Source organism: Pongo abelii, chromosome 5 (assembly GCF_028885655.2).
Source record: "Pongo abelii isolate AG06213 chromosome 5, NHGRI_mPonAbe1-v2.0_pri, whole genome shotgun sequence".
NCBI classification, from domain to species: Eukaryota; Metazoa; Chordata; class Mammalia; order Primates; family Hominidae; genus Pongo; species Pongo abelii.
In genome coordinates, this window is record NC_071990.2 from 29,113,048 (window position 1) to 29,185,136 (window position 72,089).

A 72,089-nucleotide genomic window follows, 5' to 3' on the forward strand; every position below is an offset into this window, starting at 1 on the left:
CCTGTCATTTAGGTTTTAAGCCCCGCATGCATTAGGTATTTGTCCTAATACTCTCCCTCTCCTTCCCCCTGAACCCGTGACAGGCCCCAGTGTGTGATGTTGCCCTCCCTGTGTCCATGTGTTCTCATTGTTCAACTACCGCTTATGAGTGAGAACATGCGGTGTTTAGTTTTCTGTTCCTGTGTTATTTTGCTAAAAATAATGGTTTCCAGCTTCATCCATGTCCCTGCAAAGGACATGAACTCATTCTTTTTTATGGCTGCATAGTATTCCATGGTGTATATGTGCCACATTTTCTTCATCCAGTCTATTATTGATGGGCATTTGGGTTGGTTCCAAGTCTTTCCTATTGTCAATGATGCTGCAATAAACATACATGTGCATGTGTCTTTATAGTAGAATGATTTATAATCCTTTGGATATATACACAGTCATGGGATTGCTGGGTCAAATGGTATTGCTGGTTCTAGATCCTTAAGGAATCGCCACACTGTCTTCCACAATGGATGAACTAACTTACTCTCCCACCAACAGTGTAAAAGCATTCCTATTTCTCCACAGACTCACCAGCATCTGTTGTCTCCTGACATTTTAATAATTGCCATTCTAACTGGTGTGAGATGGTATCTCGTGGTTTTGATTTGCATTTCTCTAATGACCAGTGATGATGAGCTGTTTTTCATATGTTTGTTGGCTCCATAAATGCCTTCTTTTGAGAAGTTTCTATTTATATCCTTTGCTCACTTTTTGATGGGGTTGTTTGTTTTATTTTCGTAAATTTGTTTAAGTTCCTCATATATTCTGGATATTAGACTTTTGTCAGATGCATAGATTGCAAAAATTTTGTCCCATTCTGTAGGTTGCCTGTTCACTCTGATGATAGTTTCTTTTGCTGTGCAGTAGCTCTTTAGTTTAATTAGATCCCATTTGTCAATTTTGTCTTTTGTTGCCATTGCTTTTGGTGTTTTAGTCATGAAGTCTTTGCCCATGCCTATATCCTGAATGGTATTGCCTAGGTCCTTTTCTAGGGTTTATGTGGTTTTGGGTTCTACATTTAAGTCTTTAAGCTATCTTGAGTTAATTTTTGCCTAAGGTATAAGGAAGGGGTCCAGTATCAGTTTTCTGCATATGGCTAGCCAGTTTTCCCACCACCATTTGTTAAACAGAGAATCCTTTCCCCGTTGCTTGTTTCTCGTAGAGATGGGATTTCACCATGTTGGCCAAGCTGGTCTCAAACTCCTGACCTCAGGTGATCTGCCAACCTCGGCCTCCCAAAGTGTTGGAATTACAGGCGTAAGCCACTGCGCCTGGCCCTATTTTTAATTTATTTAGGAAACTTCATAGTGTTTTCCCTCATGGCTGTCCTAATTTACATTTCCAAAAACACTGTATAAGAATTCCCTTTTCTCCATATTCTTCCTAACACCTGTTATCCTTTGTGTTTTTCATAATAGATCTAACTGGTGTGAGGTATGAGGTGATAGCTACTGGTGTGGGCCTGAACTTTAGGTCCAGTGGAACCTAGAGCAGTGGGGATCAACCTGAAGCCTGGAACTGGCCTGGTTCTAGAGTGGAACTTGCTGCCTTAGGGGCTTGTCTGGAGCCTGGGTTTATGGGGCCCAGCTTATATGTGCTGGTCTGGAGGCTAGGCCCTTGGGTACTGGCATGGGTCTTGGGACTATAGAGTCTGACCTAGGGAGCCAACTGGCACTGGAAAGTCCTATTTTGCCATTTTATTTTTATCACTTCTCACTCTCTAAATATTTTTTGGCTTTTTAATTTTCTGTGCTCTTTTCTCCTTCTTCTCTTGCAAAATATATGCATTTTCTTTTATATGTGTAGACTTTTTGTTTTCTTTTGGGAGGTTATGTTGGGAACAGGCCCCCAAATCTGGCCATAAACTGGCCCCAAAACTGGCCATAAACAAAATCTCTGCAGCCCTTGATATGTTTGTGATGGCCATGATGCCCATGCTGAAGGTTGTGGGTTTACCAGAATGAGAGCAAGGAACACCTGGCCCACCCAGGGCAGAAAACCGCTTAAAGGCACTCCTAAAACACAAACAACAGCATGAGCAATCTGTGCCTTAAGGACATGTTTCTGCTGCAGATAACTAGCCAGAGCCCATCCCTTTGTTTCGGCCCATCCCTTTGTTTCCCTTAAGGAATACTTTTAGTTAATCTATAATCTATAGAAATAATGCTTATCACTGGCTTGGTGTCAATCAATATGTGGGTCAAACTCTGTTCAGGGCTCTCAGCTCTGAAGGCTGGCAGTCCCCTGATTTCCCACTCCATACTCTATATTTCTGTGTGTGTCTTTAATTCCTCTAGTGCTGCTGGGTTAGCGTCTCCATGATCGAGGTGGTCTTGGCAAGGTTATAATTGTAGGATATCTAATATTGAATCCTAGTCATATTAACCTGTGCTATTTAATTTGTAATCTGAAAGTGATCAGTTACTAATAATTCCCCCAAAGTGTACCACAGATATTATTGTTTTTATTGTTTTGTACTTTTCAAACCAGTCAAACAAACTTTATGCAATAGAACAACAAGAATGAGTTTTCTCACTTTATCAAACTGAACGGAGGAGATAGGTGCTTGCATAAGCTCTGGCAACTTGTATATGAAAAAATCAGGGTAAGGACGATACATTTTTAGCTCTGACGACCCGTTCCTATGTCAGCAACACTGAAGGCAAAGTAGAAGCCCTGAGAAGCTCCCCTTGTCAGGCCTAAACCTCATGTCAACGTTTGTGAACTGGGATTTCCAAAGCACAAATGAATTTATGTGGCAAGCAATTTTACTGTAGAACTAACAGTAAAGCCAGCTTTTTCCCAGATAGGAATGATGACTAACTGCACTGAAGCATCAGCTTCTTTTGCCCTGTAAATTTCTGTCAGGAATACCACAAAAGTGCGATTGTGTTCTCCTTAGTGCATCCTATCAGTATGTACATATGTCTTTATTCTGTTATGGGCAATATTGGCTTTGATTACTCGGTTAATGTTGTATCTGCCAGGCATCTTTACTATAGAAATTAGTGCTTTTCTCAGTAATATATAAGTGTCACGTGGGGAAGTATGTTGAGATTAGGTAGCATCCTGTTTTTTAACTAGCTTTCATCCACTAGTTTTATTAGTAAGCATCCCTTAATATTCCTTCCTAGAAACAATTATTACTATAGTGGTTTCCAAGTAATGATTCTTAAAGTTCCATCATTCCTTCCAAATTTAATAATTTGTGTGGCAGGCTAAATACTTCCTCTCCTTCTCTCAAATGATCACACCCTAATCACTGGGATAAGTTATTATATATTACCTTACATGGCAAAATTAATTTTATTTTTTATATTTTAAGTTCTGGAAGACATGTGCAGAACGTGCAGGTTTGTTACATAGGTATACATGTGCTATGCTGGTTTGCTGCACCCATCAACTCATCATCTACATTAGGTATTTCTCCTAATGCTATCTCTCCCTAGCCCTCCCACCTTCTAACAGACCCCACTGTGTGATGTTCCCATCCCTATGTCCATGTGTTCTCACTGTTCAACTCCCACTTATGAGTGAGAACATGCAGTGTTTGGTTTTCTGTTCCTGTTTTAGTTTGCTGAGAATGATGGTTTCCAGTTTCATCCATGTCCCTACAAAGGACATAAACTCATTCTTTTTTATGACTGCATAGTATTCCATGGTGTATATGTGCTACATTTTCTTATTCCAGTCTATCATTGATGGGCATTTGGGTTGGTTCCAAGTCTTTGCTATTATGAATGGTGCTGCAATAAACATACACGTGCATGTGTCTTTATAGTAGAATGATTTATAATCCTTTGGGTGTATACCTAGTAATGGGATTGCTGAGTCAAATGGTATTGCTAGTTCTAGATCCTTGAGGAATTGCCCCACTGTCTTCCACAATGGATGAACTAATTTACATTCTCACCAACAGTGTAAAAGCATTCCTATTTCTCCACATCGTCTCCAGCATCTGCTGTTTCCTGACTTTTTAATGATCACCATTCTAACTGGTGTGAGATGATATCTCATTGTGGTTTTGATTTACATTTCTCTAATGACCAGTGATGATGAGCTTTTTTTCATGTTTGTTGGCTGCATCAATGTCTTTTTTACAGAACTGTCTGTTCATATCCTTTGCTCACTTTTTGATGGGGTTGTTTGTTTTTTTCTTGTAAATTTGTTTAAGTTCTTTGTAGACTCTGGATTTTAGCCCTTTGCCAGATGGATAGATTGCAAAAATTTTCTCCCATTCTGTAGGCTGCTTGTCCAGAAGGTTTCTTTTGCTGTGCAGAAGCTCTTTAGTTTAATTAGATCCCATTTGTCAATTTTGTCTTTTCTTGCCATTGCTTTTGGTGTTTTAGTCATGAAGTCTTTGCCCATGCCTATATCCTGAATGGTATTGCCTAGGTTTTCTTCTAGGGTTTTTATGGTTTTAGGTCTTACGTTTAAGTCTTTAATCTGTCTTGAGTTAATTTTTGTGTAAGGTGTAAGGAAGGGGTCCAGTTTCAGTTTTCTGCATATGGCTAGCCAGTTTCCCCAACACCATTTATTAAATAAGGAATCCTTTCCCCATTGCTTGTTTTTGTCAGGTTTGTCAAAGATCAGATGGTTGTAGATGTGTGGTGTTATTTCAGAGGCCTCTGTCCTGTTCCATTGGTCTATATATCCGTTTTGGTACACATACCATGCTGTTTTGGTTCACATACCATGCTGTTTTGGTTACTATATTCTTGTAGTATAGTTTAAAGTCAGGTAGCATGATGCCTCCAACTTTCTCCTTCTTGCTTAGGATTGTCTTGGCTATATGGGCTCTGTTTTGGTTCCATGTGAAATTTAAAGTAGTTTTTTTCTAATTCTGTGAAGAAAGTCAGTGGTAGCTTGATTGGGATAGCATTGAATCTATAAATTACTTTGGGCAGTATGGCCATTTTCATGATATTGATTCTTTGGTATGTTTTTGCAGTGGCTGGTACTGATTTTTCTTTTCCATATTTAGTACTTCGTCCAGGAACTCCCGTAAGGCAGGACTGGTGGTGACAAAAATCTCTCAGCATTTGCTTGTCTGTAAAGGATTTTGTTTCTCCTTCACTTATGAAGCTTAGTTTGGCTGGATATGAAATTCTGGGTTGAAAATTCTTTTCTTTAAGAATTTTGAATATTCGTCCTCACTCTCCCCTCACTTGTAGGGTTTTTGCTGAGAGACCTGCTGTTAGTCTGATGGGCTTCCCTTTGTGGGTAACGCGACCTTTCTCTCTGGCTGCCCTTAACATTTTTTTCTTTCATTTCAACCTTGGTGAATATTACGATTATATGTCTTGGGGTTGCTGTTCTTGAGGAATATCTTAGTATTTTTCTCTGCATTTCCTGAATTTGAATGTTGTCCTGTCTTGCTAGGTTGGGGAAATTCTCCTGGATTATATCCTGAAGAGTGTTTTCAAGCTTGGTTCCATTCTCCCCATCACTTTCAGGTACACCAATCAAACATAGGTTTGGTCTTTTCACATAGTCCCATATTTCTTGGAGGCTTTGTTTGTTCATTTTCATTCTTTTTTCTCTAATTTTGTCTTCACGTTTTATTTCATTAAGTTGAATTTCAATCTCTGATATCCTTTCTTCTGCTTAATCAATTCGGCTATTGATACTTTTGTATGCTTCACAAAGTTCTCATGCTGTTTTTCAGCTCCATCAGGTCATTTATGTTCTTCTCTAAACTGATTAATTTAGTTAGGAAATCTTCTATCTTTTCTTCAAGGTTCTTAGCTTCCTTGCACTGGGTTAAAATATGCTCCTTTAGCTTGGAGGAGTTTGTTATTACCCACCTTCTGAAGCCTACTCGTGTCAATTTGTCAAACTCATTCTCCATCCAGTTTTGTTCCCTTGCTCGTGAGGAGTTGTGATCCTTTGGAGGAGAAGAGGCGTTCTGGATTTTGGAATTTTCAGCCTGCAAAAGGATTTTTATAGATGTGATTAAATTCTCAACCTTGAGTTGGGATTATTATCCTGTATTAGCCAGGAGCGCTGACATAATCACACGTATCCATATAAGAGAGAGGCCATGTAAGTTCTTTCCTGCCACATTCTTAGTCGGAGAAAAGATACTCTGCTGCTGACTTTAAAGATAGAGGAATGGGCCATGAGCCACGGAATACAGGTTGCTTCTAGAAGCTGGAGTAGTTGAGGAAACATGTTCTCTCCTACAGCCTGCAGAAGATGTGCAGCCCTGTAGATCCAATTTAGTCTTTCTTTCTCCAGATATATAAGATATTTTTGTTATTTTAAACACCAAATTTGTAGTAATTTGTTTTAGCAACAATGAAAAACTAATAGAGTTGGCATTCTACATGAAGGAATAGCTTTCCTTTGTTCCTGTGTGTGTGTGTGTGTGTGTGAGTGTACGTGTGTGTATCAGGTATTATTTATCTATGTGTCTATCGATATATCTTAATATGGTCTTATGCATTCTTATTTCATTCTATCATTATTTTGATGCTGAAACGGTCAGTGTTTTGGCTAGAGAGGATCCCTTCTGGGTGCCTTATATATCTTTTTTATATGTCTTCATACTTCTTAAAATATTTTCTTACTGTTGGCAAACTTAGATGAACTTGACATATCTGACACTTTTCTTTGGGAGGAACAGATAACTTTGTTTATCTTAGGTCAAATAACAAAAACTTTGAATAAAGTAGTGGGGTTTCCTAATGAACAATTCACTAGAAATGCATGGAGTAGATAACACCAAGAGATGGTAATATTGTTGGCAAATATTTATTTTGTTATAACATCACGTTTCTTTACCCTCTCAGGAAATGGAAAGTTTTTGTATTGTGCTCGAGAGTGGGGCAATGGTAAAGAACAGTGACTGGCTATGGGTTTGAGGAGTCATTTGTCAGGAGTGTAAATCCTTGAAATCTGAAGATCTTTCAAATTACCTTGATTCTCCTCAACAAAATACTAGCAAACCAAATCCAACAGCATATAAAAACCCAGTTTCTTAGCTTTTTGATGAAATAGCTGTTTCCTCACCTTTTCTATCTTCTAGAGGTGACCTATATTCCTTGGCTCATGGCCCATTCTTCTATCTTTAAAGTCAGCAGCAGAGTATCTTTTCTCTGACCTCCAGCCTCCCTCTTATATGGACACAGGTGATTATGTTAGCCCACCTGCCTAATCCAGGATAATATCCCCATCTCAAGATTCTGAATTTAATCACATCTATAAAAGTCCTTTTGCCATGTAAAGTAACGTATAATCACAGGCTCCACAGATTAGGGTGTGATCATTTGCATCCCAGAGAAAAAGCCTACCATGACCCCTTGCGTCCCAGGGATAAAGCCTACCATGATCAAGTAGGCTTCATCTCTGAGAGGAAAGGTTGGTTCAACATATGCAAATCAATACATGTGATTCATCACATAAACAGAAATGAAAACAAAAACCACATAATTATCTCAATACATGCAGAGAAGGCTTTCAATAAAATTCAACATCCCTTCATGTTAAAAACCCTCAATAAACTAGGCATTGAAGGAATATACTTCAAAATAATAAAAGCAATCTATAAAAAAACCACAGTCAACATCATACTGAATGGAAAAAGCTGGAAGCATTCCCCTTGAAAACCGGCACAAGACATGGATGCCCTCTCTCACCACACTTATTCAACATAGTACTGGAAGTCCTGGCCAGAGCAATCAGGCAAGAGAAGGAAATGAAAGGCATCCAGATAAGAAGAGAGGAAGTTATACTATTCCTGGTTGCAAAAGACATGAATCCGTATGAGAAAACCCCATAGTCTTGGTCCAAAAGCTCCTTGATCTGATAAACAACTTCAGAAAAGTTTCAGGATACAAAAGCAATGTACAAAAATTTAGCATTCCCATACATCAACAACATTCAATCTGAGGGCTAAATCAGGAATGCAATCCCATTCACAACTGCCACAAGAAGAATAAAATATCTAGAAATTCTGCTAACCAAGAAGGTAAAACATCTCTACAATGAGAATTACAAAAAACTGCTGAAAGAAATCAGAGGTGCCACAAACAAATGGAAAAACATCCCATGCTGATGGATACTAAGATTCTGTATCATTAAAATGGCCGCACTGGTCCAAAGCAATTTATAGATTCAATGCAATTCCTATCAAACTACCAATGACATTGTTCACAGCATTAGAAAAAAACTATTTTAAAATTTATATGGAACCGAAAAAGAGCCCTAATAGCCAAGGCAATCTTAAGAAAAAAGGACAAAGCTAGAGGCATCACCTTACCCAACTTATACTAGAGGGCTACAGTATCCAAAACAGCACGGTACTGGAAAAAAAAAAAAACAAAAAACAGATATATAGACCAATGGAATAGAATAGAGAACCCAGAAATAGTGCCACACACCTACAAAAAAATGATCTTCAACAAAGCTGACCAAAACAAGCAATGGGGAAAGGACTCCCCATTTTATAAAGGGTGCTGAGATAAGTGACTAGCTCTATGCAGAAGATTGAAACTGGATGCCAACTTTGCACCACATACAAAAATCAACTCAAGATGGATTAAACACTTAAATGTTAAAATGAAAACTATTAATATAAAAACTCTGGAAGATAACCTAGGAAATACTATTCTGGACATAGGACTTGGGAAACATTTCATCATGAAGATGCCAAAAGCAATTGCAACAAAAACAAAAATTGACAAATGAAGCCTAATTAAACTAAAGAACTTCTCACAGTAAGAGAAACTATCAACAGTGGAAACAGACAACCTACAAAATGAGAGAAAATATCTGAATACAATGGATTTGACAAAGGTCTAATATCTGGCATTTATAAAGAACTTAAACAAATTTACAAGAAAGAAAAAGTGCCGTTTAAAAGTTGGCAAAACATGAACAGACGCTTTCCAAAAGAAGACACACATGCAGTCAAGCATATGAAAAAATGCTCAATATCATTAATCATTAGAGAAATGCAAATCAAAACCACAATGAGATACCATCTCACACCAGGCAAAATGGATATTATCAAAAAGTCAGATTATTAATAGCAGATACGTCAAGGTTATGGAGAAAAGGGAATGCTTATACACTGCTGGTGGGAATGTAAATTAGTTTAGCTATTGTGGAAAACGGTGTGATGATTCCTCAGAGAACTTAAACAGAACTACTATTCGACCCAGCAATCCCATTACTGGGTATATACCCAAAGGAATATAAATCATTCTACCATAAAGACATATGCACGAGTATGTTCATTGCAGCACTATTCACAACAGCAAAGACATGAAATCAACCTAAATGCCCATCAACAGTAGATTGGGTAAAGAAAATGTGGTACATAGACCCCATGGAATACTATGCAGTCATAAAAAGAATGAGGTCATTTCCTTTGCAGCACCATGGATGGAGCTGTAGGCCATCATCCCAAGCAAACTAAATGGAAAAGAGCCAAATACCACATGTTCTCACTTATAAGTGGGAGCTAAACATAAGAACACATGGATACTAGGAGGTGAACCACACACACTGAGATCTACTAGACGGTGGAGGGTGGGAGGAGGAAGAAGATCAGAAAGAATACCTATTATGTACCATGCTTATTACCTGGGTGATGAAATTATCTGTGCTCCAAACCCCTGTGATGCACAGTTTACCTGTATAACAAACCTGCACATATACCCATGAACCTAAAATAAAAATTTAAAAAATTCCAGAACCTATATTACATTGATTCTTTATGAGTTTTTACATTTGAAAATTAGATCGATAACTTAATGACAATAATTTGACTCTCTCATGCTTATCGCCCTCATCTAACAACAACAACAACAAAAAACCCCTAAGATGGAATGCTGAGGTGAGGAACCTTTGAATTTTTAAATATTAGGTCTAGCAGAGCCTCAGAAAGACATGTTTACATTAAGAGGATGTTGACTATTGATATGGGCATGTAAGATCTTTACTGCCATGTTCTTAGTAATTCTTGAATTGTACATGTATGAAATCACATTAATTCTTGCATACTTTAGGGTTGTTTGTTAGTGCCTAGAAGGTATACAGTCTCCGTGGCCAGTCTCATTGGATCAACAAGAGCCTTGTACTTTCTCATTTTTCATGTGCTAATAGTGAAAATGTTTAGAAAGCACCATCTATCCTCCCCCGTTGGCATCCCATGATGCGCTGTCCTGGTTGCTAGGTGCAGATTTAGGTTCCAAGCAGAACACTCCTAGTGTTCTCTGCAGTTTGTTGTAGAATCAGTGTCTTGGCAACCAAAGGCAGATCTGGTGCTATGGAGGACCTGCTTGCTGCTCTGAGGTATTACTTTATACAGGTCCTGGAGAAGCTGATTGAGGCCAGGTCAATGTTGCAAGGAGACATGAGACTCACATCAGAGTTCTATGGCTTAACATGGGGGATGGTGGTAAGTGCAGCTATATTTGTATTTTGTAATTATAAAAGCCAACTTTATGTAAAGAGAGTAAAAAGAGTTTACCAGAGAAGTTTCTTCTGTAGTTGAGGACAAATGTAATGTTTTAATAAATTAGGCTGATTAAAAAAGAATATGAGCTTGGTGTGGTGGCTCATGCCTGTAATCCCAGCACTTTGGGAGGCTGAGGCGGGTGGATCATGTGCGGTCAGGAGTTTGAGACCAGCCTGGCCAACATGGTGAAATTCCATCTCTACTAAAAATACAAAAAATTAGCCAGGCGTGGTGGCAGTTTCCTGTAATCCCAGCTACTTGGGAGGCTGAGGCAGGAGGATCCTTCAACCTGAGAAGCAGAGGTTGCAGTGAGCCGAGATCACGCAGTTGTACTACAGCCTGGGCAATGGGAGTGAAACTTTGTCTCTTCAAAAAGAAAAAGAGTATGAAGAGTATAAATTATTTTTCATGGAGTCCTGCCCTTAGAACAAGGCATTAAATCCTCTAAGTGTATAGGAAATTTGAGTTCAAAATAGATGCTTTGAAAAAAAGGAATGTTTTTGAAAAATGTGAATTTTTACAGATTTACAATGTAGAAGTGCAGTGGTGTTCCATGGATATATTGCATAGTGGTGAGGTCTGAGCTTTCAGTGTATCCATCATCCAAATAAAATACATTGTCCTCAATAGGTAGTCTTTCATCCCTCAACCCTTTCCCAATCTCCCACCTTTTGGAGTCTTCAATGCCTATATTTCACTCTATATCCATGTGTACCCGTTGTTTAGCTCCCACTTTTAATTGATAATATGTAGCATTTGGCTTTTTGTTTCTGAGTTCTCTTAAGCCAATGGCCTCCAGTTACATTGACGTTGCTGTAAAAGACATGATTTCAGTCTTTTTATGGCCTAGTAGTATTCTAAAGTGTGTATATATATATATATATATATATATATATACTCCACATTTTAGAAATCCAGTAGTCCACTGATGGACACTCAGGTTGATTCTATTACTTTGCTATTGTGGATAGTGCTGCGATATACATAGACAGTTAGGTTTCTTTTTGATATAATGATTTCTTTACCTTTAGCTTGGTACCCAGTAATGGGATTGGCTGGATCGAACGGTAGCTCTATTTTTAGTTCTTTGAATAGTCTCCATACTGTTTTCCACAGAGGTTGTACTAATTTACATTCTCACCAATAGTGTATGTAATCCTTTTTCTCTATACTCTCGGCAAAAATCTTTTTTCTCGAATTTTAATAATGGCCATTTTGACTGGCATAAGATAATATCTCACTGTGGTTTTAATTTGCAGTTCTCTTATGATTAGCATTTGTTCATATGATTATTGGCCATTTATATGTCATCTTTAAAAAAAGAGAACACCTTAAAGTTCAGATTGAATTACATTCATGACTAGGTTTGGAATATGAGTTCAGTTACTGGAAGATGTGTTGAAGTCTTTTAAATAGTGAGAAGCTAATGCCAAAATAGCCTTAAAACTATGTCAGAAGAGGAAAAAAACAACTTAAGACAGCAAAAAAAAAAAAAAAAAAAAAAAATAGGGTTTGGATGAGCATTTCAATCGTGAGAAAAACCTAACCTGTTTGCAAAAGAAACTCAAGGATTGGATGACAAGTTTACCACTGGGCAAAAGAATATTTATATCCTTGGATTAAGTGTTAAGTGATAAGAAATCAAATCAAATAACTGAGTGAACTGTTGATGAATATTCCCTACTATACTTGGAGAAGATAAAATGGATGCTGGGACTTAGAACTGGATCAAATCAGAACAAGTACCAATCAATGTTCAGTCAAAGGTGGCTGATTTGTTTATGCTTCTTAAAATACTTTTTTTTTCTTTTTTGTGATGGAGTCTTGCTCTGTCGCCCAGGCTGGAGTGCAGTGGTGCAATCTTGGCTTATTGCAATCTCCATCTCCCAGTTTCAAGTGATTCTCCTACCTCAGCATCCCAAGTAGCTGGGATTACAAGCATGCACCACCAATTCTGGCTAATTCTTGTATCTTTAGTAGAGACAGTGTTTCACCCTGTTGCCCAGTCTGGTCTCAAATTCCTGACCTCAAGTGACCCTCCCACTTTGGCCTCCCAAAGTGCTGGGATTACAGGTGTGAGCCACCATGCCTGGCCTCTTAAAAGACTCTAAATGGAGAGAGAAATAAAATAGAAATTAGGTTATATGAATAACATTGAATCTTGAAGCCTTTAAAAATCACACTGAACATATGCAGCATGAATTAAGCATTTTTTTAAATTATACTTTAAGTTTTGGGGTACATGTGCACAATGTGCAGGTTTGTTACATAGGTATACATGTGCCATGTTGATTTGCTGCACCCATCAACTCGTCATTTACATTAGGTATTTCTCCTAATGCTATCCCTCCCCCAGCACCCCCCACCCCCCGACAGGCCCTGGTGTATGATGTTCCCCACCCTGTGTCCAAGTGTTCTCATTGTTCAACTCCCACTTATAAATGAGAACATGCAGTGTTTGGTTTTCTGTCCTTGTGATAGTTTGCTGAGAATGATGGTTTCCAGTTTCATCCATGTCCCTGCAAAGGACATGAACTCATCCTTTTTTAGGGCTGCATAGTATTCCACGGTGTATATGTGCCACATTTTCTTTATCCAGTGTATTATTGATGGACATTTGGGTTGGTTCCAAGTCTTTGCTATTGTGAGTGCCACAATAAACATACGTGTTCATGTGTATTTATAGTAGAATGATTTATAATCCTTTGGGTATATACCCAGTAATGGGATTGCTGGGTCAAATGGTATTTCTAGTTCTAGATCCTTGAGGAATCGCCACAGTGTCTAAGCATTTTTCTAGTAAGAAAATGTAATTTGAAAGTAAGGTTCAGAACATTTAACCAAACGTTCAAGTAATTTCTAAACTGTATTGAGAAAATGGAATAAAGTTTCATAGATTATTTGTATTAGAAAAAGTTAATTAGAAAGTTTTCAAATACACATTAAGTGATAGATACACACACACACAAAACAAAAATTCTTAGAGAAAAAAATGAAAAAACTGACCTGTTCTTATCAAAGACATGATTTCCCACATTTGAAAAACCTTGTAATAATTGATTTACAGTTAAGCTGACGGATGGAAATCTCATTGATTTAAGAAAATCTATATGAAAGTCCAGATACCAGTATTTTTTCTTATAAAAAGCTACGTAGTCAATATTAAGGCTTTGTAAACCAAGATACAAAACTGGAGCATTATGAAAGTACTTATATAACAAGATTAAAAATAAATTCTCACAATTTTTTTTGTCACTGAAACAAAAGCACTGAAAGTAATAAATACTAGCAAGAATGAAAAGTGAGGGAAACTCTCTTTGATTGCTGGTAGAAATGCAAAGTGGTGCAACCGCTTTGACTCTTTGGCAATTTTTATAAAGTTTAATATAATCTTGCCATATGACTTAACAATCACATTCCTAAGTATTTACCCTAGTGAATTAAAACTTATGTCCGTGTAAAAATCTGTGTGCAAATGTTTATATCAGTTTCATTCATAATTACTCAAAACTGTAAGCAACCCATGCCCTTCAACAGGGAAAAGATAATCTTTGGTATTTCCACACAATGATCTATGATTGTGTGGAAGTTGATTGATCAATGAATACTGTTGATCAATGGGATGGAATGAGCTACTGATACATGCAACAACATGAATATATGTTAAGTGTGTTTTACTAAATGAATGAAGCCAGACTTCAAAGTCTGAATATTGTATGGTTTCATTCATAAGACATCTGGAAAAAAAAACCCATTGGGATGGAAACACATCAGTGGTATCCAGGGCTTAGTGTAGGGGAGATTAGTTTATTACAAAGAAGACACACAAGGGAAATTTTTAAATGATGGAGTTGTTTTGTATGGTGCTGCACTAGTAATACACAAGTCTGTGATTTATTAATTCCTAAGTAGTGTATCACAAAATTGCACTCAAATGCATGCAAATAAACAAGCAAAAATATCACCAAGATGTGGGAAGATCCTAGAATGGTATGACAGTGACAAATCAACCTCACTTTATATAAATATGTAAGCTAACAACACTGAAAAGGGTAGAGAAGAAGTAAAAAATGACCTAACTTACCTTGAGAAATAATGTTTTGATTAAAAAATGTCAGACTATAGACAAAAGTAACTTTGCATAAATATGGTATTCTGAATAGTAAATTTGTTTCTCATGCAGGTTCAGCTAATTCTGTAATTGCTTCACATGCATACCAGTTGAAGAAAAATATTAAAACATGAACAGTGGCATCCAGGTTTCTCCCTGTTGGTGTGAGAAGTTACAGAGAAGCAAGAAAGGAAGGCCAGACTGACCATTAGGGACTGTGTTAGAGTCAGAGTTATCACTATGACCTCATGTTTAAACACAAGCCCAAATGCATGTGGACACACACAGATGGACAAATATGGAAACAATGACAGATATGTGTGTATTCAGGGCTTACTGTGTAGACACACATTACTTAGCCCTTTCTGCTGAAATAGCCTAGAAACAATGTTACCCTCATAGCAATGTGCACGTGTCACACTCAGATCGTGTTTTCTAATGCCATTTTCCAGTGAAAAGAAACAGAGATCGTTGGAGAAATGTCTGATTCTAAGATATTTCTAAGGCTGGTGAAGAAATACATAAGAGAAGCCTGGAGAAGAACCAGTAATACCAGAAATCAAGGAAGGGCCCTAAAGAGAAAAGGATAACAAAAGGATGAATTCCTGTCCAAGGGACCCAGCAGCTAACTTGAAAGAGCTCTCAATGGGTAAAGCTGGAGCAATTTCAACAACAAAATAAATAACATCTCACTGGATTATAACCTGAAGTATAAAATGTATGAGTCCATACTCTTATAAATGATTGAATAAATACATAAATGAGAAGAAGAGAAAAATCTTCCTTACTAGTCTATTAATAGTCCCCACTTTCAGATATGGAGCTCATGATCTCCTTCATTAAGTGTAGGCTGAACTCAGTGACTGTCTTCCAAGTCATAGAGTATGGACATGTGACAATTGTAAGTTTAAGCTTTATTTAGTGCAAACACTACCTTAACCAAGTGATTAAAGTCAGCACCATCAGTGATGCCATGTAGATATTATGTAACCCCTGCTCTGATGGGATAAAAAGGGCGCTTTACCTCTGTGGTCTCCTCTCCAAAAATTCAAAGGCCCAGTGTAATTGATGGCAGCTGAAACCCATCTGGACTGTGACACCGGCTGTAGTAGGGGACGTGCAGGTGGGGCTGTGTGCTCCAAGGAGCCCCTGGAGCCGGCAATAGGCGGAAGCCCCAACCCCTTATGAGTTGGCAGGGCAAAAGTCTTGTGCTCCCCAGGCTCAGCTGCAGTTGCCCAGCAGCAGCTGCGGACAGGACATCCCTGTGCGCTTGGGGTTCAGGAGCAGGCAGAAGCCCCACCCTCCCGGGTGCAGCTGCAGCTGCTCAAGCTGTGTCTACAAACCTGGGCATCCCTGTGCTCTTGGGTGCCAGGAGTAGGTAAGAGCCCTGCCCTCCTGGGCGCGCTTGCAGATGCCCAAGCTGCAGCGGCAGACCCGGGCATCTCTGCACTCTTGGGGGCCTGGGAAAGCCCTTTTTGCCCCCGCAGTCTTGGAGGTGCCTGCTCCTGGTGTCTGGCCTCTCCCTGCTCCTGGCGCGTGCTCTGATCTCGGAGCGTGGTTGAGGCCAGGCCCAGGTGCTGTTGCAACCTGACCTGGTGTGCCCACACTTGGGGCAGCACTGACATGCCAGTCTTCTGCTACCTCAGCCCCCTCTGGGCTTTGGGCACCAGTAAGCAAGGGAGGGAGGCTGGAGGGGGTGCTGCTGAGGGCAGCTTGGCGCTGGCCTGCAGGTGCCTCTTGGCAGGAACAGCCTGGGCACCGTCAACAGTGGCAGGAGGCCCACAGGCTCCTGGGCAGAAAGGGATGAGTCCCCGGTGAGGCCCCACCTTCAACTCAGGGAAGGGTCAAAGCCTGGGAGACGGGCTGCCAGCCTCGCAGACTGGAGTGGGAACTTACGGTGCTTTTTCCAAGCCTGCCCATGGCTGCCTAAGGACCAATCAGCAAGCACTTCCTCTCCTCTGAAGTCCATAAAAATTCCCAGACTCAGCCAGACACAAAAAGATGTCAGGACAACCAGCTGGAGAGAGGAATTACCTACACTAGGGTCTCTTTTCTGCTGAGACCTGAACACTCTATGGGATGACCTGTCTGAGGAGAGGAGCTACCCACTCCAGGTCTCCTCTCTGTGGAGAGCTGAACACTCGTCAGGACACCCTGGCTATGGAGAGGAGCAGGTTTCCTCTCAGCTGTTCTATTGTTCAATAAAGCTCCTCTTCACCTTACTCACCCTCCACTTATCCACATACCTCATGAGTGTGGGACAAGAACTTGGGACCCACTGAATGGCATGGCTAAAAGAGCTGCCACACAAACAGGGCTGAAACATGCCCTTTCTTCACCTCATTGCAGTTGACATAAAGGAGATAAGAGATGCAACTCTTTGGGGAGCCCAGACCTAGGAGCTCCCTGAGCCAGGGCTGTGACACCCTTTTGGGTGGTTCTGTGGTTCCTGGTGTGGAAGCTGCTTGCAGTACACCTGGTCCAGCCGCAGACTTGCAGGGAGCTGGCACCCGTCAGTGCCTGGAACTGCCTGCCCTGCTGCAGCAAGCATGCCTGGCTGTGTGCAGTAGATGGACCCCACACTTGCTCCCTCATACACCCCTGCCACAGTAAACATACTGCAGTATGTTGGGAGATGTTGGATTTTACCAAAAGCTTTTTCAGCATCTATTGAGATGATCATATGGCTTTTCCTTTTAATTCTGTTTATGTGGTGAATCACATTTGTTGATTTGCAGATGTTCAACCAATCTTGCATGCCAGAAATAGAGCCTTCTTGATTGTGGTGTATTAACTTTTTGATGTGCTGCTGGATTTGTTTGACTAGTATTTTCTCAAGGATTTTTCCTTCTATGTTCATCAGGGATATTGGATGGAATTTTTTTCTTTCTTTCTTTCTTTTTTTTTTTTTTGTATTAAGCTAACTCACCTAACTTAGTGTGGGTCACATATCTTGGCTTGATAATCCCAAGCTGTGCTTAGAAACCCAGGTAGCACCAGGACATCCTTCAGCTCAGGGTTGGGCTCTGGCTGCACTGTGGGATCTGATGTGCTTCTGGGTTGCTGGGAAAGTACTCAGGTGAAGCAAGGCACTCAGCTGGGCTGTGAAAGTTGCACAATGCACCTGCTCCTCCAGGGCAGCTAGGCATAGGACCTGAGAGGAGCCTGCAGGCAGGAGGGCTTGCGGAACAGATGTGTCCCAGTCACATAGGGAAGCCAGCCCTGCTCTCCTTTGGCTTGGCAGTCAGCTGAGTCAAGAGCCTTGCAGAGGGAGATGGGAAGCTCTCAGGGATGGGTATCTATGGCTACCCTCCACCGAAGCTGCCCAGCACACAAAAGCTCCCAGGCTCTGCACTGTCTGAAGTACTGTCTCTGCCTGTTCCCCAGGGAGATCCCCCTGCCAGCTAACACATTTATGGGGGATATGGGGTCTCTTGTAGCTAGGATCCCAGAGGTACATGACAAGAGTGAGCTGTCCCTCAGTTCCCTGACTCACCAATTTCCCAGGAGCCATCTGGGGCTGGGAACTAGCCCTGGCATTCAGGTACCACTTGCAGGGTTCCCAGATTTCTGCCTCTACAGCCTCAGCTTCAGCTTTGCCTCTCCATACACTCAGTGTTTTCTCTCCTAAGATCACACATTGACTTTGTATCCTGAGACTTTGCTGAATTTGCTTATCAGCTTAAGGAGATTTTGGGCTGAGACAATTAAATCAACCAATTTATGTTGATTTACTCAATAATTTGGTCTCTCTCGGCGAAAGCAGTGCTTCCTGGCTGCATCTAATTGGACATCTTGTCCCTTCCCATCTGTGTAACACATTTTTTATACGTGCTTTATTTTGACTTCATTTTAGCTTTACAGAAAAGTTGCAAAGATGGCAAAGAATTCCCATATACACCTCAACCAGTTTCACTTTCACTTAATGTTACATTTCTCTGGTACATTTTTCAAAATTAAGAAACTAACATTGGTATGTTACTACTACCAAAACTCTAGACTCTCTTTGGATTTCAGCAAGATTTTCTTTAACATCCTTTTTTTGTTGCAGAATCCTATCCAGGACACTCCATTGCATTTAGTTGTCATGTCTTTCAGTTTCCTGAATCTCCGTTATCTTGTTTTTCATGATGTTGATAATTCTGAGTACTGCTCAGGTATCTTATAGAATGCACTTCAATCACAGTTTGTCCAATGTTTTCTAATGGTTATGTTATGGGATCCTTGGGTTATCACTTCACCAGCTGAAAACCTCTGTGGCTAGTGACACTTATGCCGGGGTTTTGCTCAGGCCCACTGGCCCACTCAGCCTGGCAGCCTGTGCTCAGCTCACATTACCAGCCTGGATACTGCACACAGCCAGGCATGCTTGCTGATATTTCTGGTTCTAGATCCTTGTGGGGGTGTAAATTAATTCAACCATTGTGGAATGCCACAGTAAACATACGTGTACATGCATGTTTATAGTAGAATGATTTATAATCCTTTGGGTATAAACCCAGTAATGGGATTGCTGGGTCAAATGATATTTCTGGATCTGGTTCTAGATCCTTGTGGAATTGCCACCCTGTCTTCCACAATGGTTGAATTAATTACACTCCTACCAACAATGTAAAAGCATTCCTATTTCTCCACATCCTCTCCAGCATCTGTTGTTTCCTGACTTTTTAATGGTCACCATTCTAACTGGCGTATGATGGAATCTCATTGTGGTTTTGATTTGCATTTCTCTAATGATGAGTGATGATGAGCTTTTTTCCTTTGTTTGTTGGCTACATAAATGTCTTCTTTTGAGAAGTGTCTGTTCATATCCTTCGCCCACTTTTTGATGGGGTTGTTTTTTTCTTGTAAATTTGTTTAAGTTCTTTGTAGACTCTGGATATTAGCCCTTTGTCAGATGGATAGATTGCAAAAATTTTCTCCCATTCTGTAGGTTGCCTGTTCACTCTGATGATAGTTTCTTTTGCTGTGCAGAAGCTCTTTAGTTGAATTAGATCCCATTTGTCCATTTTGGCTTTTGTTGCTATTGCTTTTGGTGTTTTAGTCATGAAGTCTTTGTCCATGCCTATGTCCTGAATGGTATTGCCTAGGTTTTCTTCTAAATCTTTTATGGTTTTTGGTTTTATGTTTAAGTCTTTAATCCATCTTGAGTTAATTTTTGTATAAGGTGTAAGGAAGTGGTCCAGTTTCTGTTTTCTGCATATGGCTAGCCAGTTTTCCCAACACCATTTATTAAATAGGGAATCCTTTCCACATTGCTTGTTTTTTTTGGGTTCATTGAAGATCAGATGGTTGTAGATGTGTGGTGTTATTTCTGAGGCCTCTGTTCTGTTCCATTGGTCTATATATTTGTTTTGGTACCAGTACCATGCTGTTTTTAAAACCTGTTTTATAAAAAAGGGAATTACTGTGAGACTTCAATGAGCCAGTGCGTACACATCTAGATTTTGGACAGTGCCTGAAACATAGGAATGATCTAATGAATGTAAGCCAGTTATCATTAATAGTAGGATTAGCATTAATCATTAGTAATAATCATTACTCATAATATTGAGTCATTATTTCAGCTTGTCATGTGTATGAAAAAGCAGAGATATAATTTATTATTGGTAATCCAAGTGCTTATTGTAATTTTATAATATTATGATATGAAATGATTAAATGTATATGTCACTTCTTCTTTGTTTCTAGCATAGTGCAGAGAACATAGTTTCCTCATAAGTGAAAGTCAAGTCTATAGTAGGAGATATTTGGTTATCTGAAGGGCATAGGTGATAACAGTAATCGACTCAGCAGCTGTTCCTTCTTATTCTATTATATTCACAGCCTCTACTCCTCTTCACCTTTTATATGGCACTGGTGCCAGTTCATTTATCAATCTTTTTTTTTTTTTGCATTATCAGTAAATAAACTTATCCCTTGACAAGAGAATGGTGATTCCACTGTTATCTTAAACTTTTCTTATTTATGCATCCTGCATATATCAAAAGAAACCTCAAATACCACTGATTCTTTTTCTAATTAAAACATTCCCACTGACTTTTTTATGTGTGGAGATATAATAAGCAAATTTTCATTCAAAAGTTTCAAAGGATAAGAAGGATTTTTGGAATCACTAAAAATACTTGATATTTATTTCAAGGTTCCCTGGAAACAAATTGGACATTCTGATTATTTAACATGATGCAACCCAGAGGTAATGATGTAGGTTAGATGATCTTGAGAGACCCTTCCCAATCATGGTAACATAATTCTCTGTGGTAGACACCACTCGCCTTTATTCTAAGTGTCCTAGAGATATCCATGCCTTTCTTTGTGTTGTGTTTCAAGGAAGTCTGGTGCAAATACTGATACATGCAATGATGTTTTGAGCTTTCAACTCTTTTGCCATTCTGACTCAACTACCTTTTGCCCACAGATTGAGAATAAAATTATCATGTATCTTGCACTTCGTTAAGAACATATAAGTAAAAATCTTAAGATGAGGTAAAAGTGTGTTACAGATAATGTCTTCAGTCACCGGGATATTTTTGACTGACATGGGCTGTCCTTGCCAGATTCCTAATGGATTTCCACAATAAGAAGCTGATCTTATAGACATTAGTAACATTTGCACTGTCACAGAGAGAAGGTTGTGGCTTTTAATAAAACCAGCCAGTATTTATTAAAGTTCTGCTGTTCTCACAATGTTGTGTCCTTTATTTTAACCTTAGGGATTCTGAGTCCCTCAAGTTTAATTGGTCATTGTGTCCCCAGAGGCAATAAGTGAACCCTATTCCCAATTGCACTGGTGGCATAATACTGACACATAGGTAGTTCACAAATTCTAAAACTAGGGTGAAGATTAGAGTTATAAAACATGAACTATGAAAAATAGGTTTGGAATGTATTAATTTGAAGAGCACAAGGCTAAATAAACATACAGCTGCAAATTTCTTTATTTTTCATTTTTAAATTTTATAGCTGTATTGAGATATAATTTATTTACAATACAGTTCACCCATTTAAAGTGTACAAGTCAATGATTTTTGGTATATTTCATTACTAATTTATAACATTGTGGTAATATATAACATAAAATTTGCCATTTTAACTATTTTTAAGTGTACAATTAATTTAATGGTGTTAATTATATTCATACTATTGTGTAAATCTTGTCACTATTTTCTAAACTTTTTCATCATCCCAAACAGAAACTCTAACCCTTAGTGATAACTCTCCATTCCCCTCCCCCATCCCCTAGTAACTTTCAACCTACCTTATGTCTGTATGAATTTGCATGTTCCAGATATTTCATATTATTGGAAACATGCAATTTTTGCCCTTTTAGGTCTGGCTTATTCATTTAGCATAAGATGTACATATTGCTTTATAGCCTGCTTTTTCACTTAGCAGCATATTGTGAGAATATTCATAGTTAGGCAGGGACTAGGCAGTGGAGTTGGGTGGAATTTTGCAAACCATGCTTAGGAGTTTGGATTTTGTTTTGTAGGACTTGGTCTCAGGGTCAAATAGGGAGTCCTTTGATGGTGTATATAGGAAAATGGTATTTCTATTGTTTACTGATTTTTTTGTGATGAATATGCTTGGACTAAATCTCCCAGAGATCTGCAGTTAAAATATTATTTATAGCATATGATGTCATTTAACATAAATTAACACACTGAAGTTTAAGGTTAGCATTAATTCACTGGAGCAGAACAAGTAGAAATAATATAAGATTGCAACTGGAATAGTTTTTGAAAATAAGAAGATTTATGCAATTTATAACTTAATAAGTGCTCACCAAAGATTTTCAGTGAAATAAAGAAAATTATAATTAAATTAAATATCTAGTATCAGCCTGGATATAGCCTGGATATATATTGTTTGTTTGTTTTGTTTTGTTTTGTTTTAAGACAGGATCTCACTCCCATGGCCCAGGCTGGAGTGCAGTGGTGCGATCACAGGTCACTGCATCCTCGACTTCCCAGGCTGAGGTGATCCTCCCGCCTCAGCTGCCTGAGTAGCTCGTACCACAGGTGCACGCCACCAAGCCCAGCTAATTTTTGTATCTTTTGTAGAGATGGGGTTTTACCACATTGCCCAGGCTGGTCTCCAACTCCTGGGTTCAGGCCATCCACCTGCCTTGGCCTCTGAAAGTGCTGGGATTACAGGTGTGAGCCATGGCACCTGACCACATGCTCGTATTTTAATGTATTTGTTTCTCCTTACTTTTCTTTTGTGTATCATTTTTTTGTGTTGAGATGGAGTCTTGCTCTTTTCACACAGGCTGGAGTGTAATGGCATGATCTCGGCTCACTGCAACCTCCGCCTCCTGGGTTCAAGCAATTCTCCTGCCTCAGCCTCCTGAGTAGCTGGGATTACAGGCACCCACCACCATGCCTGGCTAATTTTGTATTTTTAGTAGAGACGGGGTTTCTCTATCTTGGTCAGGCTGGTCTCGAACTCCCGACCTCAGATGATCTGCCTGCCTCGGCCTCCCAAAGTGCTGGGATTACAGGTGTGAGCCACCACCTGGCCATATCATGTATTTTTACAAATTGTAAACAGACATATGTAAAACAATCATTTTCTAATTTATAAAATTTTCTTGATATGCAGTTTTCGAAGCTATGTAACATTCTTTTTTAAATTAATAATTCATATATACATTATATATGTACATATATATACTTTCTCATTCTTCTACAATTAAATATCTATATTTTCTGAATTTGTCACCTTATACTATAGATCATTCAGAATAAAGTACTTTCCATATGTGATCTCTTTTAGACTGTTTATCAGAAATGATGTCAGTGAATTAAAAGTATTAGTATAGGCTGGGTGAGGTGGCTTATGCTGTAATCCTAGCACTTTGGGAGGCTGAAGTGGGAGGATTACTTGAATTCAGGAGTTTGAGACCAGCCTGGGTGACATGGTGAGCTCCTGTTTCTACTAAAAATGCAAAAAAAAAAAATTAGCCAGGCATGGTGGTGCGTGCCTATAGTGTCAGCTACTCTGAAGACTGAGGTGGGAGGATTGCTAGAGCCTGGGAGGTGGAGGTCACAGTGACCCAAGACTGTGCCAGTGCACTGCAGCTGGGGCAACAAAGCAAGACCCTGCCTCAAGAAAAAAATTTTTTAGAAGTGTTAGTATATAACAAATACATATTTCGAATTGCTTTTAAAAGGAATTGAATTGTTTGGACTTGAATTATAACAGAAAAGCAATTTTAGACAACTTATAAAAGCATAAATCTCACAAACATCATTGAAGAGCTATACGTGTGTGTGTGTGTGTGTATATATATATATATATGTATGCCTCCTCTTTTGATTTTCCTTATATCTTTTCAATTTTAATGTTGAATCCTAAATTATCCTCAGGGTTGTAAAGTTGCCTTTATTTTCCCTATTCCCCTTTAAATCCTAAGGTATACAGTAGTGGTACTTCCTGTCATATCTTCATTTGCATTACCAGTCAGACCCCTGAAATAAATCAGACAGATATTGGGATGACAGTAGCAAATTACCACAAATTGAAATAAGTAGTAGCCCCAATTGAATCTGCTGGAAGAGATATGTTATCCTTGATAGAGTATATTAGCATGTTACTGAGTACACAGTATGCATAGATTGATCTGGTAAATGTTTTCTTTTTCATCCTTATTAGGAAACATGATCAGGGAGTTTGCACTCACTTGGAGCTGACAATACTATACCATGTCCCAGAGCAATGCTAAGTTTTTCATCTTCCATCATAAAATACTGAAGAGAACTGGACTAGCTGTATATTCTGTAGGCTGTCACACTGGCCAACTATACCTAACACATCATGCGAATCAGACAATATGAGCAAGAAGTGGTCAATACATTAAAAGCCTTGATAAGACACATGTGATCCAGAGAGTGAGTGTTGCACTCCATAAAGATTCAGGGACCTAAAGCATAAAAGTTTTAAGCGTTTATTGGTCTGGGGCACTATCCTTTACACTAAAGTAAAGGATACATTTTTGCAGTATGCATTTCCTATCATAAAAAAAGAAGCAAAGTGCCTGGCAGACCTCTCTGTACTTTGTAGTAAGCATATTTGACACTATCGAGTACTGTTCTAATTCATCTACTAGTTGCTATATTTGAATGGACTTCAGGGTAAGAATGGGCTCTATAGCAAGTCTAAATTTCACCATAAATGAGGTGGAATTTATGGCAAGTTTATGGGAAGATCATAACAAAATTCTTAGGGTTTTGATAAAACTCTACTATCTACAGCACAGGATTGTATACATTTCAAAAATAAAGCCCTGGTGTTTTACTGAATTCTGGGTAGAGAAATAACATCTGACCATGGAACAACAAATAACCATGCAGGCAAAACTACCCATATGAGCTGGGGACTGTCTGAACCATCAAGTTATTAGGTTGAGTGGATACAGAGCAATCATTGTAACACGGCATTAGTACATCCAGGATTGACCACAGCATGACTAGAGGGCAGAGGCAAACAGTATGAGCAAGTAGCCCAGGACTTCACGCTACTCACCACTTTTGCATCAATATCTCTTCTTCAGATCACACTTACGCCTGCATGAGAGAACACTTCCAACTCTAATGGAGGAGAAAAATGTCAAGCTTGGTTCATTAATGGGTCAGCTTGGTGTGTGAGTCCAAGTCAAAAAGGATGAAGATAAATTATAGCCTCGCTTATAGTGATCTTGAAAAATAGTAGTGAGGAAAATGCCTCCCAATGGACAGAGTTTCAGATGGTACCCAGTCGTTCACTTTGTGTTGAAAGAGAAGTAGTTTGAAGTTAGAATATGTATAACTCATAGGTAGTGATAAATGGCTTAGGAGGCTTTTCAGGTGGCTGGAAAGAAAAAGATAGAAACACTTGGAAAAAAGAAGTCTGGAACAGAGGCACATGCATAAACATATAAGAGTGAAGGTATGAAGTGTTACATTATTTGTATTACATGCTAAAACCACTAGATGGAATCCACCATAGAAAATGATTTAAGCAACTAGGTAGAAAATGTGACTTGGCGAGCAGTTATTGTCAGGAGCTTCTGACATTTGCCCTCATTATCTTACCTGCAATGCTAGTGCAATGAGCTTATGAATGAAGTCGCCATGATAGTAGAGATAGAAGCAATGCATGGGTTTAACAGCATGCATTATAGCCGCTGTCAAACATGCAGTCTTCCATCAACAAGTGTCCCATGCAATGACTGGATAAAATAGTTTCCCGTCAAAAGATCAACCAGTTACTTAATGTCAAGTTGATGACACTGGACTTTTTCTACTTTGAATGTAGCAATGTTTTTTTGGTAGGAATAGATACACATACTCCAGGCATGGGTTTCTATTCCTGAACATAAGTCTTCAGCCAGCATGACTGTCTAAAGGTTTATAGGATGTTTGACGCAGCAGCAGGAGATCCCACATACCATTGTATCAGAAAAAAGGGCCGACTTAATGGCAAAGAAAGTGTAGGGTGGACTCATGACCATGGAATCCATTGGCCATATCACATATTGCACTATCATAAGTGATCTATTAGAGTCATGGAGGGATCTGTTGAAGCTGCACCTGAAATTCCAGCTCAGATGAAATGTCATCCTTCAAGACCCAGTACTTTAAATCAATTATCTTTCTATGGTGCTGTGTCCTCACTAGGAAGAATGCATGGTTTAGAAACCAAAAGGTGAAAGCAGGCGCAGCCCTTCTTAGAATCCCTACCAGTAACTCATTTGAGAAATTTGTGACTTTTTTCTCCACAAATATAAGCTCTGTGAGTTTAGAGGTTCTAGCTCTCTAAAGGGAAATGTTCCCACTAGGGGGTAGAAAAGGTACACTAGGAAGTGTATACTTTGTTTAATTATGATGGTAAATGACCAAAGGCAATGAGATTAACTAAAAAAGCCATAGTGATCAGGGGCTCAGACACTTCTGGATCATGACACCAGGTCAACCACTGAGAGCAGGAGAGGTGCCAGATAAGGGTGAGAGCAACATAGAATGAATAGTAAGAAGGAGATGGTGACTATAATTTGTAGGACTTAAGACCAGCTGCAGTGATGGTCCTCTTCTAAGTTTCCTCCAGATACAGAGGCCCACTATAGCCCTGTAAGAGCTTTTCCCAGATCTTTATTAATTAATTAATTAATTAATTATTTTTATACTTTAAGTTCTAGGGTACATGGGCACAACGTGCGGGTTTGTTACGTATGTATACATGTGCCACGTTGGTGTGCTGCACCCATTAACTCGTCATTTGCATTAGATATATCTCCTAATGCTATCCCTTCCCCCTCCCCCGACCCCACACCAGATCTTATACAAAGGAGTAGATCTGAAATTAAAGGAATAGACAGTGTTGGAAGTTATAGTGCATTACTCAGATACCACTTTCAGAATGAAGGCATTATTACTTCAGCTGCTAGATGTGCTACAGTTAGATAGAGCTCAGCTGAGATCCTTCTTTCTGGGTTGCCTCAGCTAAACAGAGTTGCTTCATCTAAATATATGGCCCTTTTCCACGTAGTCTGCATTCAACACTGATCAACAAGGAGATTTAAGGCTTGCCTTTGGCCTCAGCTCAGAACATCAATGAATTGTCATCTCATATTGAGAACTTCCTACATGGTTCAGTGAAATTTTGGTAGTTTGCATTACGAACTTCCAAAGTAGGTAGTTTGCATTACTTCCTTTCCTCAATCATGCTACCCACCCTTTCCTTTGAAAGATGTTGATCCAGTACCATGCTATTTTGGTTACTGTAGCCTTGTAGTATAGTTTGAAGTCAGGTAGCGTGATGTCCCCAGCTTTGTTCTTTTGGCTTAGGATTGACTTGGCGATGTGGGCTCTTTTTTGGTTCCATATGAACTTTAAAGTAGTTTTTTCCAATTCTGTGAAGAAAGTCATTGGTAGCTTGATGGGGATGGCACTGAATCTATAAATTACCTTGGGCAGTATGGCCATTTTCATGATATTGATTCTTCCTACCCGCATGGAATGTTCTTCCATTTGTTTGTATCCTCTTTTATTTCATTGAGCAGTGGTTTGTAGTTCTCCTTGAAGAGGTCCTTCACATCCCTTGTAAGTTGGATTCCTAGGTATTTTATTCTCTTTGAAGCAATTGTGAATGGGAGTTCACTCATAATTTGGCTCTCTGTTTGTCTGTTATTGGTGTATAAGAATGCTTGTGATTTTTGTACATTGATTTTGCATCCTGAGACTTTGCTGAAGTTGCTTATCAGCTTGAGGAGATTTTGGGCTGAGAAGATGGGCCAAAAAGCGTTCCCTAGTAAACTTTCTAAATGCTAATCTCCACCCCTGAGTCGGCTTCCTGGGAAACTCCATTCTCTCTCTCTCTCTCTCTCTCTCTCTCTCTCTCTATATATATAATAAATACATTATATATATAATATATAATACATATATAATATATAATACATATGTATTATATGTATACAGGGAACAGGAAGAGTGAAACATTTAAGAAAGAAAGGTAATTTAGGGATGCATTAGCCAGGTTATGTGTAATGAGAGCTCAGTTCTCTAAAGGCCTTCTGAAAAGCACACAGGATGTTTTTGCCTGAAGGAAGAGCTGCTGGACCATTTATTCCTAGTTAAAATTCTTCATTGTTGGAGGATTTCCCCTAGGGTCATTAAGCATTTTGTACTTCTAGGCAGCACTTTTCTATATGCCAAATGGCTCCCATGGTGTCAGACAAGCCCTGGGGCCGAGGGAAGCCCTATACAGCATACTTGAGGTAGGTCACTGTCAGTATGTGTGAGATGAATCTGAGTTCACACACAACTGTCCCTTGCAGCTCTGCTGAAATTAGAGCTGGCCTGAGGAGATGTGATACACTGGTACTAGAGGCATCTACTTTAGAAGGTGAGATAGAAATGCTGTATTTTACATTTACAACCATAGGGATGGAGGTGTGCTGGCTTTTACCATGAACTCTCCCAGATAGTGTTCTGAAAAGCAGAGGAGGCCAACTAAAATAAAATCGCTGGGAAAATTATATTTGCAGGAAGAAGATAATCTCAAGAGAAGAAGAGATTAAGAGTATTCTTGAATTTTGCATAGTAAAAACCATCTAGTCTAAGACTCTTTCCCCTAACCAAGGACCTTTACAAACAGTTGATCTAGGAAAAAAAAAAAAAAGCATCTCCTTCAATGATTAGTAATTTAAAAGGAACTGGAAGAGATAAGACATATGGATAGATACATATATAAAACTAGCTAGGTAGAGACCTATAGGTGATAATATACAAGAAAGAAAATGGGGAAAGGAAAAGCAATCTGAATAGACAAAAAATAAAACCAGTAGTTAGTGGTTATGAAGTGGATGAAAATCGAAGGATGGGATAAGAGGCAGGTTGATTCTGGACGTGGAAAAATCTACAAGACTGAGATTCTTTAAAACATCAAACTACTCTTCTACTTTAATATAATATCAAACTCAAATTCACAACCAAAGTGGTAACATTTCATCACTAATTTGAAAAATTCTAAATAAAATAAAGGAAAAATAACACACACACAAAACAGACTAAAAAGAGAATATATAGATTTTCTAGAATGCACAGCATAGTAAAGACAAACGTGAGTAAAATTACGGTGAAATTTAAGCCATGAGGGTCAGTGCATCTTAATGCCCTGTGACATTGTACTTGAGGGTTTACCTGTAGATTAATACCCTTTAAGCATGAGAACTACTGACTGAGAGAACTTCAAATGAATTTGCTTCTAGTGTGTTGATAAAGTTAAATGTGATTTATCATAGGTGGGTAAGAATATGGTTGGTAGATAGGAGACAACAGGGCTGGGATATTCAGAAAATAACCTCCAGCAAGCTTTGTAAAAGCAAAAGCATATATTGATGTAAAAGCTTTACATATGTAATTGCATGATATACCATCGTGTTGCTCAAACTGCATTAAAGTGTGATTAAGAATTCACCACAATGTATGTTGATGTAATAGTAAATATCAGAATATGTCATAATTTTTCTTAGAATTATGGCTTGAGTGATCTATTTGACACAATTATTATTGTTAATTATTTTAAATATTTTCATCTAATTTCAAGCTTTTGGTTTTCTTTAATATACTTTATCATTCTTCATCAAAGAAGGTCATGTAGAAATATAATGTTTCTTTTTTCTAAATGTTATTTTTACTCATGCTCTGCAAAACTTTGGTAATAAATTTTGGTTTCTGGAACAATCCATTGAACAGTATCATCATCATGATAATTATTGCTAACTTACATTGAACAGTTACTTTGTGCCAAGAACACTTTTTAGTATTTCCCACATTTGCACATTTAATCTCTCCAACAAGCATATGTAGGTTTTTAATTTTGCCCGTTTTCCAAATACAAAATCTAAGGAAAGAACTAAGGTAAGAACAAAAATTTTAACTACTTTTCCTAACATCACACAGCATAAAGGTGGCTGAGGGAGAATTCAAGCTCATCAATAAGAGACAGAGTGAAAAGGAGGAATGGAGAAAAGGAGAATGAGAGAGAAAAAAGAGAAGATAAATGGAGAAGATCCAGGGAGAGAAGAGGGGAAGGAAAGGGAGAGAAACATGGGAGACAGATAGTGAAATAAATCAAGATACAAGCTCACAGAGAAATAAGAGAACAAAAGAAATAGAGAAAGAGTTATAAAGCTAATAGGCAGTGATTAGAACTATGTAATAAATGTGGTAAATGTATACTCTTTGAGAGCACAGATGAAACACATCTAATATTTAGCAAAGTGATTTTCACTAGCAGGTGCTTACATGTGTTTTATATAATATTTATAATGAACAATTTTAATCAAAGACAAAATATAAGGAAGATGTAAAAGAGGAAGAGAGAGAGTGAATGATGAATATCAAAGATTAAAAGCACTTCACTAAATCTTATATTTTTTCCCAAAATACAGCTGGTGAAAATCTTATCCTTGAGTAGAAAGGAATCAAACAAGTCATATACCACCCGTTTTCTTGTCTGTACTGGAACCATCACAAGCTTTTGAGAAACTACTTTTGAACCATTCCCCAGAGAGGCATTTGCCCCAGTAGCTATGATTATAATTTGCAATGACAGCCACAATGATTTCATCCTTCTGGGCTTCTCTAACAAGCCACATTTGGAGAAGATACTTTTTTGGATGATTTTTATTTTTTATTTTTTGACTCTTGCAGGAAATATGGTCATAGTTCTTGTGTCCTTGAAGGATCCAAAACTCCACATCCCTATGTATCTCTTTCTTTCCAATCTTTCCTTGGTAGACCTCTGTTTCACCAGCAGCTGTGTTCCACAGATGTTGATTAACTTCTGGGGCCCAGAAAAGACCATCAGCTACATTGGCTGTGCCATTCAACTCTATGTGTTTTTGTGGCTTGGGGCCACGGAATGTGTCCTTCTTGTTGTCATGGCTGTGGATCGTTATGTGGCAGTGTGTCATCCACTGCAATATACCATGATCATGCACCCAAAACTTTGTCTGCAGCTAGTTATCCTGGCATGGGGGACTGGCTTGGCCCAGTCTCTGATCCAGTCCCCTGCCACCCTCCAGTTACCCTTCTGCTCCCAGCGGATGGTGGATGATGTTGTTTGTGAAGTCCCAGCCCTGATTCAGCTCTCCAGTACTGATACTACATACAATGAAATTCAGATGTCTACAGCCATTGTTATCCTCTTGGTGGTGCCCTTGATCATTATCCTTTCCTCTTATGGTGCTATTGCTAAGGCTGTGCTGAGAATTAAGTCAACTGCAGGACAGAAGAAAGCATTTGGCACCTGCACCTCTCACCTTCTTGTGGTTTCTCTCTTTTATGGCACTGTCACAGGTGTCTACCTTCAACCAAAAAATCACTATGCTCATGAATGGGGCAAATTTCTCACTCTTTTCTACACGGTAGTAACCCCAAGTCTTAATCCCCTCATCTACACTCTAAGGAACAAGGAGGTAAAGGGAGCACTAATAAGATTGGGGAGGAGGACCCGGGATTCCCAGAATAACTAACAAGGTTAACATATGTTTACCTGTTGCTTAACCTGAGAATAGAGAGCAACCTCATCACAAAAAGCTGAAGATATACCTCTTAAGCCAAAAGTAGGAGAGAAAGAGCTGCATTCTGTTCATGTTGAGATTTCAGTTCCCTTCATCAATCAATTGGGCCCTTAAATTCTTCATATTGCGGATTTAGACCCAGTATGGTATAAAAATTAGTATATTTAATAGCTATTGTCTTGAAAAGGACACAATGCAATTGAATGTGGGAGGACGAGAAGACACAAGAAACACATTACTTGCAAAATAAAATACCAAATAGTACGTTTCATGCCTTTCTATTTCGTTCTGTTTTTGTTGTATTTTCCTACAAGCTCCACCAGTGCTTTCAGTCCCAACAAGATTTCTAAAGTTTTGAGACAGAAACTTCTTGATCAACTTATATGTACCCCTATACTGTAATCTGGCAGGTCTTGTTTTAATTGCTTCTGTCTCTCCATCTCAGCATGACCACTGTTGACGTGTAATGTGACTTTCACTATCCAATGCAAAGCGTTTGCCAAGCCAAAGTCCACATTTACTGCTCTCTGATGCTGATACTATGATAACAGTGTGTGTGCAAGTTTCTCAGTTTGAGCCTTGATATTCTGGGCCCCCAGTTATAGGAAAAGACTTCTGTGTTTTTCTTCATTCTGAGGCCTTATTGTAACAAAATGGCTATCTTTTTATCAGACCCAATTATTCTTTCATTTTATAGATATTTATGGCTTTCCTATTGTATACCTATTATGTTTTAGATAGTAGTTATATAATAGTGATAAAACATATAAAATAATCAACATTGTGGAACTTATAACAATATCATCTCTTGCTCTTAGACTCTTTCACAGTATTGATATAATATTAGATTTCTCTCATTACAAAACCCATTTGTTTATTGCTTTACTCTTAGCTATTATTTCTGTTCTCCATTTACAACCAAACTTTTTCAACTTTGGAAGGAACATTAGGTTCAGCCACTGTGTTGCTTCAGATTGCAGCTAACAACACTGGTCTAGCAAGTGCTTTCCCCTCAGTTCACTCCTGTTCAGAGAGAGTGACAATGTGATAGAAAAGAAAAACCCATTTTCTGAGAAGTTCAAACAGCCTGCAGAAATTTGCATAATTAAGGAGGAGCCAAATGTTAATCACGAAGACAATGGGGAAAATGTCTCCAGGGCATGTCAGAGGTCTTCACAGCACCCCTCCCATCACAGGTCCAGAGGCCTAGGAGGGAGAAACGGTTTCCTGGGCCAAGCCCAGGGCCCTCCTGCTCTATGCAGCCTTGGAACATGGTGCCCTGTGTCTCAGCTGCTTCAGCTCCATCCTTGGCTAAAAGAGGCCAAGGTACATACTGCTTCAGAGAGTGCAAGCCCCAAGCATTGGCTGCTTCCACATGGTGTTGGTCCTGTGGGTGTGCAGAAGACAAGAATTGAGCTTTGAGAACCTCCGCCTATTTGAGAACCTCCAATACATCCATTTCAGAGGATGTATTGACATGCCTGGATGTCCAGGAAGAAGTTTGCTGGGTTGGCAAGAGGCCTCATGGAGAATCTCTGCTAGGGCAGTGCAGAAGAAAAATATGGTATTGGAGCCCTTACACAGAGTACCCACTGGGGCACTGCCTGGTGGAGCTGTGAGAAGAGGGTCACCATCCTCCAGACTCCAGAATGGTAGACCCACTGACAGCTTGCACTGTGTGCCTGGAAAAGCTGAAGACACTCAACGCCAGCCTGTGAAAGCAGCCAGGAGGGGAGCAAGCCACAGGGATAGAGTTGCCCAAGGCCATGGGAGCCCACCTCTTGCATCAGCTTGATCTAGATTTGAGACACGGAATCAAAAGAGATCATTTTTGAGCTTTAAGAATTGACTGCCCTGCTGAATTTTGGACTTGCATGGGGTCTGCAACCCCTTTGTTTTGGCCAATTTCTCCTATCTGGAATGAGTGTATTTACCCAATGCTGTACTCCCATTGTATCTAGGAAGTAACTAACTTGCTTCTGATTTTACAGGCTTATAAACAGAAGGGACTTGCCTTGTCTCAGGTGAGACTTTGGACTTGGACTTTGAGTTAATGCTGGAATTAGTTAAGGCTTTGAGGGACTTGTTGGAAGGGCGTAATTGTGTTTTGAAATGTGAGGACATGAGATTTGGGAGGGGCCAGGGACAGAATGATAGGGTTTGGCCTTGTCCCCACCTAAATCTAATCTTGAATTGTAGTTCCCATAATCCCCATGTGTCTTGGTAGGGACCCAGTGAGAGGTTGAATCATAGGAGTGGTTACCCCCTACGCTGCTGTTCTCATGATAGTGAGTGAGTTCTTACAAGATCTGATGGTTTTATAAGGAGTTTTTCCCCTTTTGCTCTTTTTCTCTCTTCTGCTGCCATCTGAAGAAGGACATGTTTGCTTCCCTTTCTGCCATAATTGTAAGTTTCCTGAAGCATCCCCAGCCTTGTGGAACTATGAGTCAATTAAATTTCTTTCCTTTATAAATTGCCCAGTCTCAGGTATGTCTTTATTAGCAGCATGAGAATGGACTAATATACCTTCCCTCATGTTAACTACCCTCTTGGATCAGAGGTCGTAGAGATAATTTCTCTGGTTCTTAACATAATTTTTCTCTTGCGGGGTGGTTTTGAGGTTAGTGGTCTGAGTTCACACTCACCAAAATCTGAGCTTAGTCTAGCATTAAGGTCTGCTTTGGCATTCTCTTTTAATTTCATCTTAGCTATTACAGATTACAATAAGCCATGGATTATATATTTTTCTTTTAAAAATTAGTTTGCATTTCTTTATGGATCTTGTGAACCAGTTCTCTGGGGGTTGGATTTGTATCTAAATTATAGAAAATTTGAATGATCCTGGGAAGATAGGAAGCTTTTCTCTCCAACAATTTGCAGAGTTGGGTCTGTAGTTAAGATCAAGAGCAGTTGACAGAATTGGTAACAGCACAAGAGATCATGAGCCACCTAAGGTGACCTAACTGAGTTGTTTCTGGAGATCTAATTTTTTTTTTTTTTTTTGAGGTGGAATCTCACTCTGTTGGTCAGGCTGGAGTGCAATGGTGCCATCTCAGCTCACTGTAACCTCTGCTGCCTGGGTTCAAGCAATACTCCTGCCTCAGCCTCCTGAGTAGCTGGGATTAGAGGTGCCTGCCACTGCATCCAGCTAATTTTTGTAGTTTTAGTAGATACAGAATTTCACCATATTGGCCAGGCTGGTCTTGAACTCCTGACTTCATGATCTACCTGCCTCGACCTCCCAAAGTCCTGGGATTATAGGCATGAGCCACCACGCCCAGCCTCTAATTTCTTTTTTTAAAATTTAGTTTAATTTTAAGTTCCGGGATGCAATTGCAGGATGTGTAGATTTGTTAGATAGGTAAATGTGTGTCATGGTGGTTTGCTGCACCTATTAACCCACCACCTAGGTATTAAGCCCCACATGCATTAGCTATTTATCCTGATGCTCTTCCCACCTACCCCCGACAGGTCCCAGTGTGTGTGGTTCCCCTGCCTGTGTCCAAGTGTTTTCATTGTTCAGCTCCCACTTATAAGTGAGAACATGCAGTGTCTGGTCTTCTGTTCATGTGTTAGTTTGCTGAGAATGATGGCTTCCAGCTCCATCCATGTCCCTGCAAAGGACATGATCTTGTTCCTTTTCATGGCTGCATAGTATTCTGTGGTGTATATGTACCACATTTTCTTTATCCAGTCTATCATTGATGGGCATTGGGGTTGATTCCATGCCTTTGCTATTGTGAATAGGGCTGCAAAGTACATATGTGTGCATGTATCTTTATAATAGAATGATTTATATTCCTTTGGGTATAAACCCAGTAATGGGATTGCTGGGTCCAATGGTATTTCTGGTTCTAGGTCTTTGAGGAATTGCCACACTGTCTTCTACAATGGTTGAACTCAGGCAACCTATAAGACGGGAGAAAATTTTTGCAATCTATCCGTCTGACAAAGGTCTAATATCCAGAATCTATAAGGAACATCACTGATTATTAGAGAAGTGCAAATCAAAACCACAATGAGATAACATCTCACACCAGTCAGAATGGCCATTATTAAAAAGTCAAGAAACAATAGATGCTAGCAAGGCTTTGGAGAAATAGGAAACAGCTTTTACACAGTTGGTGAGATCTGATTTCTTAATTAACTTAGATACTAATGTATTAACAGACAGGATATTAATTTCTAATTTCTTAACAGATACATACTGGCTTCTCAGCCAGGTTACTGACCTTTACCCCTTACATACACACCTTAACTTCTGTATGAACATGGATGTGGCTGCATTGGGTAAGGGAGGGGAGAGGTGGTGGGCAGCAGAAGGGTGGCCTCTTTGAGGAAAATGTGGGTAAGGATAGCAGGATTCTACTTAGGGGTAGACAGAGCAGTGAACTTTCTGTGGATCAGAGACCTGGGTTTTGATTCTATGCTTGTACTGTCAGAGTATGCATATTCCATGTAGATTGTAGCCTGTGGTAGAGAGAAGAAAGTAGTCATCCTTCGATGCCTTCTCATCAGCTTCAAGATAATATGTAATTCACTCAAAGTATATTTATTGATCTCTTAGTGTATACAAGAAAATATGTGGAAGGCAGTGGTGACTTAGAGACACTAAGAAACTGTTTTGACTATAGGGTGGCAATCGGGGGACAGTATTATTAACTTAGCCTAGAGAGGTTGGTGTGGTCTTGTGGGTTGTATTTGGACTTTAAGAGCAACAGAGGAGCACTTCAGCTGTTTAAGCAGGGGAGACTCTCTTGTCTTTCTCTGAGATTCTCTCCCTATGTCTTTAAATCTGTTTCTCTACAGAGAAACAGATTTTATCCATATGCTCTTTATCCATACAGCCTTTATCTATAAGCTCTTCATCTATTTCTCTGTTTCTCTCTTTTTGTCTCTCTACTGCTTTGTTTCTCTCCATTACTGTTATTGTAGCAGTGTCTATATATCTCTTTGGGTCTCTTTCCAGCACTAGACCTCCCTGTGCCTTTAAGGAAATAAAGGAGCATAGGGCGTTGGACCTGAAGCAGTATCTTTTGTTTCTTACCCTCTACTAGATCTTGCTGTCTGCCCTTGTCTCTGCATATTAGTGAGCGTCCTCTCCTGACTCAACAAAGGAAAGAAGAGAATGAAGTGTATAGAACTGAAAATGCCTTGACATATTCTTTTTCTCAAATGTGTCCAGATTTTTCCAAAAAGATTGAGCTTTAGAATTTATGTGATATCTAACCAAAGTGAACAAGTTCTGTGTACCTGAAAACTCAGGATCCACCTCTATGAGAAGGAGGAGCTCAGATAATCCATAATATTCCAATTTTACCACTATTAAAACAGTTCTATTTAGCATCCAATACTAGGTTCATAATTCTGAACATCAGAATCTCAGAAGGTTTTCTGCACTCATAAATATTTTACTGTTTTTAAGAGGGTTCAATGTATTGGTTTTTGATACTTCGAAAATGATCGTGTACATGTGGTAGATGTATCAGGGTCCTTTGGTTGTAAAAAACAGAAACTACCTCTGGCCATCTTAAGAAAAATAAATTTTGGTTCAACCATTGTGGAAGTCAGTGTGGCGATTCCTCAGGGATCTAGAACTAGAAATACCATTTGACCCAGCCATCCCATTACTGGGTATATACCCAAAGGATTACAAAACGTGCTGCTATAAAGACACATGCACACGTATGTTTATTGTGGCACTATTCACAATAGCAAAGACTTGGAACCAACCTAAATGTCCAACAATGATAGACTAGATTAAGAAAATGTGGCACATATACACCATGGAATACTATGCAGCCATAAAAAATGATGTGTTCATGTCCTTTGTAGGGACATGGATGAAGCTGGAAACCATCATTCTCAGCAAACTATCACAAGGACAAAAAACCAAACACCGCATGTTCTCACTCATAGGTGGGAATTGAACAATGAGAACACATGGACACAGGAAGGGGAACATCACACACCGGGGACTGTTGTGGGGTTGGGGGAGGGGGTAGGGATAGCATTAGGAGATACACCTAATGCTAAATGACGAGTTACTGGGTGCAGCACACCAACATGGCACATGTATACATATGTAAGAAACCTGCACGTTGTGCACATGTACCCTAAAACTTAAAGTATAATAATAATTTAAAAAAAAAAGAAAAATCAATTGGAGAAGATAAAATTTTATAATAAAAAAAAGAAAAAGAAATTTTGGAAAGATACAGTGAGTACCCCACCAAATGAAAGAACAGTAGGACCATCAGGTTACTGGAGTAAAAGGAATCAGGGTAGGCCCAGGGAATTCAGTGATTGGAAGTAACAGGTAACCCCATTCAGACAATACCATCTGTTGAAGATTCAAAGCACTAAGAAAAACTGACTTGTTGAAATTGGATCACTTGGTCACCTTGTGATCAGTTTCATGGTCAAGAACTCACTGGAACTGTATGGAATGGGAATAGCTGTTCTCATGAATGTTCACAAATAGAGAAGAACAAGGGATGGCAACTTCTGTTATAGCAACTTATTATTAACTGCATGTTTGATTATGGTATTCTATTCCTCTCTCTGCCAGGGAATAGAAAATTTTTGCATTTTGCTTGAGAATTGGGAAACATGAAGAACAGTGACTGAGTAAGGGGCTGGGTGTTATTTATAGCATGATTATAATCTTTTATATTTGAAGGCTTTTCAAGTTCCCCTTTGATTCCTTGAGTTGTTACATTTGAAATTCAAGGTGGTAAGTTGATTATGAGACCCTTCATTCTCCTTCTTCTACACTTGAGATCTGACCAAACACAAAAAGGGATATGTTGCCAAAGGGAGGGCTTTGTTTAACTTTTTTGGAGTATTAGAACCTATAGGTCTAAAAAAATGTTTACATTAAGAAAATATTGACCATGAAGGAGAGCACGTAAACTCTGTAAAACAATGAAACAAGACAGAAGTTTCCAGTTTCCCCATTGCTTTCTACCTTTGCCCTCTTATTCTTTCTTATTCTTTTATTCTTTTTTCCTTCTTTCTTTCTTTCCTCCCTTCCTCTCTCTTTTCCTTTCTTCCTCTCTCTCTCCCCACCCCATGAACCTTGACTAACTAACAAACCTCAAGGCTTGCAAAAATCATTCTCAAAAAATACTGTTCTGATGATTATTGACATGAAAGGGGCATGAAAGCAGGTATAAGCCCCCAACTGAGATTTTAAAATAGAAGGCTGTTGCCTTAGCCAAAAAAGGTAACAAGGATGTGTACTCCACTTCCTCTATCCTATAAAAACTCTGATCCGACTTCAGTAAGGAGGTCCCAATGCCCATCAGCTGAATAAAGTCTTTAGCCTTTGAGTCACATCATTTTCACTTGACAGTCTTTGTCAGTGATTCCCGAATAGCACATGTGTAAAAATACATCTATCCTCCCAGATTTTGGGATTGCTGGATGTGGCCTTGGATGAACAAAGTCCCAGTGGCCAATCTTCCCTGGTGAAAGTCAGCCTTGTACATCTAACTTAATGTGTGCTATGAAATGAAAATGTTTTGGAAGCACTGCCTATTCTCCCCTATCGCCACGCACACTGCTGGTCTCTCTTGGTTGCCAGGCACTGGTTTAAGTTCTGAGCAGAATACTCCACAGTGTTCTCTACAGTGTGTTGTAGAATAAGAGGGTCCTGGCAACCTGAGGCAGAGCTGGTGCTACAGAGTACCTGCTTACTGCTATAAAGTTTTACTTTATATGAATTCTGGAGAAGCTGAGTGAGGCCATGTCTGTTACCAGGAGACATGAGACTCACAGCAGATCTCTCTGGCTTAACATGGGAGATGGCGGTAAGTGCAGCTATATCTGAATTTTTTTAATAGTTAAAAGCTGACTTTATCCAAATAGGGATAAATGTACTTTCCATAAGAAGTTCTGTTCTAGGTAGAAAAAAATGTGAAGATTTTGGTTAGGTTAAACTGATTTTAAAAGTATAGGAAGAGTTACAGATTTTTTTCTTATTGAGTCTAGTCTTGAGAACAATTTATCAAGAACTCCAAATTTAAAGGCAATTAGTTAATTAAAAACTTGAAAGATCTAACTCTTTGAGTTTACACTGGATTCATTAGAAAATAAATGGAAGGAAAAGGTATCTAAATGTTCATAATGACTTGTGTCTGACATTAAAACAAGGATTCAGTCACTAGAAGATATGCCAAAGTCCATCAGTACCAAATGGATAAAGCCAAAATAACTTTAAAACTGTATCACATGAATGAAGACTTGCCATAGCAATAAAGTAGAGTTTGGATGAAGACGTCCATCTTCGGGAAAACCCAAAATAGCTTTTACAAAAAACTGAAGGATGAAATAAAAGATTAAGCCAACAGAAATAAACATATTGAAAATATTTCAATAAACAGAAATAACTTAGAGTAAGCCAGAACTGAGAACACCTAGAACAAGTTCCAAAGAACAAGAAAAGTCAGAGCAAATCTCTGACACTTGGAGAAGATAAAACAGATGCAGGTATGTTAGAGTGGATGTAATAGACAAATCAGAACATGTATATTACTTAGATAGCTCTGAATAATCTGATTTATGCTTTTGTAAAAACCTTTGGAGAGGACACAAACAAAATATAGTCTGAATTATCTGAAAAGAATAAAAGGAACACTTAAAATCATATTAAGCATATAAAATAAATCAAGCATCTTTGGACCAGAAAATGCACAGTATGAAAGTTAGCTTCAAAATCTCCAGGACAGAGATTAAGTAATTACTGATATATATCAAGAAAATGAAATAAAACTTTAGATCATTTCCATATTTATACATCTTAAAGTAGAAGAAGATAATCTTCCTCATTGATTCCACCTTCAAATGGACCTGCTTATTATTATTATTTTTTAATGTTTTTGTAGAGATGGGGTCTTGCTATTTTGCCCAGGCTAGTCTTGAACTCCTGGGCTCAAGCGATCTTCCTGCCTCTGCCTCCCAAGTGCTGGGATTACAGACGTGAGCCACCACACCTGGCCCTGAACCTACTTTTAACATCCAGGAAAAATAGCCGTATCATTGTTGTCCTAAAGTAATTAGAAATTCTCTCTATTCTAGTTTCATTGCTGTTAAATTGTTATACAGGAGTTCAAATTGAAGCTTAATAGAATTAAAACTCTTAGGATGGCATTTTCTAAATATATATTACTTAAATGTTGGGGAAGAGTAAATAATTTTAATTTCTAGATAGTACATTTACAATATTCTGTTTTTTAAATAAGTTATAGTGGGAGATTTATAAAGGCAGTTGAACAATCAAAGACATTTGGAACTAAATTTCTGTATATCAAGTGCTGTATTTACTATAGTTAAAACACAAGTGTGAAAACAATGGAATGTTTATATACAAATGACTTTTATAAATGACTATTTCAATTGATTTAAGAAGTCATTTGATGAAAATGATAAAATAGTTAGAGATATAGTGGAAAAAAAAGAGACCCATGGGGAAACACCATGATAGAGCCAAATGTAGAGCTCAGCTCTTCCTCTCCCAGGATCATAACATATCACCAGACGAACCTTTGAAAAAAAACAAAATGCAACAAAACAAAAAGAAAATCCAGAAAAGAAAATCGTTAGTTTTCTATAGTTCATAATTTCTGTACTCTCCCTCTTCCCAGGTGTCTGTTCACACCTTCTCTGCTCTATCCAAGCACACATCCTTTCCTTTTCTTCACTCCCAACTGATGCCCCTGCTTTTCAAAACTTCAGAGAAAATTGGAGAAATCAGAAAGAAATTTCTATCAGATTTCAGTACTACCTCAACACACCCACCTGCTTCTATATCCATGTATTCTACTTTCTGTCTGGTTCCTATTGATGAACTGTTTGTGCTCTGGCAAAGGCTGATCAATCCTCTGCTGCCCTGGATCCATCCCCTCACCGACCTAAAGACTGTTTCTGAGTTCACTCTTGCTCTCCTGCTGTGTAATTTTGCATAATCTATAGGTCATTACCATAGAATACAAGCATGCTGCCATTACATCCATCTTACAGAAAAAAACTTTCTGCCTTCTCTTGACCCCCCTTTCCCTACAGCTATTGAATCATTTCTTTCTGCCTTCAGCAAAGCACCATTCATGAGTTTTCTATGCTTTCTGTCTCTAAGTTGTCTCCTACTGTTCTCTCTTGCTTCCATTCCAGTGTGGCTGTTGCCTTCTTTTTCTCTAGCAAAACTCCTTCCTTAGTGTCACAGATGACTTCCTTATTGCTAAATCCAATGGTCAGTTCTTAATCTTCATCTTATTTGACCTACTATACTAACAGCCTTTGACACAGCTCCTTCTTCTTTGATATACTTTAATACTTTCTTTTTTTTTTTTTTATTTGCCCAAAGCAAGATTCCTCCTCCTATCTTGTCTGAAGGAGAGTGGCAAGAGCAAATTAAAGCATCTGTGAGGCAGCCTTCTAAAGTTTCTCAGGAAGTGGTAGCCAGTGTGAAAATGTATCACCTCACCTTTCTTCATATTTCCCTTCTCTCAGTTCCCTTTTTTTCTCACCTTTGCTGCCCTCTGTTTGCATTACCAAATAAAACATTAATATTTCCTTTTTTGCCTCAAGCTCCGATTTTTAGAGAATCTAGGCTAAGAGACTCACCAAGGTCTTAAGGTAAAAGGCCCAGCAAACACACTGTTATTTTGCTCAATCACAGAAGGCTCTAGCTATTCAAAAACTGTTTTCTCTTTCTCCTTCTTCCACATGCACATCCACTAAACCCCGGACCCCAGATTGACAGACCATTCCCAAAACAATAACTTCTGGGTATGTGCTGGCCCTGGCTGGTGGCTTTTCAGTGTAGAGTTCCATGGTTCTAAATTCTTGACTTCAGGAACTCTCCAAATTATATAAAATGGCAAACTCAGAACCAGTTATTTATACTGGGAATACATTTTTATGTATAAAGAAATAAATTTTAACATATTAAGGCATAGTCACAGGACAAATGACAAGTATTGCCATTGTACAGTCATCTAATGTGTTTGGATTATAAAGGCACACAAGGATTTTTATGGTAGGGAAGACATTGCTATTGTTTTCAACAGAGAAATAGGAGGATTTGGCAGAGGAAGGGAATTAGGAGAAATTTCACCGAAAAAGCCCATGAATCTTTGGGTAAGGCAGAGGAGGCTGGATATGACAGGAAGAATTTGCTGGATGCATTATGGTCTGCTGGCACCATCTGGTGTTGAACCCAAGAAAAAACAGAAGATGAAGAAAAAACTTTCAGAAAGTAATGGAGCCAAGATGAGGCCCACTGAGGGTCTTGTTCAAGTGACATCGGGATCTCGTAACAGAACAAATGGCTGTCAAAGTAGCTGGGAAAGCCCTAGGCTATATCTTCTTAGGGCTCCTTCCTTCCCCAGCTTTCCAGATGTCAGACCCTAACCTACCTCAGAGATAGCACTTTACCTTTCACCCTCTCTTACCCATGTTCCTCCAACTGGTGCCATTCCCATCTGACTATCCCATGCCCACACCCAGATCCAGAAATTGGATAACCCGGCCTCCCTAAACAGCAGATGCCATGTTGGAGAGGTGAATGCAATTGGAATCACTGAGCATTTACTTCACATTCTCATTTCCACTGATTTTACCTCATGCCTCACTATTTAATAATATAAAATTAAAGTAAAATCTTTCCTTCAAAAACATTTTTAATGAAATAACATTGCTCTGAAAAAGATAGTTCAACATATATCAAAATGGCCTTTTCTCTTATTATAAAATGAAAATTTAAAACCATACATAATGAAACAAAAGGACACTAAAAACATTTTATCAAATATGTTTGTATATGTTCCTGTGCTTTTGTGTTTGTATGTGCACACCTATACTTTGTGCACTAGAATGACTGCTGCTAGTCTCACTCTGACCCTGTAGGCTTACTCCCACGTAATAAAACATGCCTCTTGATATAGCAATATGCCCTGATTTATGGCAGTGCTTCTATGCCAGGAGCATTTTTGCTTCCTAGGGCATATTTGACAATGTCTGGAGGTATTTTTTCTTGTCACAACTTGAGGGGAAAGGAGATGCTACTAGCATCTAGTGCACAGAGGCCAAAGATACTGCTGAGCATCCTAAAATGCAGAGGAGAGACCCTGACAACAGATAATTATCTGTTCCAAAATGTCCATAGGGCTAAGGGTGAGAAATTTTGATTTATAAAACACTGGTACCCATGTCCTGTTTGGATCTGAGCTCTTTTCCTTTTGCCAGGTGTGCATAGTTTCAAAGAAGGCCCCAGATGGAATTCTGTGAACTCTCTGTTTAATTGAAGATGGAAAAGATATCATTAATTACTAACTGCTGGTGCATGTCCCTTCTTGTGAATAACTGAAATAAAAAAATCATTTGTTATCAAGTGTTAGAATGAGTGATTTGGCCTGTTCCCCCAGTTTGCCACAGCCTGCTCTAGAACACAGATACCTATTCCTTTTCAGTGCTTGAGTATATTTAAATAAAGCATGCCCTAATTTATAGTTAAGTTTTAAGTAATTCAAGAAGGGCTCTATACTTTTCTCTGAGTTGATCCAAAACAATGACTCTTATATAATAAACAAGACCTTGTTTACCAAAATTGTGTTTGAGGGCTTATATGTCTTTTTTTAATGAATAAATAAAAGGTGGAAACAGAAGGAAGGGAAGGAAAAAAGCAAGAAAGGAAGGAAGGCTAAAGAAAAGTACAGGAAGGGAGGGAGAGCGAGAAACAGAAATGATGTGACTCATGGAGATTTAAAAGGTATGGGGGAATATTGCCTTACATGGGCTCAAAAGAAGTCTGGAAAGAGATTGGAGAGGATAGAAAGCTCTGAGGCCAAGTGAAATACAGTAATGCAGATGGAGAAGATTACATCTCTTCCTTTATAGACTGGCAAAGTTCTTGAGTGAAGAATTATACAAGATGACCTTTAAAGTTCCTTTGTGAAAAAAGTTGAGCGCTGTGTACTCTGTTTCATTTTTTATGTGCCTAAGTCTCTGTTAAATAATCTTTGCAGTGCTCCTTTCACGTCATTATTCCTCAGTGTGTAGATGAGGGGATTGAGGGTCCGGGTCACAACTGTATAGAAGAGGGAGATGAACTTCCCATGAGCATGGGCATAAGAACTGTTGGACTGGATGTAGACAGCTGTGATGGTCCCATAGAAGACGGACACTACTATCAAATGGGATCCACATGTCCCCAGGCCTTTGCACCAGGCCTGGACTGACTTGATCCTTATGACCACCTTGGCTATATGTCCCTAGGACAGCAGTATTAGCACTAAGGGCAAGAGGAGCAAGACCAGTGAAGCAAAAAAGAGCTGAACCTCATTATCATGGATGTCCACACATGCAAGCTTAATCATGGAGGGTACCTCACAGAAGAAATGATGGAGCAATCGGTGTCCACAGCGAGGAAGCCAGAGGGTGACAGTGCCCTGGATAAGAGTGTTTCCCACTCCACTCAGCCACGCAACCCCTGCCAGAGCCTGGCACAGCTGAGGGTTCATTACAGCAGTATAGTGGAGAGGTTTGCAAACTGCAGCATAGTGATCAAAAGCCATTACAGCCAGGAGGACACACTCAGTGGAGCCCAATGCCAGGGAGATGTAAAGCTGGATGATACAACCCAGGAATGTGATTGTTTTGTCATATTCCTTTTAGGTTCCACAGCAGCTGGGGGACAATACTGGTGGTAAAACAGATATCAACTAAGGAGAGGTGAGTAAGAAAAAAGTACATGGGTGTCTTGAGTTTAGGGTCTACAGAGCAGATCAGAATAATTACTGTATTTCCCACAAGGGTAATGAGATAGGATATCAAAACAGCCACAAAGAGTATCTTTTCCAGGTGGGGCTGATCAGAGAAACCCACCAGGATGAAGTCTCCCTTGACACTGCTGTTGGTCATGTCCGTCACCCTATTCAGAACCAGGAGCTACACATTACAAGAATTCAGGGAGGATAATGTGTTGGCCATGGGGCACAATATCAATCTTTAATAAGTTTTGATTAAACTCTTATGAAAACACTGACTCAGAGATGTTACAGTGACCTATGGAATAAATTTTGGTATAGAAATCACAAAAGAAGACCTTAAAGAAAATACATAATACAGAGAGATACATGAAGGCTATTGTGGAAGCAGTGTTTTCCTGACAGATAACTATTAGAAGCTGAGATAAAATGTATCACAGAAAAAATAAAGGCAGAAAGAAAGAAAATGTCAAAGGAATAAAGTACATTCAATTAATTTATAACTCAGGACAAATTGTTCAAATTCAGTGAAAAAACTCAGTAATGGTTAATATATGCAAATAAGTAATATAAATAGCATTTCCATTCTTCAATTGTAAATTCTGAGTTGGGCATTTTTTAAGGTTTTTCTTTATATGAATGGTAGCTAGCTTCTGGAGATTATAGAGGTTATTTTTCCTGTAAAATGGCAAACATTTGGCTATTGAAAGTAATAATATTAACATTTATAACTTAATGTTTAATTATATGGACACATACTTTCAATGACTTATTTTCTTTAGGGATTTGTTAACTCATTTAGTCCACCAGCATACTGATGATGTAAACTCATGCAGTTTATTCAGCAAAGATATTCTTATGCAAGCATTATGCAGCACACCTCATGTTTAGTCATCTAGTTTACCTTCCGGCCTATAAGCTGGATTCATCTATGATAGTCCTGATTTGCAAAGTTCTTCTTCTCTTCTTTGGTGTGTGGTGTTAGGGAAGGGAGTCAGCTCTCTGGTCTTGTGTATTGAATGAAGAGGTAGTTGAATCTGAATGGAAAGAGTGGTGATCAGGGTAAGGAGGGCTCTTTAGTGAGACTAAGAGGCATCAAACCAACATAGAATGTTTATCTTCTAGAAAATGAAAAGATCAAAATTTTTAATCAGCTTTTTAAAAGTCCAAACACTTATAAATGCAGAAGTTTAAAATATATTCACAGATACAAAGTATATACCCAAATTTCACGACTTTACCTCATATATAGGACAAATAGGCACTTTCCACATGGCATCAGCAAAAATTTATTCCAGCCTAAAATTCTTCCCCTATAATAATTGTATATCCTGAAATTGCATTAATATTTGTCCTGAAAATTAGTCATGAAAGCAAAATATGTAAGGTAATTTTCACTTTTTTAAAATACGTATTTCACTTATCATGTAAAAATTATACTTAGCAGAACTCAGTGGAAATGAAAAGAAGTCACAGGAAAAGTCAGAGGAGGCATGGGTACCCCATAAGAGGATGAAGACACTGAGTGATCCCTCAAAATATGGGGAGGAGAGCACAATAGTAAAAAGAGAATATGAAAGGACCCTTAAGGAACAAACCAGTTTATAAATATGCTACATGTAATATATTCGATATAATGTATACTAAATATATATTGTTCTAATAATTTCACTCACAGTTATACACATACATACCCATAAAAACATACATACATGCATAAGTCTTCCGATTCTCTCATTTATGTTAATTCCCACCCATTTAGCTACACTAAATTGTACTCGTTTTACTTGTATCAAGGAATAAAATAAAGCCAGACACACATCACTCTTGTTCTAATCTGTTTAATGCAGCCTGCTCATTGTCAATTTACCCATCCCAATCAAAGGAGACTTCTCCTGTGTTTTTAACACACACTCACACACAATACCTCCAAAGAAATGCGATGAGAGATCAATTCACAGTCATAAACCAGCTCCTTATTTGTAGGAATATGTTTGTTTTAGGCTTGTAGAAGAATTTTATTTTACCATGATGCAAAATTTAACATGTGCACTATATAATCTCCCCTCACCCAGATGAACATCACTTTAAACCAGTTTGCCATTAAAAGTTAAGAATCATGGGCATGGTACAGAAATAAAATCAAAGCATAAAAAGAAATAAATATGTTACAAGAAAAAAAGTTTTCCACATTTTTTTCACACTAATAAACATATTTTAATACGGAAAGGAAGCTTAAGCCATAGAGTTCAAACCATTATTAACTTCAAGTGACAAATCAGTGTCTAAGGCTCATGTATTGGTTGTCGGGGCTGTTATTTGAGATTGGAGATCACTGAAGATCAGCAAATCAGGAGACACTGGCAAGGACGCAGGACACTGAATCCAAAAAGATCCCAGGGACACAGTTCTCCCAACATGCAATTAATATCAGGCTCTGTAGTATCCAAAGATGAACTGTCCCAGGAGATTATTCTGAAAGAAATACTTTTGACTCTCTGATCTTTCAATATTGTGTAAATCTAGGCAAAACCGCAAAGATACTTAACTTCTGCCCTCATAGCCTCCCAACGTTCAATTTTCTAATTTCTGCTGTTAAGTTTCTATCAAAAATCTAGTATTTTATATATGCAAGTACATATAATTAATTTATCCTGTTGACTCATAACTTTAAATTCTCTTCTTAATAACTTTAAATTTGTAGGCACCTTGCCTTTACCTTACCTCTACTGAGACAAAAACGGCAGGCCTGCAGCCTTCCAACAGGGCCTTTTCCCTCATATCTAATAGGCACTTGACTGTTGCTGGAGATAAATATATAAATGTTTTGAACGGCGCCCTTAAACACCCCTGGTCTTTCTCAACTTCAAATGGGCTCTCTTCTGTCCAGAAGTCATTCTATGTGTATCCTGTTGTTTGTCTCTTGCATCACCATAGCAAATGTTCAACAAATTCTTAAATCCTCCAACCCAGTGTCCCACAGCTCTCCAAGCAGGTTATCTTGCCCTGACTTCCAAGACAAAACAGAGGGCCCACAGGGATATTCCATTAACTTCCTGTCTGTCACCTATAAATGTATACACATTCATATTCTTCCTTTATGATTTTTTTTCAGGTCTCAATAGAGGAAGTGAACCCCTATTTGTCTAAGGCAAATTCTATAAATATTTTAGGGTCCAAGAAAAATCTAATGCATATTCAAGTACGAGCAGGTGATATGAATGACTGAGTGGATCAGGTATAAGAAAAACAATGCAGAAATGCAATGATAAATGTCAACAAACATTTAGCTAAGGTCTATATGCAGTAATAAAAGAGTGGTGAACATTTTGCTGCACATGCCACATCTGAAGAAAACAACAACTGCTGAGCGCTAGTTGATCAATTTTCTATGCATTGAGCCCCAGGATTGCAAAATATTCTGAATTCTCAATAGAATCTAGATTTTTATGAAAGCTTTCATTTAAAAAAATAGTTTATATAAAATAGTTCATGAAGGTGCAACTTAATCAATTATTACAAAGTGAACACATTTTGATCAAGAAAACAATGTAAGAAACATTCTAGAATGACTCTCAATTTCATTTCCTTATGCTACTTATACTTGTCCCTTGTAACCATTATTATGATTTTTTTGAACTATATATAAACAAAATCATACAGCATTATTTCTTTTGATTCAATGTTATCTTTGGGAGATTCATTTATGTGGTTGCATATACCAATACAGCACTATATTTTTACTGAATTGTATTTCATTGTATAAATATGCCACAACTATTTTATCCTTTGTAGTACTGATAGGCTAGACATTTGAGTGCTTATGATTTTTGTCTTTTGTGAATATTGCTGCTGCAATCATTTTAGTGCATGCATTTGGTAAGAAATGTAAGCATTTTGGCAGGGACGATACTGTGGAGAAATTGCTTAGGTTTGAGGTATGCATATATTCAGCTTTGGTAGATACCACCAATTCTGGAAGTTGGTTGCACAAACTTAAACTCCACAGTATGGTGAGAATTACAGTTGCTCCAAATCTATGCTAACAGTGTTTTCTGTCCTCTTAATTTTAGCCATTCTGGTGATATGTCATGAATATATAATTATAATTTTAATTTGTACTCACCTACTAACTAATGAAGTTGACCAGTTTCTCTTATATTTATAGTCATTGAGAAATCTTATGTGTAGTATCCATTCAAGTCCTTGGCTTTTTCCAAATTCATTTGTAGGAAATTTTTATATATGCCAGAGGTTTAAAAAATAAAAGGCAAGTTTCAAATAACTTTGGCAACAAAACAAAATTTTAAAATTGCATGATAGTCCCATGAATTAACATAAATTTGAAAATATTACCAATTAATTCAATTATTTAAAATATTCTACACACTGCTGAAAGTAAATTTATTCCAGAAAAAAATGAAATTCATTTTTTCATTGTGTTAGCAAAATAACACAATAAAGAAATAACATTTTATAATCATATCAGATAAAAAATCAAGTATTTGATAAATCTCAAAATATACAAAAATAATAAAAATGACTTAGTAATCTATGAATAGAATGATAGATCCTAATCTGTTAAACAGGATCTGAAAACCCTTTCAGCAAGCATTATGAATATGTTGAAAATTTTCTCTTTGAAATTGAGGAAAAGACAAGGACACCTTCTATTTCCATTTCCATTCAAACTGCTTTGTTGTAGAGACTTTAGCCAGTGTAATAGGATAAAACAAGGAACAAGCAAGACTGGAGTAGAAGAAATAAAATTTCATTATTATATATATGATTATTTATGTAGAAAATTCAAAGTGATTACAACTATTCATAGACAATTCAAAATTGTATAGATATTAATTATATCTTTGATCTCTATATTCAGTGCTAACTCAATCAAAATTCAAAGACTATTTGTAAAATTTTCTAAGATTATTCTAAAACGTATATAGAATACCAAGTTGTAAATAGAATATCAAGTATCATTAATTCTGAGACACTCTTGAAGAAAAATTTGTCAACAAAAAAGAGTCAAACTCCATGAAATATTTAAAGAGTTTTATTCTGAGCCAAATGTGAGTAATTGAGGGCCTGAGGTGCAGTCTCAAGACATCCTGAGAACAAGTGCCCAAGGTGATTGAGTTACAATTTGGTTTTACACATTTTAGGAGCACGTAAAAAATCAATCAATACATGTGGGGCCTGTGTTGGTTCAGTCAGGAAAGGTGGAACAACTCAAAATGGGGCCTTCCACGTCAAAGGTAAATTCAAAGATTTTCTTATTGGCAATTGCTTGAAAAAGTTGTTACTATTTAAATGCCTAGAATCAATAGAAAGGAGTGTCTGGATTAAAAGGGAGTGTAGAGAACAAGGTTCTTATTACGTAGATGAAGTCTCATAGGTGGTCACCCTTACAAACAATAGATGGGAAATATTTTGTATTCAGACCTTTAAAAGAAACTGGACTCTCAGCTAAACTCTTCAGGACCAGAAAAAGACCTGGAAAACAAAGGCGATTCGCTACAGAATGTAAATTTCCCCCACCAGAAGCAGCTTTGCAGGGACATACTCTCCTCCCTTTGGAATTCAGGCACAACTTACCAGCATTATTAACTTTAAAACAGAGATCTTAAGACTGACAAAACAGATTCTTTATAGCAATAACATACCAAATTGCAACCTGACTCTAGTATAGCATCACATGATAGATAGCAAGTCCTGAAAGAAATCAAAGTATTTTACCCCAAAATAGATTTCTTTGACACATTTTGGAATGCCTTTGCAAAGCTGTTGAAGTGGCATCGTTGTCTGGGGTAAATACCCAGGGTTCACTGTCTCCCACTAAGAAGATTAAGGACACAGACACGTGCGTGAGTTAAGGAGCAGAGAGTTTAACAGGCAGAAGAAAGGAAAGAGGCAAGCAGCTCTCTCTCTCTCTCTCCCTCGTAAGAAAAAGGTTTTTGAAAGGGAAAAAACTGGCTTGCGGCAGACCGCAGCAGATTTTATAGGCAAGCTTGAGGAGGAGCTGGTGTCTGATTTACACAGGGTCACAGATTGGTTCTACCAGCTATGACATTTACATAGCCTGCAGGGAAGTCTGGTTGACCCACCTTAATCTTATGGCCAGCACCATCTTGTCTGCTGGCCATAAGATTAAGATTCTACACGTGGCTGACAAAGAGAAGGGAAGATGGAGCCACCATTTTGATCATGCCTAATCCCAGGTAGCCTTTTTCTATTAGCATAACTGCCAGCGTTGACCAATGCAAACTTCCCGCTTGCTTGTCTATGTCTGCAGCTAGATTCTATACAAGCTACTCTCTGTTAGAAAAAATGATTTGGGGGCTGCTTTTTATTAAAAGGAAAACCTTACCCAGGAAGGATTTCCTTACCCTCACTATCTGCCTAAATAATTTGTTTATAACACCTATATTATTGTTTCTTGTGGGGAAAATCTACATTCTGTATAGAATTCCCTGCCCTTTCCAGGTCTTTTCCAGATCCAGGAGAGATTTAACTAATAGTCTGGCACTTTTTAAGATCTCATAAGAGACATTTACCACTTAATTTTCTCTGAAGCCTGCCACCTAAAGACTTCATTTACATAACAAGAACCTTGGCTTCCACAACTCCCCCTATCTTAAACCCAAGCATTTCTGCTGACTTCAACTTTTTTTTTTTAATAAAAACTTTATTTTAGGTTCAGGGGTACTTGTGAAGGTTTGTTACAGAAGGGAAACTGTGTCACAGGGGTTTGTTGTACAGATTATTTCATCACCCATGTATTATGCTCAGTATCCAATAATTATTTTTTCCCCTCCTCCCCCTTCTCCCACCTTCCACCCTCAAGAAAATCTGTTTCTGTTGTTTCCTTCTTTGTGTTTATGAGTTCTCATCATTTAGCTCCCACTTATAAGTGAGAACATGTGGTATTTGTTTATTTGTTCCTGCATTAGTTAGCTAAGGATAATGGCCTCTAGCTCCATCCATGCTCCCACAAAATACATGATCTTGTTTTTTTTTATAGCTGTATATACCACATTTTTTAAATCTAATTTGTCATTGGTGGGCATTTAGGTTGATTCCATGTCTTGCTTTTCTGAATAGTGCTGCAATGAACATTTACCTGCACATGTGCTGTATCTTTTTTTTTTTTTTTTGAAACAGGATGTCACTCTCTCGCCCAGGCTGCAGCGCAGTGGCACAATCATGGCTCACTGCAGCCTTGACCTCCCCAGTCTTGGGTGATTCTCCCATCTCAGCTTCCCTGGTAGCTGGGACTACAGGCATGCACCACCACACCTGGCTAATTTTTGTATTTTTGGTAGAAATGCAGTTTGGCCATGTTGCCCAGGCTGGTCTCAAAGTGCTTGGATTATAGCTGAGAGCCACCGCACCTGGCCACATGTGTCTTTACAGTAAAATGATTTCTATTCTTCTGGGTGTATACCCAGTAATGGGATTGCTGGGTTGAATGGTAGTTTTGCTTTTAGCTCTTTGAGGAATAGCCATACTGTTTTCCCCATTGGCTTAACTAATTTATACTCCCATCAACAGTGTATAAGTGTTTCCTTTTCTCTGCAACCTTGCCAGCATCGGTTATTTTTTGATGTTTTAATAATAGCCATTCTGACTGGTGTGAGATGGTATCTCATTCTGGATTTGATTTGCATTTCTCTGATGACCAGTGATATCGACCTTTTTTTTTTTTTTCATATGCTTACTGGCCACATGTATGTGTTCTTTGGAAAAGTGTCTGTTCATGTCCTTTGCCCACTTTTTAATGGGGTTGTTTTTCTCTCATAAATTTGTTTAAGTTCCTTATAGAAGCTGGATATTAGCTAGTTATCCCAGCATGTTTGATGGAATAGGAAGTCTTTTCCCCTTTGTTTTTGTCAGTTTTGTTGAAGATCAACTGGTCATACGTGTGCATTCTTATTTCTGGGCTCTCTATTCTGTTCCATTGGTCTATGTACCTGTTTTTGTACCAGTACAATGCTGTTTGGTTACTGTAGTTCTGTAGTGTAGTTTAAAGTTGGGTGATGCCTCTAGCTTTGTTCTTTTTGTTTTGGATTACCTTGGCTATTCAGGCTCTGTTTTGGTTCCATATGAAATTTAAAATAGATTTTCCTAGTTCTGCAAAGAATGTTGTTGGTATTTTGATAGGAATATCATTGAATATATAAATTGCTTTGGGCCGTATGGCCATTTTAATAATATTGATTCTTCCTATCCATGAGCAGGGAATGTTATTCCATTTGTTTGTGTCTTCTCTGATTTCTTTAAGCAGTATTTTGTAATTCTCATCGTAGAGATCTTTCACCTACCTGGTTAGCTGTACCCCTAAGTATTCTATCCTTTTTGTGGCAATTGTAATTCCCAAATTAGAAAGGGATTGCCTTTCTAATTTGGCTCTTGGCTTGGCTGTTGGTGTATAGTAATGCTAGTGATTTTTGTATATGGATTTGTATTCTGAAACTTTGCTGAAGTTGTTTATCAGCTGAAGGAGCTTTTAGGCTGAGGCAATGGGATTTTCTAGATATAGTATCATGTGGTCTGCAAACAGATAGTTTGCCTTTCTTTCTTCCTATTTACATGCCATTTTTTTCTTTCTCTTGCCTGATTACTCTGGCTAGGAGCAATTCCTATATATATATATGTGTGTGTGTGTGTGTGTGTATATATACACACTTTATATATATATACTTTATATATGTATATACTTTATATATATACTTTATATATGTATATATACTTTATATATATATATACTTTATATATATATTTTAAGTTCTGAGATAAATGTGTAGACGTGGAGGTTTGTTACATAGGTATACACGTGCCATGGTGATTGATGCACCCATCAACTCATCATCTACATTAGGTATTTCTCCTAACGCTATCCCTCCCCTGGCCCCCACCCCCTAAAAGACCACAGTGTGTGATGCTCCCCTCCCTGTGTCCATATGTTTTTATTTTTCAACTCCCAGTTATGAGTGAGGACATGCAGTGTTTGGTTCTCTGTTCCTGTGTTAGTTTGCTGAGAATGATGATTTCCAGCTTCATCCATGTCCCTGCAAAGGACATGAACTCATCCTTTTTTATGGCTGCATAATATTCCATGGGGGTATATGTGCCACATTTTCTTTATCCAGTCTATCATTGATGGGCATTTGGGTTGGTTCCAAGTCTTTGCTATTGTAAACAGTGCTGCAATAAACATACGTGTGCTTGTGTCTTTATGTTAGAATGATTTATAATCATTTGGGTATATACCCAGTAATAGGAATGCTGGGTCAAATGGTATTGCTGGTTCTAGATCCTTGAGTAATTGCTGCACTGTCTTCTACAATGGTTGAACTAATTTTCACTCCCAAGAACAGTGTAAAAGCATTCCTGTTTCTCCATATCTTCTCCAGTATCTGTAGTTTCCTAACTTTTTAATGATTGCCATTCTAACTGGCATGAGATGGTACCTCACTGTGGTTTTGATTTGCATTTCTCTAATGACCAGTGATGATGAGCTTTTTTCATGTTTGTTGGCCACATATACGTCTTCTTTGGAGAAGTGTCGATTCATTTGCTTCACCCACTTTTTGATGGGGTTGTTTGTTTTTTTCTTGTAAAGTTGTTTAAGTTCCTTGTAGATTCTGGATATTGGCCCTTTGTCAGATGGATAGATTGCAAAAATTGTCTCCCATTCTGTGGGTTACCTTTTCACTCTGTTGATAGTTTCTTTTGCTGTGCAGAAGTTCTTTAATTAGATCTGATTTGTCTATTTTGGCTTTTGTTGCCATTGCTTTGGTGTTTTAGTCATGAAGTCTTTGCCCATCCTGAATGGTATTACCTAGGTTTTCTTCTAGGGTTTTTATGGTTTTAGGTCTTACATTTAAGTCTTTAATTCATCTTGAGTTAGTTTTTGTATAAGGTGTAAAGAAAGGGTCCAGTTTCAGCTTTTTGCATACGGCCAGCCAGTTTTTTCAATACCATTTATTAAATAGGGAATCCTTTCCCCATTGCTTGTTTTTTGTCAGGTTTGTCAAAGATCAGATGGTAGTAGATGTGTGGCGTTATTCCTGAGGCCTCTATTTTGTTCCATTGGTCTATATATCTGTTTTGGTACCAGTACCATGCTGTTTTGGTTACTGTACCCTTGCAGTATAGTTTGAAGTCACGTAGTGTGATGCCTCCAGCTTTGTTCTTTTTGCTTAGGATTGTCTTGGCCATATGGGACAGGCTCTTTTTTGGTTCCATATGAAATTTAAAGTAGTTTTTTCTAATTCTGTGAAGAAAGTCAATGGTAGCTTGACGGGGATAGCATTAAATCTATAAATTACTTTGGGCAGTGTGGCCTTTTTCACTATATTGATTCTTTCTATCCATGATCGTGGAATGATTTTCCATTTGTTTATGTCCTCTGTTATTTCCTTGAGAAGTGGTTTGTAGTTGTCCTTGAAGAGGTCCTTCACATCCCTTGTAAGTTGTATTCCTAGGTATTTTATTCTCTTTGTAGCAATTGTGAATGTGAGCTCATTCATGATTTGACTTTCTGTTTGTCTATTATTGGTGTATAGAAATGCCGGTGATTTTTGCACATTGATTATGTATCCTAAGACTTTGCTGAAGTTGCTTATCAGCTTAAGGAGATTTTGGGCTGAGGTGATAGGGTTTCCTAAATATACAATCATATACAATCATGTTGTCTGCAAACAGATACAATTTGACTTCCTCTCTTCTTAATTGAATATGCTTTATTTCTTTCTCTTGCCTGATTGCCCTGGCCAGAACTTCCAATACTGTGTTGAATAGGAGTTGTGAGAGAGGGCATCCTTGTTTTCAAAGGGAATGCTTCCAGCTTTTGCCCATTCAGTATGATATTAGCTGTGGGTTTGTCATAAATACCTCTTACTATTTTTAGATATGTTCCATCAATACCTAGTTTATTGAGTGTTTTTAGAATCAAGGGGTGTTGAATTTTATCAAAAGCCTTTTCTGCAGCTATTGAAATAATCGTGGGGTTTTTTGTCATTGGTTCTGTTTATGTGATGGATTATGTTTATTGATTTGTGTGTGTTGAACCACCCTTGCATCTCAGGGATGAAGCTGACTTGATTGTGGTGAATAAGCTTTTTGATGTGCTGCTTGATTTGGTTTGCCAGTATTTTATTGAGGACATTTGCATCAATGTTCATAATGGATATTGGCCCGAAATTTTCTTTTTTCATTGTGTCTCTGCCAGGTTTTGGTATCAGGATGATGCTGGCCTCATAAAATGAGTTAGGGAAGAGTCCCTCTTTTTCTATTGTTTAGAATAGTTTCAGAAGGAATGGTACCAGCTCTTCTTTATGCCTCTGGTACAATTCGGCTGTTTATCCATCTGGTCCTGGGCTTTTTTTGGTTGGTAGGCTATTAATTACTGCCTCAATTTCAGAACTTGTTATTGGTCTATTCAGGAACTGGACTTCTTCTTAGTTTAGTCTTGGGAGGGTGTATATGTCCAGGAATTTATCCATTTCTTCTAGATTTTCTAATTTATTTGCATAGAGGTGTTTACAGTATTCTCTGGTGGTAGTTTGTATTTCTGTGGGATCAGTGGTAATATCTCCTTTATCATTTTTTATTCTGTCTATTTGATTCTTCTCTCTTTTTTTCTTTATTAGTCTGGCTAGTAGTTTATATTTTGTTAATCTTTTCAAGAAACCGACTCCTGGACTCATTGATTTTTTGAAGGATTTTTCATGTCTCTATCTCCTTCAGTTCTGCTCTGTTCTTAGTTATTTCTTATCTTCTGCTAACTTTTGACTTTGTTTACTCTTGCTTCTCTAGTTCTTTTAATTGTGATTGTAGGGTGTTGATTTTAGATCTCTCCTCCTTTCTCCTGTGGGCATTTAGTGCTATAAATTTCCCTGTAAACACTGCTTTAGCTGTGTCCCAGAGATTCTGGTACGTTGTATCTTTGTTCTCATTGGTTTCAAAGAATCTATTTATTTCTGCCATAATTTTGTTGTTTACCCAGTAGTCATTCAGGAGCACATTGTTCAGTTTCCATATAGTTTTACAGTTTTGAGTGAGTTTCTTAATCTTGAGTTCGAATTTGATTGCACTGTGGTCTGAGAGACTGTTTGTTATGATTCCCATTCTTTTGCATTTGCTGAGGAGAGTTTTACTTCCAATTATGTGGTCAATTTTAGAATAAGTGCTATGTGCTGCTGAGAATAATGTATGTTCTGTTGATTTGGGGTGGAGAGTTCTGTAGATGTCTATTAGGTCCACTTGGTCCAGAGCTGAGTTCAAGTCCTTAATATTCTTGTTAATCTTCTGTCTAATTGATCTGTCTAATATTAACAGTGGGGTGTTAAAGTCTCCCACTATTATTGTGTGGGAGTCTAAGTCTCTTTGCAGGTCTGTAAGAACTTGTTTTATGAATTTGGGTACTCTTGTATTGGGTGCATATATATTTAGGATAGTTAGCTCTTCTTGTTGCATTGATCCCTTTACCATTATGTATTGCCCTTCTTTGTCTTCTTTGATCTTTGTTGGTTTAAAGTCTGTTTTATCAGAGACTAGGATTGCAACCCTTGAAGTCTTTTGCTTTGCATTTGCTTGGTAGATGTTCCTCCATTCCTTTACTTTGAGCCTATGTGATGGGTCTCCTGAATACACACACTGATGGGTCTTGACTCTTTTTCCAGTTTGCCAGTCTGTGTCTCTTAATTGGGACATTTAGCTCATTTACATTTAAGGTTAGTATTGTTATGTGTGAATTTTATCCTGTCATTATGATGCCAACTGGTTATTTTGCCCATTAGTTAAGGCACCTTTTTCGTAATGTTGATCGTCTTTACAATATGGTATGTTTTTGCAGTGGCTGGTACCAGCTTTTCCTTTCCCTATTTATTGCTTCCTTCAGAAGCTCTTGTAAGGCAGGCCTGGGGGTGACAAAATCTCTCATTATTTGCTTGTCTGTAAAGAGTTTTATTTCTCCTTTGCTTATGAAGCTTAGTTTGGCTGGGTATAAAATTCTGGGTTGAGAATTCTTTTCTTTTAGAATGTTGAATATTGGCCCCCACTTTCTTCTGGCTTATTGGGTTTCTGCAGAGAGATCTGCTGTTAGTCTGAGAGGCTTCTTTTGTTGGTATTTTGACCTTTCTCTCTGACTGCCCTTAATATTTTTTCCTTCATTTCAACCTTGGTGAATCTGACAATTATGTGTTTTTGGTTTGCTCTTCTTGAGGAGTATCTTTTTGGTGTTCTCTCTATCTCCTGAATTTGAATGTTGGCCTGTCTTGCTAGGCTGGGGAAGGTCTCCTGGATAATATCCTGAAGAGTGTTTTCCAACTTGGTTCCAGTCTTCTAGTCACTTTCAGGTATACCGATCAAATGTAGGTTTAGTCTTTTCACATAGTCCCATATTTCTTGGATGCTTTGTTCATTCCTTTTCATTCTCTTTTCTCTAATCTTGTCTTCATGCTTTATTTAATTAATTTGATCTTCCATCTCTTATATACTTTCTTCCACTTGATTGATCCAACTATTGATACTTGTGTATTCTTTAAAGTTCTCGTGGTGTGTTTTTCAGCTCCATCAGGTTATTTATATTCTTCTCTAAATTGGTATTCTAGTTAGCAATTCCTCTAAACATTTTTCAAGGTTTTTAGCTTCCTTGCATTGGGTTAGAACATGCTCCTTTAGCTCAGAGGAGTTTGTTATTACCCACCTTCTGAAGCCTACTTCTGTCAATTTGTCAAACTCATTCTCCATCCATTTTTGTTCCCTTGCTGGTGAAGATTTGCGATCCTTTGGAGTAGAAGAGCTGCTCTGATTTTTGGTATTTTCAGCCTTTTTGTGCTGTTTTTTTTCTCATCTTCATGGATTTATGTACCTTTGGCCTTTGATGTTGGTGACCTTCAGATGGGGTCCTGAGTAGACATTTTTCTGTTAATGTTGATACTATTCCTGTCTGTTTGTTAGTATTTCTTCTAACCATCAGGCCTCTCTGCTGCAGGTCTCCTGGAGTTTGCTGGAGGTCCACTCCAGACCCTGTTCACCTGGGTATCACCAGCAGAGGTTGCCGGACAGCAGAGATTGCTGCCTGTTCCTTCCTCTGGAAGCTTTGTTTAGGAGGGGCACTTGCTGGATGCCAGCTGGAGCTCTCCTGTATGAGTTGTCTATCAATCTCTGCTGGGAGGTGTCTTTCAGTCAGGAGGCATGGGGGTCAGGGACCCACTTGAGGAGGCAGTCTGTTCCTTAGCAGAGCTCGAGCGCTGTGCTGGGTGATCCACTGCTCTCCTCAGAGCTGGCAGTCACGGGTGTTTAAGTCTCGAATTTGTTAATTCTTAACAATGATACACATTTCTCATGTGCTCACATGATCACAGCTATACTGTTAATGTAATATGTAGCTGAATGAGAAAATAGTTAATTGAAAAAGTGATTATGATGTGAATAATGCTTTTTAGTAATTTCTTTGTCAATTAAATGTTTTTCAGTTTTTATTGTTAATTAAAAAATTGATACACAACTATTGTACATATTTCTGAGGTGCTTGTGATATTTTGATAAATCTCTGCAATAACAATAATTTATTGTTTATTTCAAAATAGCTAGAAAAAAGACTTGGCATGTTCCCAACACAAATAAATGCTATATTTCTTTTTTTCCCCCACTAAATATTATGATTAATGTTTTACTGGTTCATGTAAAAATGTATTTATTTTCACTTCTGACTTGAACATAAGGTTGCTTTCAAAGTTACATTATCTCTGTTACCCATAATTATTACTGGACAAATTAATAGTTTAGTTTTATGATTACTCTTTTATAATCTGTGTATTCAGAGATCAGTTTACCCTACTTTTGAGATAAGAATAAATGGAAAACATGAATCCTACAAACTGGTTATGACAATCAATGGTAGCAATACATTTTAAAGAAATATCACTGACCCCAAAAATCCATCAGAGACTATTTCGAGCACCTCTATGCACAAAAACTAGAAAACCTAAAAGAAATGGCTGAATTCCTAGAAACACACAACCTTTCAAGATTGAACCAAGAAGAAAGTAAAACCCCGAACAGACCAATAATGAGTTCTGAAATTCAATTAGTAATTAAAAACTTACAAATCAGAAAAAGCCCTGTACCAGGCAAATTCATAGCTGAATTCCACTAGACATATAAAGAAGTGCTGGTACCAATTCTACTGAAACTATTCCAAAAAATAGAGGAGAAGGTACTCCTCCATGTTATACATGTCCATGTGAAGAGACCATCAAACAGGCTTTGTGTGAGCAATAAAGCTTTTAATCACCTGGGTGCAGGCAGACTGAGTCCGAAAAAGGAGTCAGCAAAGGGAGATGGGGTGGGGCAGTTTTCTAGGATTTGTGTAGGTAGTGGAAAATTACCGTTAAAGGTGGTTGTTCTCTTGCAGGCAGGGGCAGGGGTCACAAGGTGCTCAGTGGGGAGCTCCTGAGATTCACTGTCCAGGAGAAGGAGTGTCACAAGGTCAATGATCAGTTAGGGTGGGGCTGGAACAAATCACAGTGGTGGAACATCATCAGTTAAGGCAGAAACTGGCTATTTTCACTTCTTTTATGGTTCTTCAGTTGCTTCAGGCCATCTGGATGTATACGTGCAGGTCACAGGGGATATGATGGCTTAGCTTGGGCTCAGAGGCCTGACATTACTGTCTTTTTATATTAATAAGAAAAACAAAACAAAATAGTGGTGACGTGTTGGGGGCAGTGAAAATTTTGGGGGGGTGGTATGGAGAGATAATGGGCAATGTTTCTCAGGGTTGCTTCAGGCAGGATTAGGGATGGCATGGGAACCTAGAGTGGGAGAGATTAAATTGAAGAAACACTTTGTGGTAAGGGGTGATATTGTGGGGTTGTTGGAAGGAGCATTTGTTGTATAGAATGATTGGTGATGGCCTGGATGCAGTTTTGTATGAATTGAGAAACTAAATGGAAGACACAAGGTCTGAATAAGAGAAGGAGAAAAACAGGTATTAAAGGGCTAAGAATTGGGAGGACCCAGGACATCCAATTAGAGAGTGCCCAAGGGGGTTCAGTGTAATTATTTGCTTGGTTGGTGAGTTTTTGGCCTCTATCCCTGAGTTTTTTTAGGTTGTTGTATACCAGGCCAGATTGATTTAGGTAAAAACAATACTCTTCATTTAAAAATACAGAGTCCCCCTTTTTCAGCAGTGAGTAAGTCAAAGCCTCATGGTTTTGGAGGACAACCGCAGCTAAAGAGTCAACCTGGGCCTGAAGGACTGATAAAGTTTGTGATATGTCTGCAATGCTAGCAGAGAAGTCATTAGAGAGACTACAGAAGGTTGTGGCAGAGTTTGAAATGCCTGCTATTCCAGTTCCAAGAGCAATAGTGGAGGCAGAAAGTATTGGAGTGTGCCCTGCCAGCAAAGATCATCTATCCACTCCAAGAGGGAGTCGAGAGTGGCAGTTTGGGAATAGCACCACGAGATATCAGCTGTGATGGTTTGGAGGAAAAGTGGAAACTGGCAGTGTAAAGAAGAGCAGGGCATTTATGAGTAGGTGAGAATGGTGAATTGGAAAATAGCAGGGATGAAAAAGCTTGTGAGATGCAGTCCAAGAAGTGGGGGTGGGGTGTGACTGCATAAAACCCTGTTGTAGAGAATAGGGCAAGGAAGAACAGACCTAATAAAAATGAAAGGATGTATTAGGCTTATAAGGGTTATTACTGTTCTTTAGAAATGCAAATGAGTTTAAGGGAAGTAGGGGAGAGTACTCCCAACTTTCAGGAGGAAGAGGAGAGATCTGGCTGGTTGTCCAATGGACACAGCTTTATTCTGTGATGGTGAACTCAATGGGGCGATTCCTGTAGATGGACAGCAGTTGGGGTGCTATAGATGACTAGGTAGGGTCCGTTCCATCGAGGCTGTAGAGTTTGAGGGGTCAGACTCTTAACAAGAACCGATCATCCAGCTAGGGTGTCTTCATATGGCTGGGAATCTGGAGTAGGCAAGAGAAGATTAGCAGCCTGGCGAATTTCCTGTCTAGCCTGCTGGAGGACTGGAAGATAGTTGCCCAGAGGGCTGGTGTCTGGAATAAGGTTGGGGCTGAGCAAGAAAGTGTGTCTATATAAAAGTTCAAATGGACTGTACCCTGTAGCATCTTGAGGGCAGGCTCTAATTCTGAGAAAGGCAAGTGGTAGAAGTACTGTCCAGTCCTTTTTAAGTTAGTGGTTGAGCTTGGTGAGGTGTGCTTTTTAAAGAGCATTAGTCCATTTTACCTTTCCTGAAGATTAAGGATGGTAAGGGATATGAAGTTTCCACTGAATACCAAGAACCTGAGAGACGGCTTGGGTGATTTGACTAATAAAAGCCAGACCATTGTCAGATTGAATAGAAGTAGGGAGGCCAAATTGGTGAATTATATCTGTTAGAAGGGAAGAAATGACTGCAGTAGGCTTTTTGGAACTAGTGGGAAAGGCCTCGACCCATCCGTTGAAGGTGTCGATCCAAACCAGGAGATACTTAAATTTACGGACATGGGGCATATGAGTAAAGTCTATCTGCCAATCTTGTGTTGAAGTAAATCTGCAAGCCTGATGCGCAGGAAAAGGAGGCCTGAGAAAGCCTTGGGGGCTGGTGGCATGGCAGACAGCGGATTGAGAGGTTATGGTCTTAAGAATGGACTTCCATGAAGGGAAAGAGATGAGGAGCTGCAGGAGTCAAGCCACAGGCTTGTATCCCACATGGAAGTGGTCATGAAGGGAAGAAAGAATGGACTGAGCTTGTGAGGTAGGAAGAATGAATTTTCCATGATTTATAAGAACCACTTGCCTTGAGTTGGGAAAGACTGGTAGAGCAGGTTTTCAGAAAAGTAGGTGGGAGTGTTAGAGGAGAAAGAGAAATACTGGCCCTCTGGAGTGAGGGCTGGAATATTAGCAGGTGTGGAGGCATCAGCTATTTCTTCTGCCGTCCTGTCGGCATAGGCATTTCCTGTTGCAATAAGATCAGTAGGTTTCTGGTGCCCTTTATAATGAATGACTCCAGCCTTGGCCGGCAGGAAAGCAACCTTAAGGAGGGCCTTTGTTAAGGAGGCACTGATAATGGAAGAGCCTTGTGTGGTAAGGAAGCCTCTTTCAGCCCAGATGGCAGCATGGTTATGGAGGATGTGGAAAGCATATTTGGAGTCAGTATAAATGTCAATGTGCATTCCTTTAGCGACAGAATGCAGTAGTTAAAGCAATCAGTTCAGCTTATTCAGAAGTGGTGGAGGGAAGAAGTGCAGCAGCTTCAATAATAGCGGTGTGGGACACGACAACATATCTAGCTTTAGCTGGTGAAAATTGATTGGGTTTAGAAGAACTGCCATCTATAAACCAAGTGTGATCTGTGTTTGGAATTGGCAGAATAGAAATATGAGGACGGGGGAGGATGCTATGTGTATTAGGGAAATACAGTCATGTGGTTCAGGACTTGTGCTGGGTGCTAAGTGAGAAGCTGGGTTGAAATCAGGCCTATGGATAATAGTTACTGTTGAAGTTTTAACAAAGAGTGAATAGAGCTGGAGGAGTTGAGGGGCAGACAATAAATGTGAAAGGTATGGGGAGGATATTAATGCCTGAAGGTTGTGAGAACTGTAAAGGGTAAGTGGAGCATAGCCTGTGATTTTGAAGGCCTCTAGAAGTATTAAAGCAGTGCCTGCCGCCCCATGCAGAGCCAGCCCAGAACTGTGAGGTCAAGTTGTTTTGATAGAAAGGCAACAGGTTGTGAGCCTGGCTCCTGTGTGAGGACTCCGGCAGCACAGACTTGTATTTCCGCTGTGTGTAAGGAAAAGGGATGGGACGAGTTGGGGAGTGCAAGTATAGGAGCTGTCTCCAGGGCCTTTTTGAGAGAGTGAAAGGAAGAATGGGGAAAAGACTTAGGATCTATGGGATTAGTTAAGTTATCCTTTGTGAGCTTGTAAAGTGGTTTTGGTTAGGATAGCAAAGCCTGGTATCCAGAGTTGGAAATATCCAACAATGCCTAAGAAGGAAAGGAGTTTTTTGGTGGTGGGGATTGGGGTCTGGGAGATTAACTGAATACGGTCTGCAGGAAGGGCACATGTATGTTGATGGAGGATTATACTGAGATAGGTAACACTAGGAGAAGAAATTTGTGCCTTGGAGGGGGATACTTTGTACCCCTTTCAGCAGAGATGTTGAAGAAGCAGGATAGTGTCCTGCTGGGAAGATTGGTAAGAGGGGCTGCAAAGGAGATCATCAAAATATTGAATAAGGTGGGAGGCAGATGGGCAAGAAGAAAGCAGATCATGAGAAAGGGCCTGGCCAAACTAGTGTGGGTTGTCCCTGAAGCCTTGGGGCAGAACAGTCCAGGTGAGTTGTTGGGATTGGCGGATGTCAGGGTCAGTTCAAGTAAAGGCAAAAAGAGGCTGGGAGGAGGGATGCAAGGGGATAGTAAAGAAAGCGTCTTTGAGGTCGGGTGTACGGGTTTGGCACTATAGGATGGATGGGAAGGACAATTGATTAACAAGGTGAAGATCCTGAACCAACCTGTAAGACTTGTCCAGTTTCTGGAGGGGTAGGATAGGGGAGTTGTAAGGAGAATTTGTAGGCTTTAAGAGGCCATGTTGTAACAGGCAAGTGATAACAGGCTTTAACCCTTTTAAAGCCTGCTATGGGATGGGATATTGGTGTTGAGCAGGGTAAGGGTGATTAGGTTTTAATGGGATGATAAGGGGTGCATGATCGGTTGCCAAAGTAGGAGTAGAGGTATCCCATACTTGTGGATTAAGGCAGGGACACATAAAGGGAGGATGTGAAGGAGGCTTTGCACTGGGGAAAAGGGTGGCAATGAGGTGTGGCTGCAGCCCAGGAATAGTCAGAGAAGCAGATAATTTAGTTAAAATGTCTTGACATAATAAGGGAGCTTGGCAGGTGGGGATAACTAAAAAGGAGTGTATAAAAGAATGTTGTCCAAGTTGGCACCTGAGTAGGGGAGTTTTAAGAGGTTTAGAAGCCTGACCATCAATACCCACAACAGTTATGGAGGCAAGGGAAACAGGCCCTTGTAAAGAAGGTAATGTGGAGTGGGTAGCCTCCGTATCAATTAAGAAGGGACTTACCTCCACTGTAAGTTACCTGAAGTGTCTGTGATGGTCCAGGAGGCTTCCAAGGCAATCAGGCAGCATCAGTCTTCAGCCACTAAGCCAAGAAGACCTGGGAAGGAGTCAGTCTGAGAGCCTTGGGGCAGAGTTCCAGGGGCTCTGGGAGTGGCTTTTGAGCGAGTTGGACAGTCCAATTTCAAGTGGGGTCCTGCACAGATAGGACACGGCTTAGGAGGAATCCCGGGCTGCAGGCATTCCTTGGCCCAGTGGCCAGATTTCCGGCACTTGAAGCAGATCCTGGGGGAGGAGATCCTGGAGGAATGCCTGGTCACTGTGGTCTAGGCGTTTTGAAGTTCTTGTGTGCTGGAGATGTGGCTGGGGTTTCTGTCAGAGCGGAGGCAAGTAATTGCAACTCAGAAATACGTTGCCGCTTGGCTGCCTCTTCTCTATTATTGTACACCTTGAAGGCAAGGTTAATTAAGTCCTGTTGTGGGGTTTGAGGGCCGGAATCTAATTTTTGGAGCTTTTTCTAATGTTGGGAGTTGATTGGGTATTAAAATGCATATTGAGAATAAGACGGCCTTCTGGTCCGTCTGGGTCTAGAGCGGTAAAGCATCTAAGGGTTGTTGCCAAACCAGCCACGGACTGGGCTGGGTTTTTATATTTGACGAAAAAGAGCCTAAACGCTAACCAATTTGGGAGAGGTCGGAGAAAGAAAAAAGGAGCATTAACCTTGACTATGCCTTCAGCTCCAGCCACCTCTCTAAAATGAAATTGTTGGGCAGGTCAGGGAGAGCTACTTACAGAATGAAACTGTAAGCCAGACTGGGTGTGAGGAGGGGAGGTGATAGAAGCATTATAGGATGGGAGAGTGGAGGTTGAGGAAGAATTGGGACCTGGCTCAGCCTGGTGAGGAGCAGCCTGGGGAGGAGGGGAAAGGTCAGATGGATCCATAGAAAAGGAGGATTCAAAGGACTCAGAGCTTGGGGTGGAGACTGAAGGAACATACAGGAGAGAAATATTTGGCATGAGTTGCACTGGGAGCAGAGACTAGGGAGGGATCGATTTGTAAGGAATGCCTGGACATCAGGCACCTCAGACCATTTGCCCATTTTACAACAAAAATTATCTAGATCTTGTAGGATAGACAAATCAAAAGTGCCATTCTCTGGCCACTTGGAACTATTGTTGAGTGTGTATTGGGGCCAAGTGGTATTACAGAAGAAAACAGGATGTTTAGGTTTTAGGTCAGGTGTTAATTGAAGGAGTTTTAGGTTTTTAAGAACACAGGCTAAGGGAGAAGAAGGGGGAATGGAGGGCAGAAGTTTGCCCATAGTGAAGGAGGTAAGTTTAAAGAGAAAGGTAGAGACACAGAGAAGGTGGGGGTGAGTAGCCGTGGGCTGTAATGTGGGTGAGCAGCCAAAGCAGGTGTCCCCACAACTGACTTGTCACCAAGGGAATGTGGGTGAATGACCAAGGCAGGCATCCCCACGGTGATCAGACACCAATGGAATGTGGCTGAATGATTGAATGATCAAGGCAGGCGTCCCTGCGGTGATCAGACACCAGTGGAATGTGGGTGAATGATCAAGGCAGCCATCCCTGTGGTGATCAGACACCAACGGAATGTGGATGAATGATCAAGGCAGGCATCCCTGCTATGATCAGACACCAAGGGAAGACTATCTTCCCATACCCGTGACCAACGTTGGAGTTTTTGAGTTCACGGATAAAATGTGTCTCCTTTGTCTCCACTAGAGAGGAAAAAGAACTGGAATTGGAAGGACAGGGAGATTGAAGGGTAGCGAGAGAGGCTGGAGAAGAGTGAAGAGACTGCTTACCTGATTTGAAATTGGTGAGATGTTCCTTGGGCTGGTCTGAGGACCCAAGGTTGTAGGTGGATTTCCTCACAGAGGGAGGGTGAGGACAGGGGGCTGGTCTCCTGGAGTAGTCCCCCTGTCCCAGGTCTTCGGCACCAAATATTATGTGTGTCCATGTGAAGAGACCACCAGACAGGCTTTGTGTGAGCAATAAAGCTTCTTAATCACCCGGGCGTAGGCAGACTGAGTCCAAAACAGAAGTCAGCAAAGGGAGATGGGGTGGGGCAGTTTTATAGGTTTTGGGTAGGTAGTGGAAAATTGCAGTTAAAGGGGGTTGTTCTCTTGCATGCAGGGGCGGAGGTCGCAAGGTGCTCAATGGGGAGCTCCTGAGATTCATTGTCTGGAAAAAGGAATGTCACAGGGTCAGTTGATCAGTTAGGGTGGGGCAGGAACAAATCACAATGGTGGAATGTCATAAGTTAAGGCAGCAACTGGCTATTTTCACTTCTTTTGTGATTCTTCAGTTGCTTCAGGCCATCTGGATGTATACATGCAGGTCACAGGGGATATGATGGCTTAGCTTGGCCTCAGAGGCCTTACACTCCCTAACTCATGAGGCCAGCATCACTCTGATACCAAAGCCTAGCAGAGGCACAACAAAAAAAAAGAAAATTTTAGGCCAATATCCTTGATGAACATGGATGCAAAAATCCTTAGCAAAATACTAGCAAACTGGATCCAGCAGCTTATCAAAAACTTAATCCACCACAATTAAGTAGGCTTTATTTCTGGGATGCGAGGTTGGTTCATCATCCACACATCAATAAATGTGATTCACTACATAAACAGAACTAAAAGCAAAAACCACATGATAATCTCAACAGACAGAAAAGGCTTTTGATGAAATTCAACATCCCTTCATGTTAAAAACCCTCAACACACCAGACATTGAAGAAACATTCCTCAAAATATTGAGAGCTATGTATGACAAACCTGCAGCCAACATCCTACTAAATGGGCAAAAGCTGAAAGCATTCCCCTTGAGAACCAGAACAAGACAAGGATGTCCCCTCTCATTACTCCTATTCCAAATAGTACTGGAAGTCCTAGCCAGAGCAATCAGGCAAAAGAAATAAATCAGGCAAGAGAAAGAAATAAAAGTCATCCAAATAGGAAGAGGGAAAGTCAAATGATCTCTCTTCAGAGATGGTATGATTATATACCTAGAAAACTCCACTCTCTGCCAAAAGGCTCCTAGATCTGATAAACGATTTCAGAAAAGTTTCAGAATACACAATGAATGTGTAACAATTAGTAGCATTTATATACACCAATAACATCCAAGCTGAAAGCCAAATAAAAATGCAATCCATTTACCATAGCCACAGAAAGAATGAAATACCTAGGAATACAGCTAACCAGGGAAGTGAAAGATCTCTGCAATGAGAATTATAAAACACTGCTGATGCAATGAGAATTATAAAACACTGCTGAAAACCAGAGATAACATAAACATATGGAACAGCTTTCCATGCTCATGGATAGGAAGAATCAGTATTGTTAAATGGGCATACTGCCCAAAGCAATTTACAGATTCAATGGTACTGCTAGTGTGAAAGGAAAATGTCTTGGGCCCCCCAAATCACTAAGGAAAACTCAAGCTGGAAACTGCTTAGGGCAAACCTGCTTCCCATTCTATTCAAAGTCACCCCTCTGCTCAGTGAGAGAGATGCATATCTAATTACCTCCTTTGGAAAGGCTAATCAGAAACCCAAAAGAATGTAATCGTTTGTGTATCACCTAGTGTAACCTGGGAGCTCCCTCTCTGCTTTGAGTCTTCTTTCCTTTGCTTCAAGTTGTCCCACCTTTCCAGACCAAACCACTGTACTTCTTACATACATAGATTGATGTCTCATGTCTCCCTGAAATGTGTAAAACCAAGCTGTGCCCTGACCACCTTGGGCACATGTCATCAGGACTTCCTGAGGCTCTCACTAGTGCTTCCTCAACCTTGGCAAAATAAACTTTCTAAATTAACGGAGACCTGTCTCAGACTTTCTGGGTTCACACTAGCAATCTACCAATAACATTTTTCACAGAATTAGAAAAAAAATGATTCTAAAATTTATATTGAACAGCAACAACAAAAAAGCCTGAATAGTCAAAGCAACCCTAAGCAAAAACAAACAAACAAACAAACAAAAAACACAAAACCAAACACACACACACACACACACACACACACACACAAAACAAAGCTGGAGGCATCACACTACCTGACTTCAAGCTGTACTGCAAGGCTACCATAATTAAAACAACATGATACTGGTACAAAAACAGACTAATAGATCAATGGAATCAGTTAGAGAACCCAGGAATAAAGCCTCACACTTACAGTAATCTGATCTTTGACAAAGCCAACAATAATAAGCAATGGGGAATTGACTCTGTATTCAGTAAATTGTGCTGAAAAAACCGGACAGCCATAATCAGAATATTGAAGCTGGACAACTACTTTTCACTATATACAAAAATCAACTCAAGATGGGTTGAAGACTTAACTGTAAAACCTAAAAGTATAAAAATCCTAGAAGAAAACCTAGGAAATACCATTCTGTACATCGGCCCTGACAAATACTTTATAATGAAGACTCCAAAAGCAATTGCAACAAAACAAAAATTCACAAGTATGACCTAATTAAACTAAAGAGCTTCTGCACAGCAAAAGAAACTATCAACAGAGTAAGCAGACAACCTATAGGATGGGAGAAAATATTTGCAAAGTATATCTGACAAAAGTCTAATATCCAGAATCTATAAAGAACTTAAATCAACAAGCAAAGAAAAGGGAATGCTTATACACTACTGGTGGGAATGTAAATTAGTTCAGCCACTGTGAAAAGGAGTCGGAGATTTCTCAAAGAACTTAAAATGGAACTACTATTTGACTCAGCAATCCCATTACTTATATATCCAAAGGAATATAAATCATTTAGCCATAAAGACATATGCATGTATATGTTAACTGTAGCACTATTCACAATAGCAAAGACATGGAATCAACTTAGATTCCCATCAATGGTGGACTGGATTTAAAAAATGTGGTTGGCTGGGTGTGGTGGCTCACACCTGTAATCCCAGCACTTTGGGAGGCTGAGGTGGGCAGATCAGGAGGTCAAGAGATCAAGAGCATCCTGGGCAACATAACGAAACCCAACTACTAAAAATAAAAAAATTAGCTGGGAGTGGTGGTGCACACCTGTAGTCCCAGCTACTTTGGAAGTGGAGGCAGGAGAATCGCTTGAACCTGGGAGGCAGAGGTTGCAGTGAGCCAAGGTTACGTCACTGCACTCCAGCCTGGTGACATAGTGAGATTTTGTCTCAGAAAAAAAAAAAAAAAGTGGCTCATTTTTGAGGGATAGTTTTCCTGGATATAAGACTCTTGGTTCAACGTTCTTTTAAACTTTGGCTGTCATCCCCACTGCCTTCTAGTCTCCAGTATTTCTGATGAGAAGTCTGATGATAATCTTACTGAGGTTCTCTTGCACATGATGAGTCATTTTCCTCTTGCTGCTTTCAAAACTTTCTCTTTGACTCTAGCTTTTAATGTTCCTATTATGATGCAACTGAATGTGAATATTTTTACATTAATCCTATTTAGAGAAAGGAGCTTTTTAGATGTATAATTTTTTTCATCAAATTTAATGTTTCAGCAATTAATTATTTGAATATTTTTTCAACTTGCTTCTCTCTGCTGCTTTGATACTTCCATTATGTGTACTTTGGTGTCATCAGTGGTATTCTATACTTGTCTGAGGATCTGTTCATTTTATTTTTTTCTTGTTGCTCAGATTGCATAATCTCTATCAGCCTATCTTCAAGTTCACTGATTCTTTCTTCCGTCAGTTCAAATCTACTGTTGAGCTCCTCTAGTAAAGTTTTCACTGTACTTTTCAACTCTAAAGTTTCCATTTGTTTTATTTTAAAAATACTTTATCTCCCTTTTTAGTAGTCTCTATTTGATGAGACACTCTTATACCTTCCTTTACTTCTTTAAGCATGATTTTATTTCCTTGAACATATTTGTATTGGTTGTTTTGATCTATGATAAATCTGACATTTGGGGCCTCTCACTGGCAGTTTCTATTGTCTGCTCTTTTACTTGTGTATCAATCATGCTTTCCTATTTTTTTTAGAAGTCTCATAGTTTTTTTGTCAAAATCTAGACATTTGAGTAATATAATGTTACTAAATTAAAACTAGACATTGTAGTAACTTTGTATACTGACTCCCTGTCCTGGGTCTTGTTTTATTTTTTGTTTGTTAGTGACTTGGCCAGGCTATTTTAGTAAATTTCCTCCACAGTGTGACGCCTCTGGTGTTACCCTTCAGAGAGCACAGCCTTGGGCATGGACATAAACAACCTGGGATGAGAATAGTTTGAGCAGGGCTTTGGCTGTCTTGTCTTTGCAATGTCATTTGCTGATTTTTGTTAACCAGTCTTCGTCATTTGGTATTATACTCAGCTGGGAGTATCCACTAATTGCCGGCTGGGTGCTCTATTGGTTTTGATAATGCCCTGGGGACATAAATTGCTCCACAGTGTGATCTAATTTTGCAGGGGTAGTTCTTGAGGTCACTTTTTGAGATTTGTTCTGACCCCAGAAAAGCTCTTTCCCTGGTTGTCATTGGTAAACTCACTGTTTTATGGCCTAGCTTCTTGT

General features: G+C 39.1%; 1 protein-coding gene across 1 annotated transcript; it reads right to left on the bottom strand.

The window, feature by feature from the left end:
• Positions 1-3,813: 3,813 nt before the first annotated feature.
• Positions 3,814-45,606, bottom strand: LOC129059812 (putative olfactory receptor 2W6). Its single transcript, XM_054557079.2, has 3 exons — positions 45,484-45,606; positions 45,072-45,311; positions 3,814-5,965 (listed from the first exon to the last, which is right to left on the bottom strand). The coding sequence occupies exons 1-3, from the start codon at positions 45,604-45,606 to the stop codon at positions 5,678-5,680; spliced, it is 651 nt and encodes a 216-aa protein (XP_054413054.2). The 3' UTR covers positions 3,814-5,677.
• Between the last annotated feature and the right edge of the window lie 26,483 nt (positions 45,607-72,089).

What these genes read in the sequence shown, in the direction of transcription:
- LOC129059812 (XM_054557079.2), bottom strand. Translation starts at nt 45,606, where the DNA reads ATGACCAACAGCAGTGTCAAGGGAGACTTCATCCTGGTGGGTTTCTCT. An exon ending in TTACCCTTGTGGGAAATACA is followed by an intron (nt 45,312 to 45,483) that starts GTAATTATTCTG and finishes TGTATCATCCAG; the next exon opens with CTTTACATCTCCCTGGCATT. An exon ending in TCCATCATTTCTTCTGTGAG is followed by an intron (nt 5,966 to 45,071) that starts GTACCCTCCATG and finishes ATCCTTTTGCAG; the next exon opens with GCTGAAAATTCCAAAATCCA.